Source organism: Giraffa tippelskirchi, chromosome 13 (genome assembly GCF_054371585.1).
Source record: "Giraffa tippelskirchi isolate mGirTip1 chromosome 13, T2T-mGirTip1v1.2.pri, whole genome shotgun sequence".
Lineage (NCBI taxonomy): Eukaryota > Metazoa > Chordata > Mammalia > Artiodactyla > Giraffidae > Giraffa > Giraffa tippelskirchi.
This window is the reverse complement of record NC_137287.1, coordinates 77,559,908-77,620,903: the sequence shown is the minus strand read 5'-3', so window position 1 is coordinate 77,620,903 and position 60,996 is coordinate 77,559,908. Positions and strand designations below refer to the sequence as shown.

At 45.3% G+C, this 60,996-nt stretch overlaps 3 long non-coding RNA genes across 4 annotated transcripts; 1 reads left to right on the top strand and 2 right to left on the bottom strand.

The window, feature by feature from the left end:
• Positions 1-8,798: 8,798 nt before the first annotated feature.
• LOC145531421 (uncharacterized) lies at positions 8,799-28,427 on the bottom strand. 2 transcript variants are annotated; one of them, XR_014072432.1, is made up of 4 exons: positions 28,275-28,379; positions 15,327-15,406; positions 9,768-9,887; positions 8,799-9,338 (listed from the first exon to the last, which is right to left on the bottom strand). It is a non-coding gene; the product is annotated as an uncharacterized LOC145531421 (long non-coding RNA). The 2 variants fall into 2 exon arrangements; XR_014072433.1 differs by lacking the exons at positions 8,799-9,338; positions 9,768-9,887 and adding an exon at positions 27,401-27,518 and having other exon boundaries at positions 13,576-15,406; positions 28,138-28,427.
• Positions 28,428-29,198: 771 nt separating this feature from the next.
• Positions 29,199-32,328, top strand: LOC145531424 (uncharacterized). The gene is made up of 2 exons (XR_014072436.1): positions 29,199-29,303; positions 30,034-32,328. It is a non-coding gene; the product is annotated as an uncharacterized LOC145531424 (long non-coding RNA).
• On the bottom strand, positions 30,938-59,889 carry LOC145531423 (uncharacterized). The gene is made up of 4 exons (XR_014072435.1): positions 59,792-59,889; positions 50,919-51,013; positions 31,652-31,822; positions 30,938-31,171 (listed from the first exon to the last, which is right to left on the bottom strand). It is a non-coding gene; the product is annotated as an uncharacterized LOC145531423 (long non-coding RNA).
• Between the last annotated feature and the right edge of the window lie 1,107 nt (positions 59,890-60,996).

The following is a 60,996-nucleotide window of genomic DNA, read 5'->3' as shown; positions in this document are numbered from 1 at the left end:
AGTACGCTTCCTAATTTTTTTTTCCCCAGTGTTATGAGGATATCTTCTGAAAGCTTTTGAAAACACTCTGGGAAAATGCTGCCAACAGGCTTAGAAACCCAGGAGGAAAAAATAATCATCCAAAGAAATACTTTGTGTCCAGGAGGCTATGTAAGTGAGTGGTCCCTTGTGAGTTGGAGAAGTTTAGAAATATGTGATGGTAATTGGGACGTTAACCTAAATGGCCTCCTTAGTAGATTCTTAGACTGAAGAGGAAAGCAAAGTTGTCAGCAACAGACGCACCCCTGCCCCCACCCCAAGATCAGTCCTGGGATGAACTAAAAGCAATTACATGAATGCTAGAGAGGTTTTCTCTCCTTTATCCTGATGGATTTCTCCCTCGACTGAAAACATTTCCATTTTCTGTAGTTTTCCAAAGTAGGGATAAATCAACGTAAAATAACACTCCCCCTCACCTTGCAGTTTTTCACAGAGCCCTGCAGGGAACCTGCCTTCCTCCCCACACCACCTGAATGGCTAGATGGATGCTGGCCCCCTTTGTACAGGTGACAAAAAGGGGGATACAGGAGGCTTCGCAGGCTGCCCTTCTCCTCAGTGGGAGCTCCTGGCCGGCAGCTGGCCCGGCCCTCTTGGCTCCTCAGCCAGTCTGTTTAGTCTATTTAGCTGAGGATTTGAAAATATTGACTCCAGCTTAACTTGCTTTGCCCCCTATTATGGGCCATTTGTGTATGTCAGTCTTTATCTCTAGACCTGAGTCAACCTTCACCCCTTTCTCCCACTTCCTCCTGTTTCAGAAAGAAAAAAAAAAAAATCAAAGCCTAAATATGGAACACATGTGCCTCTCAGCTGGGCTGTTGAGCGGGGTTGGGAAAATGGGAATTGTCACTGGCCCTCTGTCCCCTTGTGCCGGCCTGCCCTCACACCTGGGTCCCCCTGACACTGCTATTGGCCCCAACTTGAGCCCACTACCATTCAACATCCACCTTCCCGGACCTGCCTTTCCTCCAACTTTCATCTTTTGGAGCTTCTCTGTGTGTTTGCAGGTTGGCTTTACCAGCCTATAAAAAATCCAACTTGCCTTAATTTAGGGTAGATTTGGAGGCTGGTAGGCACCTTTGACATAAAGACCTGGAATCTTCTGCCACCTCTCCGACTGAATGGCTGTGGGCAGCCATGACTCACGGTGAGGTCATACATTCCCAGGCAAGGTTTACAGTAACCGGGAGGCTGAGGTGTTTGCAGGTGCCTTCCAAACTGCGCGTCCTCATTCTAACTCACTCCACGCTGCCCTGGCATCTTTTGAAGTAGAACTTCATGGGGTGAACAGGAAGACTACAACATTTTTATTATCGTTGGCTTCCTTTGCTGAATTAGCGTTTATATTTTCCCAGTAGAAATCCCCAAATTGAAAATAGAGAGGTGTCAGCTAGCACCACTTTAGTGAAGGTTGTGTCAACATTTCCTATAAACCTTGTTTTTCTAGGGTTTATAACTAGACCATAAAAATGTGCTCAGCGACGAAACTTGGCTTAGAAAGGAAACCTGGGAGCAAATTTTGCAGAATTTGAAGAGGGGGGAAATAAGTTCAGCTGTTTTTTTAAACATGTGCCAGTTCTAAACTGGAACTGATGGGAAGGTGCATTTTCTCTTTGTGTGATTCAGATGGAACTGCAGATTAAAAGGAAAAAAAAACCTCCTCAAGAGATTATTTCATTAATATGGGCTAATCGCACTTGTTAATTTTTAGAGAAGATGTTAATGACTGAGGTGTTGAACTCTAACTCTCTGAGCCCACATCTGCGGGTACCAGTTTTGGCAAAGCCGTTAGCTGCACATAATAACGTGATTTGGCAACTCACCCTCACACCTTTTAGTGCAGGAAACCACCAACGCTTCGAAGGAAAGGAACCTTCCTGACAAGAGGTTAATGGGCCGTTTCAAAATGCATACTCACTCAGAGTAGCATCATTTTACTCATCTTTACTTAATCTGCAGGTCCCATTTATCGGATGACCCCAAAAAGCAGCTCCCATAATGTTCGTAGAAGGGTAAGCATCTGATCCCTCCGAACGTCTGCCTTTTCCTCCCGGCAGGGCTCGTCCTCTGCGTGGTCAGCAGTTCCCGGATCCCTTTGGCTATGCTTGCAGGTCACTGGTACGTTGGAGGCAGTCTGTCGTCGTGCTGCCCTGTGCCCGTGATGCCCTGGCCTGCATCTTTCTGTCTCCGGCCATGGACTCTGGGAAGATGGCAGCCACCAGGGGCAGGCGTATTACGGAGAAATGGAAGAAAGTGCTGGACTCAACGCCAGAGAACCAAGTTCCAGCATCCGCGCTTGCCTTCCGCAACACTCAAGCGAGACGCTTATGAAGAGAGTCCATTGAAATCATATAAAGCACTTGTAAAACTGTAAAGCGTTCTCCAAATGGAAGCAGGAAGTGCCTGCCTCAGCATCACTATCCAAGATGTCCGCTGGCGTCGTGAGGAGTGTAAGGACCCGCCCTCCCCCAGTTGGCGCATGCGTGGACTGGGCTTCCTAGCACTGCACGCCACCCCAAGACACCGCAAACTGGCGTCATTTCTTCAAACCGCATTCTCTTCTTCTGTTTCTCCTGCTCGTTACGAATCACTGAACACCTTTGTGAAAAGAGAATGTTCCAGGGCTTTGGCTGTTCCTTTCCGTGGACATCACCCCTCCTCCTGGTCCAGATGCCACTTTGATGTTACCTTGTTCTGCCACCCCCCACGCCCGCAACATGACCTCGGGGCCTTCTGCTTGCTGCAGGCATACCGTGTTTGGTACTTGCACGTTTTCTCTGGGACTGTCCCCCAGTGTCCTCCACTGCACCCTCAGGCTCCTTTCCTCAAGGAGAAGCTGGCTACACACCTTGGGCATAAGTGACCTACATTTGGGGCGGGGAACGTACCCCCCAGGGAGCTCTGTGAAATGCCCTGAGGGTGGTCAGTCCTCAGAAGGCCCCTGGGCCCGATGTAAAGCTCAGCGGTCGGCATCTTGAAATTGCTTACACATTCTTAATAAGGAGCCGGCTCCATATTTTCATTTTGGACTGAACCCTACAAATTATGTAACAGGTTCCCATCCAGCTCTCTTCCTAGCTGGCCCTGACAACCGGGAACAATCCTGCTGAGTGCTCCAGACAACCATGACCAGGGCTGCAAGGTCTGGGGTCACCACTCCCCAGCAGCAGAGGGGTTTTAGAGCCAAGCTGGCTGCGCCCACCCTGGGCTGGTGTTTGCCTCGCGTCCTGGAGCACCCCCCTCCCCCCACACCTGCAGCCTGGGGTCCTTGTGAAACAACAGCCAGACCCTCTGTGTAGCATTTCCAGCCCCTCTTCCAGAAGCCTGGAGGCTGACGTGGCCACTTGTAGTGGTCAGCAGAGTCCTGTTCCAACATGACGGGGATGCTGCACGCTGCGGGGCAGCCTTGTGGGGAGTTGAGAACCATCCCTCAGCTGGATGCCCTTTATTTACCCAACAAGGCTAACTAAATGGTAACTGTGTGCCAGGTCCAGTTCTAGGCCCTGGGATGCATCCATAGGCCAGCAGAGTTGTTCCTGCCCCATGGGGAGTTCATGTTGCACGGGCGGGAAATGGACAACAATGGACATCATAAATGGCTGAACCTGTTGGTTGGAAAATGAATGAAGCTGTGCCGAAACAGACCACAGGTAAGGGATGAGGAGGGACGGGTGCATAAGAAAGGGGAAATCAGATGCAAGGTTTGAAGGAGTTGGGGATGTCAGACCTGTGAATTTTCGGGGGGGAGGAACCTTTCCAGCAAAGCTTGCAGCTAGAGCAAAAGCCCTAAAAAGGGGTGAGCAGGGTTGAGGGGGAGACCACATGGCTGGAGCAGATGAGAGGAGGGGTAGGAGATGAGACCAGAGAGGGGCAGAGGCATTCGGGGAGAGGGGTTGTCACCCTAGCCTGGAGCAGTGGGATGCCAGGACTTGATTCAAAGCTGCTTGCTTCTGTGTAAGGACAGAAGAGCAAGCACCAGGAGGGGAAAGACCAGCCAGAAACCTTCCGATAATACAGAAGGAAAATGTACATTCCTCTGAGAATTCCTTTTTTAGTTTGAACAAGACAGAGTGCATTTCTTAGTGTCAGTCTGCTGAAGTCTAATCTTATTCTGATGTGTGCTCTGAAACACCAAGTCATGCTTGTTTGTGTCCCTAAAATGGATAGAAAGACAAGAGTTGTCAGTGATCGTGGGTGTGGTCTGAACCAGCCCGGAGGGGAGGATGAAAAGTGCTCCCAGAGGAGAGAGCCTCCACTTTATCTGGGTGACACAGCAAGAGCCCCGCCCAGATAAATGGTGGGGCCACCACCTGCAAGCTGACTTTGGCTGAGAGATGCCATCACTTCCCCCTCCTCAGACCCTCAGATCCCTTCCCCCCAGTCTCGGGGCCCAGTTGCTGCCTCATCTCTTCCTATTTCTTTCTCAGAGCCTCCTGGTATGATGGCTTCAGCAGTGTTGGCAGTTAAATCCATCCAACCAAGGCCTGGGAGGGCAGTCCCCTTAGCTAAAGAGTCTTTAAAAAAAAAAAAAAGGCTAGCTTTCCACCTAGGCATCTTATAAATACACAGTTGGGGGAGGGTTCAGACTTCATGCCTCCTAAAGACCCCCCTAGGCCTGGAATGCGTCCCCCAGCCACCCCCACCCCTTTCCTAGCAGCTGCATCTGTACTATTTGACTCACCCATAAGCTGGTTTCAAACGAGTCCCCGTGGACAATAACTCAAGTCAGTAAAACACCTTCGCAGGCAGTAAAACACAGTTCTCTCTAAGGTCAGAGAGCTCCCTCAGCAAGAAAGTCAAGTGAGCGGTGCCTGTAAGCAGAAAGAACTGGGCTCTGGGCTCTCTGCCCCGCCCATTGGCACACCTGGCCTGTAGGTACAGGTAAGCAGGGAGGGAGGTGATGTAGAAAGGCCTGCCTCTCTCCCTTTTGTTCACCTCCAGCATCTTTTTTTTTTTCTTTCCAGTACATTTCTGGATCTGTTAATGAAAATGAAACCTTTCACACCAATCCCAGATTGTGTCCAGAATCAAATAAGAAAATTGCAAAAGTACTATGTAAACACAAAAGCACTCTCCAAAATGAAGGCAGGATCATTATCTGTGAAAGCAGTCTCCAGCATTCTCCTTTCATGTTTGGAAATACCATGTTGAACACCTTCCAAACAATTAAATCCCATCAAGCTGTTCAAATGGTCGTGTTCAAATAATCTGCCCAGACTCTCCCTGCATCTCTCCCCGGGGGGCCGCTGGGAGGCAGGGCTGGCTACATCTTCTGCTGTGCCAGGATGCTGGGTAATGGACCTGAAGGCAGAGCACCCGCTCGGTGGTGACCTGGGAAGTCACCTAACCTCTCAGGGGTTCCACTTCCTTATCTGTAGAATGTCCCACCTACTTCACAGGGTTTTGGTAGAATCACAAGCGACAGTGCTCAGGAAAATCTTCTCTAAATTGGACAGTGCCATGCCACTTGCCACGTCAAAGGCGAAGTCATCAACAAATGGAACCATAATGTTATGCTCATCAGCATATTTTAATAATTCTAATAATTCTGAGATCCAAGTGCAGGTTAAATATAGGCTTCAGGGACCTCCCTGCCTTCTGTTCCTTTTGATTTATTTGTTTATTTAGAAAAATAAGAAAGCCAGTGGCTGGATCCTGTTGCCCATGGAGGCCTTTGAGTTTCTTAAGTGAGAAACAGGGCATCACTTCAGTGATTTGCAATAATGAACAGGAGTTAACAAATTCCATCAATGAGCAGCAGGTGAGAGAAAGAAGAAAACTCCATTGTTAAAACCTAAATAAACAGTGTTACAAAATGACTACTCTGTGAGATAGAATGGGAGTTCTGCTGTGTAATAATGGCTGGACCACTAATTCTCCTGTTGAGAAACATTGTGGAGAGTAGTTGATTGTTACATAATCACCAGTTATGAGATGCTTTCAGGACTAGGGGTGTGGAGGACCCCCACCCTGGAGGATCTTGGGACACTGATCACTTGTCAGTGATCCATTTATGGACAAGGCCTCCAGTGTGGCATCATTGTGTCACTGGAAGAAGGATTTACTCAGGTAGGTATCGGCCACCTTGCTGGCTGAGGGGACCACACAGTAAACTCCTGCTCTATAAGGTGATCAAATCTTGTGAACAGGTCAGAAGGCCCTCATGCTCTCATAATACCCAGGAGAGAAAAAGAGAGACATACCGTAGGACCCACTGGCCATGAAGCCCATCGCTCTGGGTCAGTGCTGATTCTTAATTAATTACAGGGGGCCCCTGATTCCTCACCTGTGAAAATGCACTCTGCGGTGGGCCAGGGTGAGTTTGGGTTAGGACACCATATGTGAAAGACTCAGCCCACGCACAGCCAACATGTATAGAGAGCTTTCCTTGTGCCAAGCCCTGCATTAATCACCTTTACATGGGTTATTTTGTTTGATTTTCCAATAACTCTATGAGCAAGCTGCTAATTTAGAACCTGCATTGAGAGCCATGATGGAAAACAATGTATATATGTGTGAAACCTGAGTTACTCTGCTATATAGCAGAAATTAACACAACATTGTAAATCAACTATACTATACTTCAATAAAAGAAATAATATTTTGTTTAAAATGAACCTGTATTTAGGACAGTATAAATGGCTTCTGGGGCTTCCCAGGTGGCTCAGTGGTAAAGAATCCACCTGCCAATGCAGGAGAAGCAGGAGAAGGGGATTCAATCCCTGGGTAGGGAAGATCCCTTGGAGAAGGGAATGGCAACCCACTCCAGTATTCTTGCCTGGGAAATCCAATGGACAGAGGAGCCTGGAAGGCTACTGTCCAAAGGGTTGCAAAAGAGTCAGACACGACTTAGTGACTAAAACAACAACAGCGAACGGTCCCTACTTACCGTCTACAGCCCTAATCCACCAGAATCCTGTTCCCTGATTAATAATATATGTCCTCTAGGCCCATCTGCATCTCTACAGATCTCTTTGTAGGGCAAGAGTAGAGATGGAGATGTAGAGAATGGATGTGTAGACACAGAGCAGGGAAGGGGAGGGTGGGACGAATTGGGTGAGTAGCATTGGCATGTATACACTGCCATGTGTGAAATAGAGAGCTAGTGGGAACCTGCTGTATAGCACAGGAGCTCAGCTCAGTGCTCTGAGATGACCTGGAGGGGTGGGAGGAGGGAAGGAAGGTCAACGAGGGAGGGGATATATGTATACATATAGCTGATTCATGCTGTTGTACAGCAGAAACTAACACAACATTGTAAAGCAATTATACTCCAATAAAAAAAAATAGTATATGTCCTTTTGGTTTAAAATGCCCAAATATTCTTGGAAATGTCTGTATCTTCTTCTGCATGTGCAGTTTAAGGCAGGGATCCCTCTCTTAGATGGGTATTACGTACTTGCTCTGGCAACGCAGGGGAGGTTTCATTTTGTAGCTTGTTACAAGGTCAGTGCTTTACAAGTATTATACATTGACCCTTGAAACAACTCTGTGAGATAGACCATTATCTTCATTTTCCAGATGAAGAGTCCAGGGCACAGAAAGGTTAAGTGATGGCTCAATGTCACACAGCTGATTTCAGGGCAGAACCAGGTCTCTGACCCAGGCAGCTGGTCCTCACTGCTTCCCTCAAAGGCACTTGCCAGAGAGGGCAGTGGAACGCCCTGCATCCCTCCCGTCCTCCGAATGGCCCAGGCGTCTGGCTCCACTGCTACCAAAAGGTCTCAAAAAACGTGTCATGTTCACACGTGAAAACTGCAGGCCAGGCCCCAAATGCTTGATGGGGGCTTTGCTTGATGGGTAAGAGTGAAGAGGAAGCTGAAATGGGTCATCTTCCTGCTTGTGACTTTGTTTGTTTGTATTGTGCTAAGAATATTTAATACAAGATCTACCCTCTTTGGGGCTTACCTGGTGGCTCAGACGGTAAAGAATCTGACTGCAGTGCGGGAGACCTGGGTTCAATCCCTGGGTCGGGAAGATTCCCCTGGAGAAGGGCATGGAAACCCACTCCAGTATTCTTGCCTGGAGAATTCCATGGACTAGAGGAATCTGATGGACTACAGTCCATGGGGTCGCAAAAGGTCAGACACGACTGAAGCGACTAAGCTCAAACACTACGCTCTTACCTGGCATACGGAAATGGCAACCCACTCTACTATTCTTGCCTGGGAAATCCCACGGACAAAGGAGCCTGGCAGGTTACAGTCCACGGGGTCACAAAGAGTTGGACATGACTTAGCTTCTACGCCACCACCACCACCCCTACCCTCTTGACAAGTTTGGAAGTGTGCAAAACATTCTCGTTGACTACAGAAACAGTTTGCCTGTGACTTTTAACACTGAATTGAAAACAATTTAAAAACTGAATTGAAAATATTTCTCATCCTCCTTGGCTGGAAGCAGCCTATTTAGGGAAGATTTCTTGGGGATTTTATTTTGGATTATCATAAGGATGATCTGGATAACAAACTCGGCCTTGAGATATCATTTCATAGGAATGTCTGTTCAGATATCCAAAGTCAAGATTTTAGTTTCTGGATCCTCAGTTCCCCTGTACTAAATTGACATCCTCTGTGCCACCCTTTTGACAGTCTCTGAGGGTAACTTCCAGGGGCCGAATAAAATCTTGGCTGTGATGATGTGCTACATATTTATGGACAGAGGTTTCCAAACGTTTTGGCACCAGGGACTGGTTTCATGGAAGACAATTTTTCCACAGACAGGGACTGGGGAGATGGTTTGGGGATGATACAAGTGCATTACATTTACTTGTACACTTTATTTCCATTATTATTATTACATCAGCTCCACTTCAGATCATCAGGCATTTGATCCCAGAGGTTGGGGATCCCTTGCTTATGGAAATCAGAGTGATTTGATTAAGACACATTTTCTTTGTCTAGGCAGTTAGATGGCACATGTAGTTTCAGATAACAAAGTTCCTCATGAGTTAAAATTGCTGATTCACTTTGGAACCAGTACATGTTGAACAAGGAAAGGAACAGAGGGCATCTTAACATCACCTGGTGGCCAGGTCCCTCTCCAGTCAGTGCGCGTTCTGGGGACAGAGATGCTGCTGCCCCATTACGGCACTAATGGTGTTATTTTCTTGCGCCATTAGTGTGTGTGACCCAAATCACTGCCACATGCTCATCGGCCCAGCTCTCTGGGGGTTTCCCATGTGATGGGCCTGTGAAAATTCACCCCCAGCTTCCGAACGAAGTTGTTCCACGACCCCTGGGATGAGTGTGTTTCCCTTAATGCTGTTCTTGATGGCAGGTTCTCAGAAAAAGAATGGCTCCCTGCAAACAGAAGCAAAGGGAGATGTCGATTTCTGGAAGGACCCTGCTTGGCTGTGAAAGGTTGTCCTCAGCGTGTGACCAGGCCTGGGCTGGGAGCTGGGACAAAGCACTGGTGATCCCAGGCCTGGGAGAGGTGGGCAGGACAGTGCGGTTATCTGAGGGCCGAAGCAGGAGGGGTTGGAGCTCTGGGTGGAGGGGCCAGGCCGGCAGTAGGTCAGGGGCTGACTGTTGGCCCAGGGATCCCACAGAGGGAGGCTCTCAGGGAGCTTGAGTTTATCCTCTTGTGGGGTGGCCCACTCAGGGAAGACAGCTGCCAGTCGCCAGGGCTCTGAGATCCACCCAGGCCTGGTGAATATTCCCCGCTACACCCGCCCCAGAGTCAGGCCCTTGCACTGAGCAGTATGCCTTTTTAGAAAACCACCCACAAACCTTGAAAGGCCCCAGGGAGGTTCTCCTCAGCTGGAGAAGGCTCACAAGTCCGGTAAGGAACCAGCAGAAAGTCCAACTTTCGTCCTTTTCAGGGAGGCGCTAATCTCAGGACAGGAAGACCTTGAGGGGACAGGTGATGGCAGGTACATCAGGCCTGTCAGGAAGATGCCCCCACCCACCTTTCCTCAAGCTTTGCTCACTGAGAGTTCCCCAGACACTCAGGCTCAGGCTGCCTTCCCTCCTGAACCAATTTTGAGCAGGTTCTGCAGGACCCCCAGCCCTGGTGGCCGGGGCGGGGGAGGGGGGTGCTTTACAGGGGTAGGGAGCTACTGGCTGGTTTTAGAGTTGTTCCTGCTGTCATAGCCCGGCTGCCCAGGGCTTCCATGGACTTGCCCAAAACAGCCTTTGACGCCTCTTTCTGTGCAGTATTCAGAGCTATACCCTCAGATCTGCCTTCTGCCTCAGCTAAATAAAAACAGTTGTGTCACAGGTTTTTCACTTTATGATTCTCATTTCTGTCATCTGTAATTGGTTTTCTTTCAGACCTTTGTTGCTGTTGCTCACTTCTTCTCTAATGGTTTCAAATCCTTATATCTTTAAAATGTTTATTTTATAATCTTTTTCAGGGATTTCCCTGTTGGTCCAGTGGTTAAGACTCCATGCCGCCAATACAGGGGGCATGGGTTTGATCCTGGTCAGGGTATTAAGATCCCACATGCCGTGCAGTGCAGCCAATAGATTAAAAAATAAGATGAAATAAACACCTGTGAGGTTTAAAAAAATATAATCTCTTCCAGATTGTCCAATCACCTTTGAGTTTTGTTTCTCCCATGGTGGTTCAGTTTGTGTGTATCTTCTCATACAGCCTCATCCTCAGTGAACAGTATCATCTTCTGGGAGGCTATGGCTCATGGGCCATGAGGTTTATGCCCTGGCTCTGTGCAGGCAGCCACTGGGTAGCCAGCATTCTCCAGTTTGTACCATTTTCTCCTCTGCCAGAGATTTGCAATCTGTGCGTGTCATGTAAGTTCATATTCCATCCTTGAACATGAAGTTCAGGATTGACTTTTAATTTTATTCACAGTAGACTTTTTTTTTTCCTACCTGGAGCTCAGGGCTGGGCAGAAAGCTTTCTTAATACCTATCTGGGCCTTTGTAAGTTTCCTGGACCCTTTCTCATAAACCAGCAGCCCTTCAAGAGTCCTGGCTTTCAACTGAAACCTCACTTCTACCTCCTCCTCTGGCGTTGACTCAAGGCTACATTTCTTATCCATGCATGGGAATTATAAGTCTAGCTTTAAAGGGCTTCCCTGGTGGCCTAGTGGTTAAGCATCTGCCTGCCAGTGCAGGGTACATGGGTTTGATCCCTGGTCAGGGAAGATCCTACATGCCAGGGCAACTAAGCCCGTTTATTGAAGCCTGCATGCCTAGAGCCTGTGCTCTACAACAAGAGAAGTCACCGCAATGAGAAGCCTGCCCACCGCAAAGAAGAGCAGCCCCTGCTCACGGCAACTAGAGAAAGCTGGCATAGCTGTGAAGACCCAGGGCAGCCAAAAACAAAATAAATCAATTCAAACTTTTTTTCTTTAAGTCTATCCTTTAGCCTCTTGGGCCATTGTGGCTTCAGCTCAGACAGACCATTCTCATTTGAATTCACTCTGCTCCTGGCATGTGAGGGTTTCCAGTTCTGTTGTTGTTGTTTAAATTCAACTTGCATTAAACAGCATTTTTTTTAAAAATTCTGTTCCATCCAGGATTTCATTGTGTTTGCACCAGGAGAAGTGGCTGAGTCCACTCACTCTACCATGTTACCAGAAGTGGAGTCCACACACCAGCTGGTGAGGGCTCAATTTTGCCTTCTGAGTGTCAGTCACAGGTGGGGGTCTTATTCTGAGACTTATACTGATTCTGCTAACTTTGAGCATCACTGCTCCTGGATCCTGTGCTTAATTCATCCCTCTGATTATACTGTGTATCAACCTGTGTTGACTGACTACTTTTCTCTCCCCGTCTGGAACTCTTGGTGGCCAGATAACTGCCCGCCAGAGAGCCAGCCACTGAGGCCACATGTGAAGAAAGGGACTTGGTTGATTGGAACTTCTTTATTTTTTCTTTAGGCAGGATGGTTGGACAACGATCTTTCGCCATCTAGAATCCTGTAACTTGGAGTGGGGGTCACAAATCCCTGTGGGCATTGGTCCCCAACCTTTTTGGCACCAGGGAGCAGTTTCCTGGAAGACAGTATTTCCACAGACCAGAGGAGGCAGGGTGGTTCTGGGATGATTCAAATGCTTTACATTTATTGTGCACTTTATTTCGATTATTATTACATCAGCTCCACCTCAGATCATCAGGCATTAGATCCCTGAGGTTGGAGACCCCTGCCTTTGGGGATCTGAAGAAAACAGTGCACCCTGTCCTAAGAAGAAACGTACGTGCACAGAAACTTGTGCATGAATTTCAGAGATTCATCAACCCCCTGAATTCCACACTAAGAGCTTCTGCTTTGGAGGCTGATTGCTCATTGGTGAATGGGAACTTCGAGTTCTCTAGCCTTATTCAAATCAACCCTAGTGAAAAAAACCTTGTTAAAACGAGACCCTATGACATAATACCAATCTTTCCGTTTTTCACTCCTTTAATGCCACCTTGAAACAACAATGGCATCAAGTCGTGTCAATAATTAGTGACACTCTCCTATAAAATCTCTCCTTCAAAGTACTTTTTATTAATTAATTGGTGTTACCAGAGCATAATTTCCTCAAATATCACTTTCTGATTCAAAAATACTCACTTTCTGCCCTATGTCATCTACAGGGCAGGAGCAGCTTCATGAAATAAGACAGACTGACAAAGCATGGTGGAAATAAAGCTGGATTCTAGATTCAATTTCGAGATTTGGGATCTGGCCTCGCTTTGAACCATCTAGTGACTCGGGGAAATTCCCAGTCTTCCCGGGTTTCTTTTTCCTTATCTGTAAAGTGAGGAAGCTGGACTAGATTGGAGGTTAACAAACGAATATCCACCAGCCAAATTCTGCTCGTTGCCTGTTTTTGTAAATAAAGTTTTGTTGGAACACAGCCATTCTCCCCTGTTTCTGTATTATCTGTGGCTGCTTTCAAGCCACATGGCTCTTGCTGAGTAGCTGTGACACAGACCATATGGCCTGCGAAGCTGGAAATAGTTATCCTCTGGCCCTTTACAGAAGAGTTTGCCAATCCTTGACCTAGATGGTCCTTCCTCCCTTTCCAACTCCTTTTTCTTTTTTTCCCTACACTTGGGCTCTTAGTTCCCCAATCAGGGTTCAAACCTGTGGCCCCTGCATTGGAAGGTAGAGTCTTAACCACTGGACCACCGGGGAAGTTCCCTGCCTCATTTCCACCTCTGGATGATCTGTGATTCTTAGAGGCAGAGAATGCAACTCAGGCACATTCAAGAGCACAAGTGGAGTAGAGCAAAGGATGGATGAGTCAAGACCAACCACACTGTTTTGTTGACGCAACTTCCTCAATCACTGTTGCTTATGGAAGTCTAATAAATAGTCAAGTGAAACTACTTAAAATAATCAGAATTCATGTGTGTCCAATTGGTTTCATCATCCAGACACTGGTGATTCAGGAAGACCTTCTTCCAGCCTATCTGTGAAGATCAGTGAGGATTTTAAAAATTTACTTCATAACATACATAAACACAAAGTTTAGGAAGTACAGACAGGATAACATATACAATCCCTTTTGCCCACCTCAGATTTTTTTAAGTTTTTATTTGAGTATGGTTGTTTTACAATGTTGTGTTAGTTTCTGCTATACAGCAAAGTGAGTCAGCCACATGTATACATATATCCACTCGTTTTTGGATTTCCTTCCCATTTAGGTCACCACAGAGGATTGAGTAGAGTTCCCTGTGCTATATAGTAGGTTCTCATTAGTTATGCATTTTATACATAGTATCAATATGTACTGTATCATAGTATCAATATGAACTGTGGTGTTGGAGAAGACGCTTGAGAGTCCCTTGGACTGCTACGAGATCCAACCAGTCCATCCTAAAGGAAATCAGTCCTGAATATTCATTGGAAGGATTGATGTTGAAGCTGAAACTCCAATACTTTTGCCACCTGATGCAAAGAACTGAGTCATTTAAAAAGACCCTGATGCTGGGAAAGATTGAAGGCGGGAGGAGAAGGGGATGACAGAGGATGAGATGGTTGGGTGGCATCACTGACTCAATGGACATGAGTTTGAGTAAACTCCGGGAGTTGCTGATGGACAGGGAGGCCTGGCGTGCAGCAATCCATGGGGTCTCAAAGAGTCAGACATGACCAAGTGACTGAACTGAACTGATCAATATGTATATACTATGATACTATGGATAGTATCATACTATGTGTATATATGTGTATGTATGTCAATCCTGATTCAAATTTCATTTTGAAATGACCGAGAGCATAAAACTACCAACTGAGAAAGGAAACCCTGCTGACGCAGATGACAACAGTGGTCGGTTTTCCCCTATCCATGAATTTTCTAGGTGGAAGATTGACAAGACTGATATATTTTGTCCAAACCACGCTCTCCAAACATCATGAAGCTGGGAAGTCACTGTGACACAGGGCACTGCTGCAGTGGCAGACGGCCCAGAGGCTAGGGTTTCCCACCAAGTCAGACTTGCAATAATCTCTTTAGTTTGGAATGTATCTATTTTTTAAATTGACTCTCCTGTTCCTCTGCCCTTGGTTCATCCAAGAAGGTATTATCTGAACTAAGTAGCAAGAAGCATTTGTCTGAAATTAACATATTTGAAAGCACTAAGCTGAAAAATGAGACAGGAACCAGCTCCATAGATGCTTAAAATTTCAGGTCCAAAGGAGTGGAAAAATCTCCTATCATTGATGTAAATTTACCTTATGCTTTCAATCTACCCAAACCATTAGATTGCTATTTCCCTTTCTCTTCCAACAGCAGCTGTGTATACAGCCACTTTTGTATGTTGGGCTTCCCAGCTGGCTCAGTGGTAAAGAATCCGCCTGCCAATGCAAGAGATGCAATAGATATGCATTCGATCCCTGGATTGGGAAGCTTCCCTGGAGTAGGAAATGGCAACCCGTTCCAGTATTCTTGCCTGGAAAATTCCATGGACAGAGGAGCCTAGCAGGCTACAGTCCATGGGGTTGCAAAAGAGTCAGACACGACTGAGCACACACACACTTTTGTATGTTGGTGCAGTGGAAACAGCATGTTATGTGGGCCTTTTGTTAACTAACCCTGAGAAGTGATTTCCAAACAGCTCTGAGTTCAACATTGCTAGTATGTGTGTTAGTCACTCAGTCATGTCTCTTTGTGACCCCATGGAGTGTAGCCCATGAGGTTCCTCTGTCGTTGGGATTCTCTAGGCATTGCTAATTACTAGAGAAATGCAGATGGCAGGAAGGAAGAAATTAACTCTTCACCCAGCCTGAGGCTTGCCATTCTAGGAGATACTTGAAACATTAATGGCCTTTTTATTTTGTTTCCTCACCTCCCCCTATCTGTGATCTATATAAAAACTTGGCTTCCATACCCTGATAAGTTGGTTATTTTGAGACATTAGTAGACATTTTCTTGGTCAGCCAACTCTCCAAATAAAGTCATTTTCCTTGCCTGAAAAAGAATAAAAAAAAAGCTATAATGAGATATCACCTCATATCAGTCAGAATGACTATCATTAAAAAGTCTACAAATAACAAATGCTGGAGAGGGTGTAGAGGAAAGGGAACTCTCCTACACTATTGGTGGGAATATAAATTGCTGCAGCCACTATGGAAAACAGTATGGAGGTTCCTCAGAAAACTAAACCTAGAGTTACCATGTGATCCAGCAATCCCCTTCCTGGGCATATATTCAGACAAAACTATAATTCAAAAAGATCCATGCACCCCTATGTTCATAACAGCACCATTCACAATAGCCAAGTCATGGAAACAACCTAATGTCCACAGACAGATGAATGGATAAAGAAAATGTGGTACATATATACAGTGGAATACTACCCAATCATAAAAAAGAATGAAATAATGCCATTTCAGCAACATGGATGCAACTAGAGATTCTCTTACTAAGTGAAGTAAGTCAGAAAGACAAATATATCGCTTTTATGTGGACTCTGAACTATGACACAAATCAACATACCTACGAAACAGAAACAGAATTACATAGAGAACAGACTAGTAGTGGGCAAGGAGTAGGGGGTTGGGGGATGGATGGGGCAGGAGGTTGGGGTTAGCAGATATAAGCTTTTATATATATAGGATGGATAAACAATAAAGTCTTCTGTATAGCACAGGGAACTATATTCAATATCCTGTGATAAACCATGGGGCTTCCCAGGTGGCACTAATGGTAAAGAACCTGCCTGCCAATGCAAGAGACATAAGAGACATGGGTTTGATCCTTGAGCCAGGAAGATGCCCTGGAGAAGAGCCTGGCAACCCACTCCAGTATTCTGGCCTGGAGAATCCCATGGACAGAGGAGCCTGGCAGGCTATGGTCCATAGGGTTGCAAAGAGTCAGACACAAATGAAGTGACTAGGCACACAGCACGCATGCATGATAAACCATAATGGAAAAGAATATTTAAAAAAGAATGGAGATATAGATAGATATATATATTTACACATGTCTGGCTGAAAAAAAATTCTCTATCACTCTTGCCATTTGGAAGCAAAACCAACTGGGGAATGTCTAGAAGGAGAGCTTTTGCTGTGCACAGCTTTTGGGGGTAGGGCAAGTTGCTGAGGTGTGGATCACAGATGTGGAGTGGGATGGTCACATGATTTCAAGGCAGCTTAGACTACCCAGAACTTTTTAACTTTGAGAGTCAGCATAGACAGGGAGCAAAGAAAAGCAGAGAGTTTGTGTGATCTGTATCACAATCCGTGGTTTGGGGCCTCTTGAATTTCTCTTTTTCTACTAAAGAAATGAGTGCATTGCCTTGTTTGGCCCTGGAACACTGGTCTTGCTCACAGCCTTGCTACCAAGCTCTTCCTTCCAGGGTCTATCTCTGTTCAAATCTTGGTTCTATATTTTGCTTTATTGTTTATGTTTTTTAATTCAACTTCCTGGTCTAAACTCTGTGAAGTTCAACTTCAGCCAATTACAGTTGTAATGCTTTCTAAATTAAGTGCTGGCAGTTCCCAAAGTACAAACACCAAATTTATGAATGTCCCTTACACCGAAAGGGTGCTTGTGGGTGGTGTTATCAGAATCGCCAGAGAGAATTCCTGTTCCCCGTGAAGTTTTGGCATCAGGAGGAGAGTTCCTCCCAGCTAGATTTTTGAGTCCAACTAATTTCCCATACAAACCATTGCACATGGTGGTCCAGCTCCCAGACCAGCCTAGAAAAACAGCCCACTTAATCCATAATGTAGCTGAAAAAGCGTGAAAGAAACACAGCTGATAAAAGACTTTCTTGCTCCTGTGTACTTGTTCATTTCCATGAGGGTGACATTTACACAGCCGCGTGTATGGGAAAATGTTTGCCCCAGGTTCCAAAAACTGATTTACAAACAAACTCTTGGAAGAAAAGAATCTGATCTAAATTTGGGACTTCCTAGATTAGCTCTAGTTTTCAGCACATATTTTTCCTTTTGTTTGCATAAGGCATCTGGGGATGGGTTTACAGAGACTGCCTCTGCAGGCAAACCCAAGCCATAAGAGGGGCACCTGTCTGGAGTTAGTCACTCAGGTGTTCAGGGGCCAAGCAAAAAAGAAGCTTCTGTAATTCAGAAAAGAGTTTTGGTTTCAACTTGGACTGGATTTTCTGGATTACTTGAAAATACTGTCACCACTCAGCCTGTATAGAACTCACATCAGATAGATTCTGTTATGTAAATTCTGCCTTTATACCTTCTCAATCATCTGGTTTGTTGTAAATATGAGTTTTCCTTAAAAAAAAAAAAACTAGATAGTACAAAATCCTCACTACCTAATTGGCCCATCACAAAGTAGTTCTCCATAGTCAGATGGAATTAATGTGCATTGGTTGGATATACCCAGAATGCTTTGCTCCTGTTGTCAGTGACCAGATGAGAACGTGAACTCAGGACCTTTCTTCTGGTGAATGCACCTGGAGGATGGAGATGTTTCTTGAGTCTGCGGCTACGGCGGCTAAGTCGCTTCAGTCGTGTCCAACTCTGTGCGACCCCATAGACGGCAGCCCACCAGGCTCCGCCGTCCCTGGGATTCTCCAGGCAAGAATACTGGAGTGGATTGCCATTTCCTTCTCCAGTGCATGAAAGGGAAAAGTGGAAGTGAAGTCACTCAGTCGTGTCCGACTCTTAGCGACCCGATGGACTGCAGCCTACCAGGCTCCTCCATCCATGGGATTTTCCAGGCAAGAGTACTGGAGTGGGGTGCCACTGCCTTCTCCGTTGTTGAGTCTAATTAACCACAACTGAAAAGACTTCCCAGTGAATGTTGCTCTCAGGACACGGCTGGGCTCCTGGTCCAGGTACTCTGAGGGTTCTTGCTTTCTATGCCAACTTGCTAGACAGTCAAGGTGTGCCTGCCACTGCCACTGTAGATCTTTTGTTCGCCAGGTCTTTTAAGTGGTATTTTATTTTAGCAATAATGACTGGTAGAGAGGGTATTCCCTGATACTTAATGACCAACTGGAGGAACTGTGGGCCTGAGGCAATGCATATAATATGCTATTAAACTCTGAAATTTAAAAATGTAAAGAAAAAAATAATTACCTTCTTAGGCATGTTACCATGGATACTAAAAACTGTTTATAGTTTTAGTCTTTTCCTTGAGGTTGAAGTCTAGTTGGGAGACCAATAAGGAAGAAGAACTTCAGACTCAATTTCCACGCACTTTATAATGTTTGACATTACCTAGTTAGTGTAAATTTCTTCAAGAAGGCTCATATCACCCCCAAAATAGGATGTGTAATGTGTGATATGGATTGCCATAATAGGTATTCATATTTTATTGAACAGTTTGGAAGTCAGGATTTAAAATCAGCTAACTTTGTGGAGAATCACATTCTGTTTCCCCAGAATGGCAGTAACTTTCTTATGAATCCTTTTCCCCCCAAGGATGAACCATTTTTCAGTCGTCAAATTGCATGCACATATTTTATGCATTAGTCCCAGAAACACTTTTTTGGTTGGATCTATTATTATAGTGCATAACTCAGAGAGTAACATTTAAGCATGAAGAAGAAAATACACAGAGAAGAAGCTGATACACTACAAATTACACTACAGCTATTTGTTCTATATTTTTTCAAATCCTGGAATACATTCTAAGTCTTAGGGAAAGATGGGACGGAATTAAATCAATTTCACAACACTGCAGAAGGGCTGGCCCAGATTAATACCTCTGACACCTCATTATCTATCCTAGGGATAAAGGTACTCAGGAAAATTTAGAGATTTAGTTTTACCTACAACTCCAAACTTTCTCCCACAAATATTTTTTCCAAGGCTATTAGCAAGATTTATCTGCTTTTATTCTTCTTTATTCTATCATAATCAAGTATTTATCAAATACTTAATATAGGAATATCATTCATTCCTCCATTCATTTATTTCATTTATTTATCGTGAGTCAAATCACAAAAGCCTACAAATGAAAAAACCAAGCTCCCCCTTGGAGAAGTCTGTCTGCTAAGGAGTCAGGCATGTAAGTTACAGTTGACGTTAAAGCAACACAAGTTTGAACTGTGCACGTTCACTTATCCGCAGGTTTTTTTCAATAAATACTAGAGTACTGAAGATTTGGGACAGTTTTTCAGAGTACTGACATTTACTTTAAATGTGAACTGTAAAGCACTACACCTAATTACAAAGTTGCTATTATTAGTTTCGTTAACTATAGGCATATAAAGATGGGTAAATTCTTCTCTTTTTTTTTTTTTCCTTTTTGGCTGTGCTACATGCCATATGGGATCTTTGTTTCCCAACCAGGGATCAAACCCATGCCCCATGCATTAGAAGTGTAGAGTCTTAACCATTGGACTTCCAAGGAAGTCCCTGATAGATAAATTCTCAAACAGACTAAAACTCAGTCAGAAATCAAATATAAAAGTCTGATAGTGGTTATAAAGCCTATTTTAATACACTTCCTCTTCAGATATCCCTCCAAATATTCGTATCGATTGTCATTGTTGGGAGCAGGAAATGGCAGCCCACTCCAGTATTCTTGTTGGGAAATCCCATGGACAGAGGGATTACCATGTGTTAGTACGTCCAAACATATAAGTTCGTTCACGTGTCTGGCATACATTGTCACGTGTGTGCGTCTCCTACAAGTGGTTGTGCTTTTGTGTACTTTACTGTACTATACAGAGTACAGTAGTGCAGGGTCTTTATTTCAAGCCCAGGATGTCTGGAAGCAAGCCTAAAAGCAGCAGTGATGGAGCTGGTACTGCTAAGAAGTGCCAAGCGACAATGATGGAAACAAAAGTGAACATAATTGAGAGAGTGCCGAGAGGCGAAACGCTGGTAGAGGTAGCTCGTTCTTATAACATGAATCATTCAACCATCGGCAGAATTCTAAAGAATAAGGACAAGACTATGGAACACGCGATGTCTGCTGTGCCAGTGATGTCGACAATAATATCACAGAAGCAGGGAAAAGTGGATGGAGGAAATGCAGAAACGTCTCAGTGTGTGGATGCAGGATCAGCATCAATGTTGAGTCCTGTTCAGCTTAGTGCTGATTCAAGAGAGAGCTGGAAGCTTTTATGAAAGCTTGAAGAAGAAACATGGCAAACATTGTTAGACTTACGAACAAACTGGACTTACGATCGCACTCTCAGAATGGAACTCATTCATATGTAGGGGACTTACTGTATGGCAAAAGTTTACTATTATTTTCAACAGCAGCCTTTTCAATGGAATAGTCAAAGGGAAAGGGCAAATGTGCTTGAAAGAAAGAGGAAAAGTACCAATGCAAGGATGTTGGCATCCAAACACACACACATGAGGCAAACAGGAGGGCTGGGTTCAATGTTCCCAGAGATCATCTCCCCCGGCACAGACTAAATCAATTGTGAGGGAGACGGGCTAACCCAATTGAGGAAGCACGGGACCCAGCAGCAGTGAGCTCTGACTCAGGCTCTGACAGGACCTGGGCTAAATCACTCCCTTGGGCTGCTCTGTTCTCCTGGTCTCTTCTGCCTGATCCACCCACCTCTGCAGCCCCCACGATGGCAGAATGGCACACATGTCAGAGCCTTCAAAGCTGGGGAGCGTGATGGGGTTCGCTCTTACAGTCCTCCTAACCAGAGATGTTTAGAACTGATAGATAGAATCATGCAAGCCAGGAAGAGCAGAGCTGGGAATGGCAGGAAGGTGGGGGCCACTGGGCCCATGGGCAATGTCAGTATCCACCGATGACTCAGCCCTCGTGCTCCTTCCAGTAAAAGGTCTGAGAAGTTTGACATCAAGTGGAAAAGCTGGTTCACTTACCACAGAGGGAGCATCTGAAAAGAGGGAAAGTTCTCAGTTCTTTACTCAAGTCCAAAGAAAAGATGTGCCCAACATCCATGGCATCCTCCTCCGAACTGGCCCAGGGATGAGGCCATTCAGGCTCATGACACCTGTCAGCAGTCCTCTTGCTGATGAGACTAAGGTTTGATTCCTGGAGAAGGAAATGGCAACCCACTCCAGTATTCTTACCTGGGGAATCCCATGGACAGAGGACCCTGGTGGGCTACAGTCCATGGGGTTGCAAAGAGTTGTACACAACTGAGCACACACACATAATCACTGTTGAGTTTACAAACTTGTTGGAGAAGTTTTCTGAACCACATAGATCAATAAGTTGGTCATGAAAGAATTTGGAGGGGCTTGCTTCCCTGGTGTTCAACGGTAAAAAGAATCCACCTGCCAATGCAGGAGACATGGGTTGGATCCCTGGTCTGGGAAGATCCCACATGCCACAGAGTAACTAAGCCTGTGTGCCACAACTACTGGGCCAGCGCGCTAGAGCCCGCGTGCCACAATTACAGAAGCCCGATCACCCTAGAGTCTGTGCTCCAGAACAAGAGAAACCACTGCGATGAGAAGCCGGAGCATGGCAACTAGAAAGGAGCCCCCGCTTGCTGCAACTATAGAAAAGCCCATACAGCAAGGAGGACCCAGCACAGCCATAAATAAATAAATTAAAAAAAAAATTTTAATGAATTTGGAGGAGCCACTTTGTTCTTTTCCCAAAGGATCCCAAGATGGGATGAGACGTTTCTTTCTGATGAGATGAGAGCTGAACTTGAAGGGATGAAGAAGAGAAACATGCCTTGCTGATTTGTCCAGGCATTCAGACCTAAGTGGACACGTGCAAACAGACAGCAGGTGGGGACACCAATTCTACATTTTCTGATCAGCCCTGAGTCCCCTCAAACCTCGACAGAGTTCACGGTGCTGCTGTTGGGTGAATATGGAGTCAGAAATCAAGAAAATATTTATAGAGTTTGATAAAACTGAATGTTTTTAAGTTTCTGCAATTGTCCACTGTATACAAGTCTTGGCACATATCTGAGTTATTGTACATCTGCCTTATTGGCATGGTTCAGTCTCAAGAACTGATCGAGCTGACATACAAGCAATGCATGCAAAACAGGCACAAAACCTTGGGATTTCAGATGTGAATATATGAATCCACAAATGTCCTAAAGTTTCTGACCATGTATCAGAACTCTAGGGAATGTTTTCATTAACATAGCTCTGCGAAAATGCATTCTCTTTTATGAAATGGCTAAAATCCAAACTGAGAATTGAAAGCAGGGTTGGAAATCTGGCATTTGACTTCAGATGTGCCCAGACTGAAAGTATTTAGGAATTCTCAAAAAGAGTTCCCTTTGCTCCTTATATGTATATTTTAATCAAAATCAATTGCCGGCTAAAAAAAAAAAGTCAATTGACAACTAACAAGAGGCTTATAATACTTTGGTATTAATAAGATGAAGTACTTTTTATAGCCCAAGTTTTTTCATTCATTGACCTCACCAGTCTATAAATACAAATGATCTCATCTGGTCATGACCCAAGTTTTACGGGCTGTTGTAGGTCGTGTTCCCAGGGAAGTAGTTGATTAAGGACTACTCTTGGGATCAATACTTTAGTTGGGAGAGGGGAAAGCAAGATGAGAGAGAAGTGGAGATGCAGTCCAGTCAGCAGCCAACCCACGTGGAGCTCTGGATGTGGGGCAACCTTTTAGAGTTGTCCCAAGTTAGGGCAAGAGGCCCATTCAAGGCAGGTTATCCCTAGAAAGAGGTGTGATCTTCAGATCCCCAGGCAGATTTCTTTAGCTGAGGCAAACCCCAGAGGCTAACAGCTGAGGGCCATCATCCAACAGCCCTCTCAGCAGCTGGGGAAGAAAGGAATGCATTTATCCATAAGTGCTTATGCTCTAATGTTCAAAGGTTTGCCCCCCCACCCCTCCACTGCAGACTTACTCCCCTGAATTTCTGGCTTAATCAATGCATGGGCCCCCATGTGGCTCAGAGAAGCTCCAGGACAGACTCTAGAATAGAAGCTTCAGCAGAGAAGTGAGGTGTGGGTAAGAGGCAAGGGCCTATTAGGTTGCCCCCATAGGAAGCTGCTCACAGCTTGCATCAGTAGCTGTAATAAAGGACAAGAGATGCCCAAAGGCACTGAGATGGTACCCAAGAGGTACTCCACGACTAAAACTGAATGCTACTTTAAGAACATTTTCTTAGTAAAAAGACAAATATCATATGATATCACTTATATGCGAATCTAAAATACAGTACAAATGAACCTATCTACAAAACAGAAACAGAATCATAGACATAGAGAACAGACTGTAGTTGCCAGAGAGGAGTGGGTGTGGGGGAGGGAAAGATTGGGAGTTGGGATTAGCAGATGCCAAGTATTGTATCAATATATAGAGAGAGAATGGATAAACAACAAGGCCCTGTATAGCACAGGGAACTATATTCAATCCTCTGTGATAAACGATAACAGAAAAGAATATGAAAAGCATATATATATATATATTCACCTTTATACATATATAAGGGAGGAGAAGGGGACGACAGAAAATGGGATGGTTGGATGGCATCACCTACTCGATGGACATGAGTTTGAGCAAGTTCCAGGAGTTGGTGATGGACAGGGAAGCCTGGCGTGCTCCAGTCCATGGGGTCACAAAAAGTTGGACACGACCGAGTGCCTGAACTGAACTGATACATATATACATATAAGGTCCTTCTGTCTTGCACAAGGAACTATATTCAATCTCCTGTGATAAACCATAATGGAAAAGAATATAAAAAAGTGTACATATGTATATGTCACTGCTGTACAGGAAATGGCAACCCACTCCAGTGTTCTTGCCTGGAGAATCCCAGGGATGGGGGAGCCTGGTGAGCTGGCATCTATGGGGTCACACAGAGTCGGACAAGACTGAAGTGACTTAGCAGCAGCAGCAGCAGCTGTACAGCAAAAGTTAAATCAACTATACTTCAATGAATTTTTTTTAAAAAGAGCATCTTCTTAAAATCTTTTAATCTTTATCAGTGTGATGATAATGAGATGATATGTGAGCCACACATGGTTCTAGGCACTGAGATTCTATCTATGCACAGAGATAACATTTGAAAAAGTATGTCGTTTGTTTCCTGTTTCAAAGTATGACGCTTTCATGAATGCATTGGAGATTATATCTGAAAACAGACTTACTCCAAATATCCAGTCTAGCAAGCTCCACCCAAGTCAATGTCCTTTGCAGAAAATAAATAAAGGAGTGAAACTGTTCATATTACACATATGGATAAGAAACCATTTCTACACTCATTTTCAGAGTACCTCTGAATTTCCAGAAGCAGCCTTCTTTGAGGCTGGCTGGTGTAAGTGCAATTTCTAAACAATGTGAATTTTTTTCACTGTCTTCTTACCTATAGCCCCTGAAAATGTTTCTTCTCTGGGAATCCAGTACTGATTTTTTTTTTCATGGTCAAATTAAGCTGCAACAAACAATGCAAGATCCTATTTACTTTTTGTTGTAAGTGGGTCACTATTGTTTAAGATAGTGTGGTCTTCTGCATCACAACCCTGATGCAGAGGAACTTAGCACTTGGCTACTAAACCAGAAAATGGACTGTGGGGAAAATGTCTGAATCTCAATAGACAGCTACTCTGCTTCTCTCTTTGAGAATAAAGGGAGATGGAATCTCAACTAAATTTACTAAGTGGGAAAGCTCTGTAAATGCTGGTAGAGAACTGGAATCCTGCTGTAGAGCACAGGGAACTATACTCAATAGTTTGTAATAACTTCTAAAGGAAAAGAATCCGAAAAACAATATATGTGTGTGTATATATATGTAACTGAATCACTTTGCTGTAGACCTGAAACTTCCCTTGTGGCTCAACTGGTAAAGAATCTGCCTGCAATGTGGGAGAACTGTGTTCGATCCCTGGGTTGGGAAGATCCCCTGGAGAAGGGAAAGGCTACCCACTCCAGTATTCTGGTCTGGAGAATTCCATGGACTATATAGTCCATGGGGTCGCAAAGAGTTGGACATGACTGAGTGACTTTCACTTGAAACTAACATAACATTGTAAATCAACTATACTTCAGTACAAAAATTTTAAATCTCAAAAAAATGAAAAGTAAAAGAATTGGAATCCTTCTGGAGGGAAGAGCAATCAATGATGAGGGTGCAGAAGGCGTCCCTTGAGTTCCAAAGGCAGCGGCAAAGAAAATCTCCTCTCTCAGGACTTAGTCCCCTGTGACCCGCTCTACTGACACACGACTTATAGAGTTACGTTAACCTATTAGAGGCTGGATATTCAACATTTAATTAATCAACTATTAGCATTTAAATCAAACTGATGCCTATCATGAGAATTCTTAATATAGCTGACCCTTGGACAACCAGGGGTTTAGGGGCCCCTCTCTTCCATGTTGAAGGTCCATAGTTGACCTTCCATCAAAATCCACATATGATTTATAGTCTGCCTTCCCTATCTTCAGTTCCTCTGTACCCACGGCTCAGCATCTCAGGATCAACCAATGCACTGACCATGCAATACTGTACTTATTTAAAAAAATCCACATGTAAGTGGACCCTCGCAGTTCAAACTCATGTTCAAAGGCCGCTGTACACACAAGAATTTTAAAAAGTATAATAATACATACTATTATCTCTCATTACAAAGTGCCTGAGACACAGAGAGGCTAAGGAAGGCCTCCAAAGTCACACAGCTAAGAAGTAGCAGACTTCTTAATGGTCAAGTCTAAGCCAGGCAGCACCAGTCACCAGAGCCTGACTCTTCAATCTATATCCTTGATTCTCTCCTTATCATCAAAAAACAAGGAAAGGATTTGTCACAGGATGTAACAAAGAGGCCAAGATAAGGGAGCTGACCTTGATGAGGGCAAGTTAATCCTGTTCATCTGTCCCCACAGCCCGTCCTCCCAGGACACAGGAGGAGATGGGGGAAACAGAGCAGCAAAGTTACCGTTTCACTCCATCCACACTCCCAGCTCTGAAGTGTTACTAGATATTTCTGGTTTGAACACAGTGTACAAGACCAGTCGAGGCTCTAAAATCCTTGCAGTTCAGAAACCTGTTGGCCAGGGCTCAACACCTCTCTTCAGATTTATTTCATGACGGCATCCCTGCCTCACGATGATGTTGCAGAAACAGTTTTGAAATCAGCAAGCTGAAGAAGAGCACAAAATAATAAATTCTATACCCCAGCCACTCTCTTCTTGGTGGTTTCCCTGGGGGTACCCGGAGTGGAGCGGCTGCAGCCTGTCCCCATAACCAAAACAGAAACTCTGGGACTTCCCTAGTAGTCTAGTGGTTAAGAGTCCACCTGCCAATCCAGGGGACACGGGTTCGATCCCTGGTCCAGGAAGATCCCACATGCCTCCAGGCAACTAAGCCTGTGCGTCACAACTAATGAGTTCTCGCTCTGGAGCCCGCCATATGCAACTCCTGAGCCCTTGTACCCTAGTGTCTGTACTCTGCAACAAGAGAAGCCACCACAATGAGAAGAAATGCACACTGAAACTAGAGAGTAGCCCTCGCTTGCAGCAACTAGTGAAAGTCGAAGACCAACAACAAAGACTCAGCACAGCCAAAAATAAATAAATAAAAATAATAAAGTTTTTTTTTTAAAAAAAACAGAAACTCCAGGAACAAGTTTCTCATTAACTTAAGGAAAGTCTGATTATTCATTAGCCCACCAAATATTTAGGGAACACTGGGCTGGGTATGGAGACTCTGCCTATGAATAAAAGGCCAGTTTCTGCCTCAAGGAGCTTACAGTTGAATAAGGATGGTGAATTTTGCCCAACTGGACCTGCCATGAATATGAAAACAATCAAAAAAAAAAAAAAAGTACCAGGTGCGGCAGATCACTTAACAAGAAAACCTTATCTTAGAGAGATGCCACGGAAGTGGCATTTCACCCGAGGCCTAAATACCGACCAGGAGGTAAACACACTTGGGAGGAATCGGCACAGAGGGACCTGTGTCCGCCACAGAGCTTTTCCCAGTAAACTACCTGCCCTCCCACATCTGCTTAGACCCCTTCCCTCCCTAGAAGCTAGCTTTAGGGATCCCCTATTCCTGTCAATAGCACTCATCACCCAGAATCCTGGTTGGCTGTTTACCTGTGCACAGTCCCCTGGCAGAATGGCTGCACCTTGAAGCCTGGGAGTCCCATTTCTTTACTTCCCAAATCTAGTCCACTGCCTGGTCCCTGGTTCACAGGGACAGTCCATCAAATGTCTGTGGAAGGAAGTAAAGCAGGGAAGACATGAAGAGGGAGGGAGCAACAAAGAACTAACACCTCCCTGGGTCCACACTTTATTCTCCACAACGTTCTACGCCTGAAGCGTGCTAAGTCGCTTAAGTCGTGTTGTACTCTTTGCAACCCTTTGGACAGTAGCCCACCAGGCTCCTCTGTCCATGGGATTCTCCAGGCAAGAATACTGGAGTGTGTTGCCATGCCTTCCTCCAGGAGATCTTCCTGTCGTCGGGATTGAACCCGTGTCTCTTCTGTCTTCTGCATTGGCAGGCAGGTTCTCTACCACTGGCACCACTTGGGAAGCCCCACAATGCCCTGGTTTTTGTCAAATAACAAAGGACAGCAGTTACACTCAGAGGTCTTAAGGAACACACCCCGCACCCCTCTGCACGTTAATTTATGGTCGAAATATTTGCAGGAGGCGGAGGAGACGAAAATGAATAAGATGCAGCATTTCTGTGTTCAGGGGGTTTATGATCAAGCGGTGGAAACGCAACAGAAATGCAACTCTTTCATCCTTCCATCTTTTCGCCCAAACATAAAGCAGAAAAGGCAGGACGAATTTGGGTGTCAACCATCCAGGCTAGAGTCTGGCCTTACCCGCAGACCGCTGGCTTTACAATTGTGGGTCCGGAGCCCCGCACGAGGAATGCCTGCCTCTGCTCGCTACAAACTTTCCCGCGCATTCACTGGTTCTTCCCAGCCGGGGATAAGGGGGGCGGTTAAACCCATCTGACCTGAGGGGGGTGGGCGGTGGAGCTGCCCGATCTCTCCTAGCAGGGTGGGATCCCGGTCCAACCCCTCCGCAAACCCAGGACGCACCTGCTCGACGCAGGCTCTGCGACCCACCTCTCCTCCCCGCCACCCCTCGGCCTGGCCGCCCCTCCCCCGCACGACGTCACCCCGGTCACGTGGGTGACCCCCTCCCCCGCCACGCCGGACTCAGCTGCTTGGCTCTGAAGGGGGGAGCAGGGGGCGGGCGGCGTGTCTGCTCGGCCCCTCCCGTCCCCGTTGCACTCCCCGGAGCCTGGGTCTGCGGGGAGCAGGGGGTGGGGGTGGGGGGAGTTGGTGAAATCGGAACCCGGGCTCTGAATGAAGGGGAGCAGATGTCCCTGTGTTGCTGGGAGGCCCGGGTGGCCTGCTGTTCAGACGGCGATCGTCGGGGCGCTGACCTTCCGGGGCCGCAGTCCGTCTCGGTGCAGATGGCCTGCCCGCCCTTCCCACTTCTCGGCGGGGCCCGCGGCAGCCGGCGGGTCGGGGGCCGGAGGGAGCCGTCTGCGTGGTTGTCGGGGGGTAGGGGGGAGAGGTCGGGGAGGGGGCCCGCGGGGCCCGGGGCGGGAGGGCAGGGCCGGCCGCGCGCACAAAGGAGCCCTGGCAGTGGCCCCTCGGAGGACAATGCAGCCCTGGGGCGCGGGGGGCTGCGCCGCGCTCCAGCTGCCTCTTCACAACGAGGTTTGCAAACGTGCCCACTTGATTCTAAATCCTCTTAGGCGCTCGCGGTGTGAACCGGGAAGGGGGTGGCCCTCCAAGCCTTTGCAATCCCAGGCCTGGAGCCTGGCGCTCGGCGAGCGGTTTGCACCACGCATGCAAATCGAGTTGGCGTCTTGGAGACGTGGGCAGAGTCTGTTGGCTTACCAGCAAACGCCCCGATCCGGCCCTTCAGTGCCACGCGGGGTCTCGAAAAATGTGCAGGGTGTTTCCCCTGGAAAGACTTCCTGTTAAGTGTTCAGAAAAGCCAGCTGAGCTGCGCGTCATTAGTCACCCAGGTATTTACACTGTTTTTCCTATTTCCTTTCTCTCTTGGCCTCTGTGGTCAGTGGTATAAAATTCCTAGGAACTCCCACCTAAACACCAGCTTCCTGTTTATGCTCTCAGTGGCTTTAATGTCTAGCTGTTGAAAGCAGTTGACCAAGGCTCTATGAAACGACTAGCGGAGGTTTGCAGGTGAACAGAGAGAGGAGGAAAAAAACCAAATGGGTAGGTCAAAGGTTCGGGTTCATTTTTAATCACGTATGTCAGAATCACAGGGCGAAAAGGTAAAAGTGAAGTGTAATTTGATGCCCAAGATCATGGTTCAGTTTCATTTGGTCCCTGTGTCTACAGGAACCTGTAAAATATGATGGAACCTGTAAAATATGATACCTAAACTAGGAACGTTTTCCTTTCTAGCGGGTTAAAAGCTTTCCGCCCCCCCCCCCCAATGTGGCATGACACTTTTGTTATGAAAGGTTAAAATTCTCACATGAGCGCAGTCTGTGAGCTCCTGTATGTGCCTTGCAGCTCCTAGGGCTGCTTCCTTAAGTACCTGCAGCAAAATGTTGTATTTCTGTAGCTACCTGAACTGCAGCCTCCCTGACCTGAAAAGAACCTGAAAGGGTGCTTACTCAGCTCTGACTCCCAGGGAGTGAAGAACTACTCCTTGATAGGATCCCTCTGGAATTCCTTACATCAGAAGACAGTGTCTTTCCTTGACAATCTGATTTTTTTTTTTTAAAGGTTTTCTATCCATAAAACTGGAATCTGTAGCATCTTTCTTTGACAATCTGATTTTCTAAAAAGTTTTCTATCCATGAAACTGGAATCTGCCTCCACTTATGGAACCATGGAGAATTAATCAAATTTCCCTTTCACATGATATTTACACTTCAGATGCTTGGAGACACTCCCTACACCCTCACCCGCAGTCTTCTCCCAGCTAAACACCTGCAGATCTTTCACCAGTCTGTCCCGTGGGTCTGATTCCTGCACCATCCGAGTTATGTAGAGATGCTTCAGTTCGCCTGAGTTCCTCTGAAACTGAAGATAGTGTTTCAATCATGCAGAAATTCAGCCTAGGAGGCAGCACTGGAGAAATATGGCTTAAAACCAACAGGGAAAACAGTCCAACCATGGCCAAGTTATTCAGACAAAAATAAATTCTAGTTTTCCATTTTAGTCTTTTTCTACGCTGAGGCTAGTCATGCCCAGCTCAGTTATGAAGCCCAGGAAAGAAGGAAAAAAAGCCTTATGGCAGGCTTGCACTGAGCCTTTCATATTCTTGCATTTTATCCTCACAAAACCCTCTGAGTGGATACTCTTGTTATTCCTCTTTTACTGGCTCCAAGGTCAATGAATCCACGCAAGGTCACACTGCTAGCAGGGAGCAGAGAGAGGTCTCTAACCTGTGAATTGCACTGCCATTGCTTGAAGCTGCTGCCCTGGAGTCCATCCTGAAAACCGAGGTCCTGGATTGGATATGTTTTTCTGCGTGTTCTATGACATACAGCTTCAATTCAAGGCCAGTTCGCATACATCCTATTTATACAGCTACAAAAACTTTTGAAATGCAAGTTAAAAACTTTATGGGGGAAGAGTTCTTTCTGGAAGCAAATGAAACAGAAATTCCAAGTGAGAGCCAAAAGTCATCCCAAACATGGTTTTATTCCAATGGCATTACTTAACGGTAAAGTGTTATATTACCCTTGAATTTCCTGCCTCGGCTCAGGGTAGGCCAGGCCCTGGATGCTTTTTTGCGTTTATCACAGCAAAGCCATCGCCCCTTACGCAGGCTCTCCAACGTGTCCGTTACTCAAGAAAAAAGGGAAGAATGTTTCCCATGCACGCGCTGTAATTTTTTTTTTTCGTGTTGCTCGGTCTGCCAGAACAAAAGTAAAACCACAGAAAGGAGATTTAGATCAGCCTCTTCATCTGCCGGCTGTTATGTTACAGTTTTAGGAGGGGTTGGACATCAAACACTTGAAACTGTCATCCATGCATTCCTTCTTGGAATAAAGCAGCATTGGCGTGGACCCCTGCTACATTATTTTCTACCCCCAAATGTTGGAAACTCTTGCCCTCCAGGAAAACACAGCAGAAAACCCTGAATTAAGGGAGTTAGTTCTGAGAAAGTCTCTTGCGGTCTGTAATAAACTGGCACGTAATGACATCTGGCCAGATGGATTCTCCACCTTCACAGAGATGTTGCTTGGATGTTTAGTTTTTCTAATTTGTTGATTCTTATAAATAGCGCTTGTGAGAACTTCTTTCTTACTGCCCCCCCAAAGCATCCCTGCAAATCACTACCACGTATGATTAAATCTGTTTATTTTCTTTTTTTATGCATTTATTTATTTACCTGGCTGCATCAGGTCTTAGTTGTGGCATTCTGGATCTTTCATTGTGGCACACAGACTCTCTTGTTGTAGCATATAGGCTCCAGAGGGCTCAATAGTTGTCTCGAGTGGGCTTAGTTGTTCTGCGGCATGTGGGGTCTTAATTCCTGGACCAGGAATCAAACCGGTGTCCCCTGTATTACAAGGCAGATCCTTAACTGCTGCAATACCAGGGAAGTCCCTATTTATTTTCTTCAAACTTAATGACAACTTAATGCTCTATTCTTTATACACTTGTTCATGGTCTACCTTCTCTTGATCATGACTTGTGCATAAGTCAGGTAACCTGGTCTATCTCATTTATTACCTAGCATACCTTGAGTAGGTCCTCAAGAAATGTTTTTTGAATGACTACATCTTTTGTACATATGTATGTAGCTCTTAATGCAATTTTCTTGTTAAGATTAATTCTTTGAGTGGTCAAATTGCTAGAGACAGAAAGAACACAGTTGTTTAATAGGTGAAGGGTGTCAATACGGGAAGAGAAAAAAGTTCTGCAGGTGGATGATGGTGATGGTGGCCCAACAATGTGAATATACTTAATACTTCTGAACTGTACATTTTAAAGTGGTTACAATGGTAAATTTTATAATATATGTCTTTTACCACAGTAAAAATAAATGAATACTTTGACTTGCAATTCTTGGGCTAAGAGTAAGTATGTATATTTCAAATTTGGGTGTATATTACTAAACTTTCCTCCAGAAGTTATGCCATTTTTTATGCCAACTACCAGTGCATGCGAAAACCCATTCTCTAGCATGCTAGCAACATTCTCTCAGTCTCTTTATTCTTTGTATTTGATAGGTAAACACATACACACAAATAACCCTATAGTTACTTGTGTAACTATGCTTATTATTAAGGGTTGAGTATATTTTCATGTTTGATATTTCTTCTTTGTTTAAAAGCTTATGTGTTCTCTACGTCTGCCCTGCAAATAGGTTCATGGACACAGAGGGGGAAGGAGAGGGTGGGATGAATTGAGACTAGCATTGACATATATACACTACCATGTGTAAAATAGCTAGTGGGAAGCTGCTGTATAGCACAGGGAGCTCAGCTTGGTGCTCTGTGATTGCCTAGAGGCGTGGGACTGGGATGGGTGGGAGGGGATATATGTATAAGTATAGCTGACTCACTTTGTTGTATAGCAGAAACTAACACAACGTTGTAAAGCAATTATACTCCAATTTAAAGTAAATAAGTAAATAAAATATACCCTTTTGTACCTTAAAAAAAGCTATGTATTTCCTTTCCCATTTTTATTGGGCTATTTGTTTCCTTTTATTGATTTGTAGGAGCTCTGTGTACAGTAAATATATTAACTCTCAGTCTGTTATACAGTTTGCAAATATTTTTCCCAGTTCATTATTTCTCTCTGTTACTGGTAATTTTCTGCTAAATGAGATTTAAAATTATGTGCTGTATCAATATAATCTTGGGATGGAAAAGTCCCTTCCTCATTCCAAGATTATAAAAATAGTCATAGCTTTTATCCAGTACATTCATGGCTTTGTACTTTTATACTTAAATTTTTGATGCATCTGTATGTTGATGGTAAAGACTAAGGTAAAGATTCAGTTCAGTTTTCCCTTATCTAATCATTTATTCTATCATCATTTATATAATCCATGTTTCCACTGAGTAATTTGAAATGACATCTTTTTGTTGCAATAAGTACCATATTCCAAGGTCCATTTCATTGCTCTATGTATCCCGGCACCTAGATGTACTGTTTTATTTACAACATTACCGATATATTTAGATGGTTCCTATTGCCATAAATCCTGTACTAATGATGAGCATTTAAGAATTAACCAATTATTGGAAAGATTTTATTTTTAAAAAATACTTATTTACTTATTTGGTGGTGTCAGGTCTTAGTTGTGGCATGCAGAATCTTTATTTCATCATGCAGGACCTCTTGTTACAGACTCCCTAGTTGTGGTGTGTCGGCTTCAGTAGTTGCAGAACTCAGGCTCTCTAGCTGTCACTCCTGGGCTCTGGAATGCCTGGGCTCAATAGTTGCAGTGGATTCTTAACCACTGGACCACCAGGGAATTCCCAGAAAGAGTTTACATTATGTATAATTGGAAAGGTATAGCCAGAGAGAAAATTTCGTCTCCTGGGAGTCAGCAGAAAATGCCTAGAAGGACCAGTGATGGAAGGAGAGGGCTTGGCTGGGATGACTGGTGCAGTGTCAGGCCTGCCTTATATCTAAATCACCTTCCCCAGAGGGATTAATTCAGCTTTCAGTGGTGGACAGAAAGCTGGTGGGCTTTGCCCTCTTGGTATTGAGTTCTGTCTCTGCTACTTCCTAGGTTTACGGTCTTGGATAAGTCACTGAAGCAATCAATCTGCTTATCTCAAGGCAAAGAACAGCTACCAACATGATCGCTGTAAAGGTTAAACAGTACATTTCATTGCACTCTGCAAATAAGATCTAAATATTTATCATCATCATTATTATTATTACTACAACTGCTATAGGGGCAGATGGTTTCCCTCCCATGTCTTCATGCTTCTGCCTGTTCACCTGCGTCCTGGCTGGGCCACTTCCTTGTGGGACATCCTTCTTCTCCAAGGAAGAGATGCTTGAAGGATGGCGACATTCAGAGGCTGCCATCATCTGAGGGCATGGCCCCAGGCAGCAGCCCCTCTGATCACCTCATCCAGGACTCAGCTGCCTTCACATGCCCACATTCTTCGTACAGACATTCTTAATTTGCTAATTCTATCGTTTACATATTTTTGTGAGGGAGGAGGTCTTTGTGTTGTGTGGCCTTTGATCTAAACCAGGGGATCCCAACCTCTGAGATCTAATGCCTGATGATCTGAGATGGAGCTGATGTAATAATGACAGAAATAAAATGCACATAATAATATAAATGTGGGCTTTCCAGTGGCTCAGTGGTAAAGAATTCACCTGCTAATGCAAGGAGACGCAGGTTTGATCCCTGGGTTGGGAAGATCCCCAGGAAGAGGAAATGGCAACCCATTCCAGTGTTCTTGTCTGAAAAACTCCATGGACAGAGGAGCCCGGTGGGCTACAGTTCATGGGGTCGCAAAGTACTGGACACAATTAAGCTACTGAGCACACGCACACACAATAAATGTAATGAGCTTGAGTCATCTCGAAACCACCACCCCTTCCCTCCATCCGTGGAAGAACTGTCTTCCACGAAACTGGTCCCTGGTGCCAAGAAGGTTGGGGATCACTGGTTGAGACCACTGGTTCTGACCCAGCTCAACTAGTGAGCGAGCGCTGTGTTGGGGGCACCAGGAGATAACAGTGTGCTTTGGTTGTCCTTGTTCCTTGGTGATAACACATACACGATCAAACCTCATGGGAGGGGGACTGACTGACAGAGACCTGGGACATTGCTGGTTCTCTCTAGATAATACCATCCCAGCCATCAAATCCTCCCTGCTCTGACCTCTAAGCTCTGACGATTACCTGTCCCTGACCTGGGTCAGTTACTCCCACCAGGAGGAGACTCTGCACATGGTCTGAGAGTTCATTAGATACCAGTTACTTCTCTTACTATGGGCTCTGCCCCTGCAGCAGGCATTCAAGTGGAATCCTGTGAAGTGGGTACCACTGTGCCCGGGTCTCCATCACCACATGCTTGGTCTAGGCTGATTCCTGCCTTCCATCTCCAGCCCCTCTGGGACCCTGGCCTGGGACCTGGCTCTCTATTGACCATCTACTCCCTGGATCCAGACCCCTCTTCACCCCAGTCCCTGCCTTTTCTTCTCCAGTTTGCCTGTGCTGTTTGCATTCTGTCTTGTTTTCTCTGGGTGGTGTTTCACCTAGCATCTTGCCAGCATGGCTAAAAGAAAACTTAGTGAGTGTTCAAGACACCCAGGACCCAAGCAGAACACAAGAGCTGCTGGCCAGCAGGGGGTTCAGTGAAGGTCAGGTACGAGGTGAACTGTGGACGTGGCCGACCCCGGAGCCTGCTGTCATTAGAGGAAGGCTGGGGCATCGCAGCCTTCCACTGTGTTCCTGCCCTGCCTGTGCCACTTGCTGGGAATCAGAGGAAGGCAAGACAGATGTGATCCTCAGCCTCTGGGACCTCAATCCAATGGCGGGGGGGCGGGGGGGGGCAGGGGGGACAGACAGACATCACAAACCAAGTGAATGAAACAGCCCAGTGTGGAGAGCGCTGTCCAGGCATGGCCGGGTGCTGAGATGGAGGCGAGGCAGCCGGCCTGGAGGCCCACTTAGACCTGATGCTGGGGAAGCCCTCTCTGAATGCCTTAACTGTACTTTCAACATGAACTCACACCACATCCCATACAGATTTAGAAAGACTTCCACCGGCTTCTCTTACGTTTTTGCCAGTTTGCTAGTCACAAAATTTAAAAAAACTAAAAAACACAATCACCAGGTAGTGAGCAGAGAAACCTGTAAAAGTGAGCATCCCTGGCCCCAGGCACACCCCCATCTTTGTTGCCCTTTGACACCTTTTACTTGATTGCACTGAAGCCTGGATTAATTTTTCCTGGCCCAAGGCCCATGCTAATTTGCATGGCTATTCTATATACGGGTCAGGTCCAGGAAGACAGCAGGCCAGCCTGAATTCAAAAACAGAGTCACATCCATCAAGTAGCCACGAGCTCAATATACTCGCTGAGAAGAATGGAGGGTAATGAGAAATCCTACTGCGGCCTGAAAGCGTGACTCACCAGGGCTGCTCTGTGGTCAAGCTGATGGGTAAAGCACTCCATCATCCTTATGTTCCCCTTGTCAAACACTTGTGGGCTTCCATTTTGGGCTTTAGACATGTAATTATGGTTCCCATTGTTTCCAAAGCCAGAATGAAGCCTCAGATGATATAATTAATTGTGAGTTAGGTGGAGAACTTTCTTTCGTTGTATGCTCTCTTCTGCGATGTTCATACAAATCCTTGTTTTGCCCAATAATACCATATACTGCCAAACCGCACTAGTCGATAAAGTACATTTTAATGCTATCACATTTAGCTGTTGTTCTGAGTGGGTAACTGGAAGACTTAATGTACAACTGGGGCTAAAATCTATTGTGGGAAACTCCAGTCTTTCCCTGTGTTTGTTGGCATCATCAATAATTCTTATGGTCACTGGGAGTGTTTGTTCATTTTTTTTCACACATTCATTCATTCAGTCAGTCAACAAATATCATTTTAGGTCTTGATGTGAGAGGAATTGTACTAAGTATGAAGACATGTGGTCTCTAACCAAAACTAGAGCTACCATGCATGCTCAGTCACTTAATCGTGTCTGACTCTTTGTGACCCCATGGCCTGTAGCCCGCCAGGCTCCTCTGTCCATGGAATTCTCCAGGCAAGAATATTGGAGTGGGGTCAGGCCTCCTCCTCCAGGGGATCTTCCTCACCCAGGGACCGAACCCGAGTCCTCCTGCAGCTCCTGTATTGTCAGGCAGATTTATTGTCAGGCAGATTCTTTACCACTGAGCTACCTGGGAAATCCAGAGCAGCCATATGATCCAGAAATCCCACTCCAGGGCACATATATCCAGACAAAGCTATAATTCAAAGATACATGTACCACTAGGTTCACAGCAGCACTGTTCACAATAGGTAAGACGTGGAAACAAGCTTCACTGACAGATGAATGGATAACTAAGATGTGGTACATATATACAATGGAATATTACTCAGCTGTAAAAAGAACGAAATAACACCATTTGCAGAACATACATGGGCCTAGAGATTATCATACTGGGTGAAGAAAGTCAGACAGAGAAAGACAAATATCATGACATCACTTATATGTGGGCTCTAAAATATGACACAATGAACTTACCTATGAAATAGAAACAGACTCACAAACAGAAAGACTCACAAGGGAACAGACTTGTGGTAGCTAAGGGGGAACAGGAGCAGGGGAGGGACAGACTGGGAGTTTGGAATTAGCAGGTGCAAACTATTATACATAGAACAGATAAACAACAAAGTCCTACTGTGTAGGACAGGGAGCTATAGTCAACATCCTACAATAAACCATCATGAAAAAGAACATGAAAAAGAATATATATATATATATATATATATATATATATATAAAACTGAATCACTTTGCTATACAGCAGAAATTAACACAACATTGTAAATCAACTCTACTTCAATAAAACCTCACAAAGCCAGGGTCTCTGACCTCAAAACTGCTGGGCTGAGAAGGTGCCCACCTTGGGGCTGGTGCTGTATCTAAGTCACCTGGGCAGGCTTCTAAAGTCACACATGCCTGCCCGCCTCACCCCAGTCTCATCCAAGATTCTAGCTTTCCAGGTTCAGTGGGAGGCCCTGACATGTGGATTTTGAAACAAACAAACAAACAAACAAAACTCCTATGATAGTTCTGATTACACCCTTGGGTGGTGGACCATGGGTCTAGTGATCTTAACAGAAGTCTGTAGAACTCAGTGCCTCCTTGTGGGGGAGTGGAGCCGTGAGTCCCTCTTGACCCACGCCAGCAGGAGCTGCCCTGGGCCAGCAGTGACACGGGCTCCTGAGCTCCCGTCCCCAGGCATTGGGTCAGGCCTGTGCTGGACACCTGTTCTCATGCTGTCTCTGGCCAGGGCATCTCTGCTGCAGTTTGTCCCAGGCTCAGGGGCCCTCGTACTGAAATTACCTGGTCCCTGGACCTCTTCCCTTGCTCAGAAATCAGGGGTCCTGGTGCTGGCTCTGCAGTTACACCTGGTGACTGTCAGCTCCCCCCTCCCCACCCCACTCCCGCCCCATCCAAGAGTTAGTATGACAAGCTCCGATGTAAATACCGCAGGGTCACTGCTGGAATGTCATTTTTGGGTTGAATGGCGATGATTTATCTCATGTCAGCTTGTGAATTCTAGCTCGTTTTTCATTTCTAAGTGTCACGTCTGATTATTTTGGATATGACATTCTGCCTGAATATGGGTGATAATGATGGTGGCGCTAGTGGTAAAGTGCCTGTTAATGCAGGAGATCTAAGAGATGTGGGTTCGATCCCGGGGTGGGGAAGATCTCCTGGAGGAGGGCATGGCAACCCACTCCAGTATTTCTTGCCTGGAGAATCCCATGGATAGAGGAGCCTGGCAGGCTATTGTCCATTGGGTTGCAACGGGTTGGACATGATTGAAGTGACTTAGCACACACGGTGACAAGTCAGAGATGGTATATTCAATGTTTCACAATTCTTATTTATTTATTTGGCTGTTTTGGGTCTTAGTTGCATTATATGGGATCTTTTTTTGTGGTGTGCAGGCTCAGTTGCTCCAAGGCCTGTGGTATCTTAATTCCTGGACCAGGGATTGAACGGGCATCCCCTGCATTGGCAGGCAGATTCTTAACCACTGGACCACCAGGAAAGTCCCTACAATGATGTTTTGAGTTTACCCATATAACAGTTGGCCCAACCAACCTGGATCTAGGTGCCATCAGTTCAGTTCAGTCGCTCAGTCATGTCCAACTCTTTGCGATACCATGAACTGCAGCACCCCAGGCCTCCCTGTCCATCACCAACACCCTGAGTCCACCCAAACCCATGTCCATCGAGTCGATGACGCCATCCAGCCCTCTCATCCTCTGTCATCCCCTTCTCCTGCCCTCAATCTTTCCCAGCATCAGGGTCTTTCCCAATGAGTCAGCTCTTCGCATCAGGTGGCCAAAGTATTGGAGTTTCAGCTTCAACATCAGTCCTTCCAATGAACACCCAGGACTGATCTCCTTTAGGATGGACTGGTTGGATCTCCTTGCAGTCCAAGGGACTCTCAAGAGTCTTCTCCAACACCACAGTTCAAAAGCATCAATTCTTCGGCGCTCAGCTTTCTTTATAGTCCAACTCTCACATCCATACATGACCACTGGAAAAACCATAGCCTTGACTAGATGGACCTTTGTTGGCAAAGTAATGTCTCTGCTTTTTAATATGCTATCTAGATTGGTCATAACTTTCCTTCCAAGGAGTAAGCGTCTTTTAATTTCATGGCTACAGTCACCATCTGCAGTGATTTTGGAGCCCAGAAAAATAAAGTCAGCCACTGTTTCCACTGTTTCCCCATCTATTTGCCATGAAGTGATGGGACCAGATGCCATGATCTTAGTTTTCTGAATGTTGAGCTTTAAGCCAACTTTTTCACTCTCCACTTTCACTTTCATCAAGAGGCTCTTTAGTTCTTCTTTACTTTCTGCCATAAGGATGGTGTCATTTGCATATCTGAGGTTATCGATATTTCTCCTGGCAATCTTGATTCCAGCTTGTGCTTCCTCCAGCCCAACGTTTCTCATTATGTACTCTGCATATAAGTTAAATAAGCAGAGTGACAATATACAGCCTTGACGTGGTTTCCTAAATGAATGAAAGTGAAAGTGAAGTCTCTCAGTCATGTCCGACTCTTTGTGACCCCATGGACTGTAGCCCACCAGCCTCCTCCATCCATGGGATTCTCCAGGCAAGAATACTGGAGTGGGTTGCCATTTCCTTCTCCAGGGGATTTTCCTGACACAGGGATCAAACTGGGGTGTCCTGCACTGCAGGTGGACTCTTTACCGTCTGAGCCACCAGGGGTTCCTGGTTTTCCTAAATGGATGAATGGAGTCAATTCAGAAAGTCTTATTTAAACTAATCACCTGGATAAGTACAAATAAAACCAGAGTTAGCTGGTGTATGTTTTCGAACTGTGGCAATTTGCTGGTTCTTGACCTTCAGTCACCAGGTCCTTTTGTAGCACGTCATCTGTCGGTTCATTTGCTCGGCTTTCACTGAACCTGTTATGTGGGGTCATATGCTGGCCCCAAATCACGCCTCCTTCTTCACGGCCACACACCATCCCTTCAGGCATGGACCACTGGGCACACATGCAGATAAAGTGAGCAGACATGGGCACCCTCAAGGCACCCTGTCGGGTAGGGGTGACAGCCACACATCAACCATTCCTAGGTGAGGGAGGCTGTGGTGGGGTCTGCCCTGGGTCTTGAGGACACAGAGCAGACAAGTGAGCTCAGCTCTGCAGAAGCAGTGGGTGCCAAGGCTGGAGACCAGGGCATGTGGTGGGGAGCGTGGCTTGCCTGACACCGGGGACGAGGATGGAGGACAGGCTGGGGAGGGAGGTCCCCGCCCAAGCCTGACCTGATTGTTCTGTGAGTGGCTGTCCTGCATGGGACATTCCTGCCCCTCTGCCTCTGCAGTGTGACCAGAGTCAAGCATCCGCAACTACCCTCCAGGGCCTGCCTGCTGCTGGGCTGGAAGAGGCAACTCAGACCTTTGTTCTTGGGAGACAGGGAGGGAGCTGGTGAAGGGTGTGTATTCCTCTTCCTTTTGACGTTGAAACAAACCACATTTAACTGCTGCGTGGATCCCTGTTCAGGTGTCCAACAGCCCCGGCAGCACACGGGGACCCCTCCCTGGCGTGGCCCAGCCCAAATGGAGACATGTCCTGAGTCCTCAAAAAGGTCTACAGCACAAGGCTAAAAATAGGCAAGCAAAGCAGCCCAGATCCAGGGATCAATGTGCTTCGCAGGCCCCAGGAAAGGCAGCTGTATCAAGTTCAGGCTTCCTCCCGCCAAGCCTCAGGGTCGTGAGAGACTTCCCAGCTTGGCTTGGAGCTGGGAAAGAGGGGGAGGAAGTGGAGAGGCAGGATGTGGTGGAGGGCCCTGGGCTGCCTGGAGGGCCAGAGCTCCGGGCAAAAATCCTCCTACGGACTCTTTGAACAGTTTAAAAAAACAAAAGCGTGCACAAACACACACACAGTCCCTAAAAACAGCTCTTTGCTTTAATCTCCTTTGGTGGAAACTGGGATTTGGGGTGGTTCTCATGGGGGTGGCCAGCTCTTGGTTTTCAGGGTCTTCTGAGTATGTACGGCCATCAGCAAGACTGTGATAAGCACCAGATGAACCCTGACAAAGCCACAGTCGTCCCAGGTTTACAGACATGAGTGATGGCAGAGCAGCACTTCCCAGAGCAGCGACTTCTCAGTGGTGATTTGCGAAGAACCTGATCGGGCTCAGTGTGTGATGAAGCAGGAGGCCCTTTTCTGATCCCTCTCTTCCAGCTTCTCTTCCCTCTTCCCTTGCAGCAGTGGAGCAGGTCCGCGATGGCTGGCATGGTTTCATTCGGGGGTGGGGGTATGAATCCAAGGGACTGGAATTATGATAGGTTTCAGTCCTGATTCCTTGTGTTCTAGGACAGAAAAGACACTTCCTCTTTGCTTCTGAACTCCTTCCGGAAGAGAAAAGCAAAAAGCCACTCGAGGAAGATAGAGCAACATGGTCACCCTTCCGACCTCCCCAAGGACCCTCTTCTGGGGGCTTCTGTTAGCAGGTGGGTGAACTCTCTTCCAAGTGTATTAAACACGAGAAGCTTTGAGCATCACACGGACGGGGATGGCTCATTTTTTAGACTTTGACAAGGATCGTCGCCAAAATACCTAAGGCAGCTATCATCAACATTTTGGGACACATACATTTTAAAAACATTGAAAGGCTATCCCCTTTTACTTCCCATTTTTAATTTTTTTTATTTGTAATACCTTAAGTAATGCACTTATTTCTTAAAGTTGTTTTTTTTTTTTGATGTGGACCATTTTTAAAAATCTTTATTGAATTTGTTATAATATTGCTTCTGTTTTATGTTTTGTTTTGTTTTTTTTTCCTGGCCACAAGGCATGTGGGATCTTAGCTCCCTGACTAGGGATCAAATCCCCATCCCCTGCAATGGAAGGTAAAATTTTAAACACTGGACTGCCAGGGAAGGACCAATGCACTTAATTCCCCCCACCCTCCCCACCCAGGTTTATGGAGATATAGGGGGAGCTAGTGGTCAAGAACCCATCTGCCTATGCAGGAGACATAAGAGACGCGGGTTCGATTCCCAGGTCACGAACATCCCCTGGAGAAGGGCATGGGAACCCACTCCAGTATTCTTGCCTGGAGATGTTAATTAAACACTGATTCATTTGGAAGGATCGCTCAGGCACGAGCCACACTTGCTGCACAAGAACGACGACTTGTGCTGATGCCTATTTCGGGGGGGAAAGGCACAAAGTGGCAGCAGATAGTTTGCCTTTTGGTGGTCTGGGAAGGTCTTTGCTCTCCTCGTGCTTCTGCACCTGCAGAGTTAAAGCTTCTCAAGTAGGAAAAAACCTGCAGTCCCAGGGTGTCGTTAACTCACTGTGTGGACCAGACTTTTACTTCATCCTTCTCCCTTTTATTTCAAAGAGGGTTTTTTTTTTTTTTTTTTTTTGCACTTACTCCAGTTAGTTCTAATGACCTCAAGTGTTAGGGAATAAATTTGCTTATAATGATGGATGGGCATTTTGATAACCCAGGGCTTTGCTTCCAGAGCACTTTTACTGGTGCTAAATACCACCCGATGGGGAAGGAGCCCAGGACACCCAACAGAGAAGTGTGTGTGTGTGTGTGTCTCTCAAGTTGCAGAGAGATTGGTGACCTGTTTAAAACTGCCCAACAAATTAGTGACAGGCAAAGTGGATTGCCCTCAGCCACACGCTCACATGGAGGGAAAAAATGAAGCAGCGAGTCATCCTCTCCCCATCTGTCTTTAATTAGAGACAAAGGAAGTCAGGACTTTTTTATCCACTGGAGAAAAACAGTGCAACTTTACTAGCTAAACACTGAAAATCCCTGTCATCAAAAGTCCATGGGATTGGGCTTCTGGAAGGCCAGCCCAGCAGTAAATGACAGCGACGTGGCTGTCCAGGGAGTAGCTGCAGAGTGAGCATCCCAGGATGGAGCGTCAAGAGCGGCTGGTACTGGATGGGGAGCAGAGTTCTGCCTGCCCTGGAGCCCTTGGGACAGTCATGGTCCCTTTGCTCTGTTCAGCAGAGGGGAAAATGGCACCAGATATTTTTTCTGATCCAGAAAACCAAAAACCTGAGTCCAAACATTCTCAGTCCAGTAAAAATACTCTGAAACCTCAGAAAAGCGCATGCCCCAGAGACCCTCATCCTGACTTGTAATTTGGTCAGAGATCACCCGTTTTTAGAAAGGTTCGGGTGGTCCAGTTTCCTCTGGGAACTCTGGAGGTTTCTTGGTTTCAGTTTCCGGAGTTTTCTGCTGGCTTCAGAGTTCCAGGGAAACTGAACTGGCTGAGGAAGCGAGTGCCAGCCGATGGACTGCAGAAGGTGGTTTTGTGATGAAAAAAGGAAAACTTAATTCACATTCCTTCCACTTTCTTGATACCAGGGAGTTGGCCCGAACACAGCCTGTGTGGAGAGGAAGGCTTTGAAAGTTTCATCCCTAATACACCTGCCTAAGAAAGATGCTCCACTGACAATTTCAAAACACTGCATAATGAGCTATACATTCTTTAGACATGTCATTAGATCTCCTGCCACCTCTTTGGGATGTCAGAACCGCTAAGCATCAGGCAGCATCCTCCCTGAGGGCCCGAGTCGGCTGGGACCAGGGTGGTGTGGATCTCTGATTTCCACACACTTTAATGCAGTCCTCCAATTTGAAGCATGCAAACTAGGTTTTCTCCCTTCAGAAAGATGATCCCATACAATTTGGTTGAGGAGCGATGCACATTTCACAGCAAGAGAGGATGGGGCCATCCAAAAGGGATAGAAATTGCTCAAGTGAACAATTTGCATTTCCTCTCCTCCCGGGGGTGGGGGTGGGGGGTGGGGAATTAATGCAAAAACATCTGCTGTGAAAGCTAAAGACTAAGCTTCAACTCTTCCCTGTTTGGTACAGCAGAGTTTTAAGAGAGGCAAGCTGTATTTTTGTTGTCGTTGTTTTGTTTAATGAACACACAGAGTGTGTCCGATATACAAGTGGTCCAGGGCACTAGTAGGGAGACTGAGAATATAAAGTCAGGACGATCAGCTTGTAGCACAAGTTGGTGGAGGGTCCATGTGACAATGGAAATGGTCGAGGAGTATTGGCAAGCATCTCCGGGCAGCCAGGGTGGTCCCCCAGCCAGAGGAGCCATTACCCTGCCCTCGGTAATAATAGCAAAAAGCACAGCCCATCACCCTAAGTGAGCAGACATCTGCCCACTTCTCCAGCCCCATCAAATAGTTCTTCTTCCAAAGGTAGGACAAGCATATGTCTCTTTTGTTGTTGTTGTACCAATTCCTTTTTATTCTATAACCAGCAGCAATCATTTATTCAGCTCAGAAGTCTGTGGGCAAGCAACTGGGTGGACTGAGCTTGGAGGTTCTACCGTGAGTCTTGCAGGGCTCACAAAAAAAATCCGAGTGCTCTGCCGCATCTCATAGTCTCTGATCCAACAACAGGCTGCTGGGACATGCCTGTGGTCCCAGGAACCCAAAGAGAGGACAGCCCCAATGCTCAAGTTTCTGCTTGTGTCACAAAGAAAATGACATGGCAAAATCAGATGCAAGGAGTAAAGAAACAGACTCTTTTACCTCTCGACTGGAGGAGCTGCAAAGTCACATTGTAAAGGGGAGTAGAAGGACTTTAGCTGCTTTGAAATCCATCAGTCAACAAGTGACAGAGTCAGCCTCATCCAGATTTCAAAACCCATGTTCCTAATACTGATCCTGCAATGCCTCTCAAAAATGGATCCGTTCATAGTTTTCAAGATGACTGTCCCACTTTTCGAGGGAACTTGCCTTTATAAGCCCCTGGTATCTTCAACCCTTGACAAACATTAGTTCTCTCTGCTGTGTGCCCCTGGGTACCCCTGTTCTGTGCATCCATCCACAAGAACATTTATCACACTATAATGAAGCATTTACCATAATACAGTATGTACTCTCTAGACTGGGGGTCCCCAACTCCCAGGTCACAGACTGGTACTGACCCATGGCCTGTTAGGAACCAGGCTACACAGCAGGAAGCAAGTGGTGGGCAAGTGACTGAAGCGTCATCTGTATTTACAGCTGCTTCCCAACACTCGCATTACCTCCTGAGCTCCGACTCTTGTCAGATCGGTGGTGACATTAGATTCTCATAGGAGTGCGAACTCTACTGTCACTGTCTCCCATCACCCCGCGATGGGACCATCTAGTTCCAGGAAAACAAGCTCAGGGCTCCTCCCGACTCTGCATTATGGTGGGTTGTATAATTATTTCATTATATATCACAATATAATAATCATAGAGATATAGTGCACAATAAATGTAATGTGCCTGAAGCATCCTGAAACCACCACTCCTCTTCTGGTCTGTGGAAAAATTGACTTCCACGAAACTGGTCCCTGGTGCCAAAAAAGTAGGGGACCTCTGCTCTGGACAGTGTACGGATTCTGTCTAGCTATAGCTCTGATGCCTGGCCTAATCTTTGGTAAGCATGTGTTTCTTGAAGCTAATCAAGTAGAGAACAGTTTGAGATGGAGGTGGAGAGTCACTTCTCCAAGGTCACTATATTCAGACCTTCTCTCTCTGTTTTGGAGGAACCCAGGGAGCCCCCATGGGTATCAGATGGGAATTTCTCCCTCCCAGCTACAGAACCATCTATTGTGGGAAAAATCCAGCAATACCAGGTCTGGAGCTCCATATCCAGTTGCTGTTGTTCAGTTGCCAAGTTGTGTCCAGCTTTTTGTGACCCCATAGACTGCAGCACGCCAGGCTTCCCTGTTTTTCATTATCTGCCAGAGATTGCTCATATTCATGTCCATTGAGTCTGTGATGCCATCCAACCATCCCATCCTCTGTCTTCCCTATCTCCTCCTGCCTTCAATCTTTCCCAGCATCAGGGTCTTTTCCAATGAATCGGCTCTTTGCATCATGTGGCCGAAGTAGTGGGGCTTCAGCTTCAGTATCTGTCCTTCCAATGAATATTCAGGGTTAATTTCCTTTAGGATTGACTGGTTTGATCTCCTTGCAGTCCAAGGGGCTCTCAAGAATTTTCTCTAGGACAGGTATTTCATCAAATGCCAAACACAAGTTGGTTTTCTTCTTACCATTCAGAGTTGCTTTAACATAAGTTGATTTTCTTCTTTCCATTCAAAGTTGCATTTGCTGATTTCATTAGGCCCCTGAGCTTGGCATCAAGAACAATTAGAAGACAATGACGATAAAGTTTGGAAGCGTGTAGGGCTAAATAGATAAAAGCCATCACTCTGTAGATCTGAGTGGAGCTTTCTGGCAGGAGCCACTTTCCAGCACCAAAGCCACTGGGACTTTATCTATAAGATACTTTGACCTTTTAGCTGATATAGCTGCTTCGGTCTGATTTGCAAAAGTATCTGAAGTTTTTCAGCCATGACCTTGGTTTGTCTGTTCTTTTTCTCTCTCCTTCTGTCTCTTCAGTCAGACTATTCTCTGAATATAGTTCAGTTCCATTGGCTGAAGATGTTAGAAGCGAGGGCTGGGTTCAGATCTGTCCCGGTCCAGCCTGCTTGCCCCTCATGATGAAGGAATTCTGTGCAAAGACCTTATCATTGCTGATCTTGGCACATTCCAATGGCCTGTGTGGGCCCCAGACAAGCCCTCACTGTGGCCAGCTGGATGGATGTCACCAGGGAAACCCTCTCATCTCAGAGGGTCACTTCCTTTCTCAGGCTACAGCCGCAAGAGTGGTGTCGACTGGGGCTGGGAAAGTAGGTTGAAGCAGAACTGGAGGGGAATGAGGCGGAGTGCATTTGGAGGTGTCTGTGATCCACAGTGCGACAGCTACCTCGTCTCTGCTGAGAGTGACTTCGGAATTATCTCCATGTCTTCAGTTACTGAACATCATGCATTGTGGTTCAAGCCATGTAATTCACCCAAATCTGCACAGATGAACTGGCTTGTCACATCCAAATGTCTTTTCTAAGTGTATTCCTATCTTGTGGTCTCACGTCTCCAAATATTGCTAAGTGTGTGTGCCCAGGGTGTGGATACAGTGGGGCCAAAGCTGAGCTGCCATCTGCATGCAGACATGTTCCTTATATGTCCTGCTCTGCCAGTTTGCTGCCTGAAACCCTCAAATGGAAAACAAAATCTTTAATTATACCATCTGAACCAAGGACTCTGCCAAGAGGAGAAGATGGAAAACATCCCACGAAGATTTCAATGATGTGCAGATTCTTGCCTGAGGTTAAGCTTTGTAGGCAATTGGTGGTGGGGAGGGGCAAGGAGTGGTTGAGAGCAGGAGGGTCCTTGGGTCCCAGGAAAAAGAAGAGGAAATCCCATGGACAGAGGAACCTGGCAGGCTACTGTCCATGGGGTTGCAAGAGTCAGACATGACTTAGCGACTAAACCACTACCACCGCCATCTAGGAGGGCACCAAAGGGACAGGGAGGGAAATGAGGACAGCATCAGCTAGGCTACCCCTTGCCTGGCCTATCAATGGATGAGTCTATCATCAGCAGAGCAGGCTTGCAGGCAAGGACACTCCATGGATGGGAAGGTGCCTGTCTCCACACCAAGGTCAATAGCACACAAAACTGGGTTTGTGTCCAGTTCACCCTGAACTTTGCTAGCCATCCCACCCCCAGCAGAGCCCAAAGGAGCTGACTCGATCAGGAGATCCAGTCCCACACACCTGGTTATAGACACAAGGACATGGCCATTGGTTTCCAAACCTTTGCTCCTGATGGATACCTTCAAGGGCAGCTATCCACAGGCCCATGGCCAACTTGGGTCTCTAGGTAGCATCTGCTCTTGATCCACCCACCCAACCCATTCCACCAAGTTCCCCCCTGCCTCAGCCAAAATAACCTTTAACACAGTCCAGGAAAAGGATCTTATCAGAAAGAGGGTTTCTCTGCCCTGTGATTTCTCACTCTCTGTGCCTGATTTAATCAGGCGAGCACCTCCACAAATCTGTTCTCCTTGATGGCCCTAGTGTGAAGGAAATATAAAGGACCCATGTGTAACCCCTTCTCATAATCACTTCTGAACCCTTTTGCCAACAAATACAGGCAGAGCCCATGGTGTGTAAATACAATGGAAACTCAAGTATTGAAATGACTGGGGATGGACTTGATCTAGGCCTGTGACCAGGCTGAAGAGACGGATCCCAGTTGGTTGACCCTTCAGCTTGGAAAAAAACTGCAAGAGTTTCCCAAAGTCCTGGAGCCACCAGCTGTATTCAAAATATTGTGTCAGTTCTATTTACAATAGCCTATTTTAGTAAGTATTTTATTTATAATTTATTTACACAGATGCAACCTAAATGTCCATCAGTAGATGAATGGATAAAGAAGATGTGGTATATATACGATGGAATTGTGTTAAGTGTATAAATGGAATAGAATGAATAAAATAATGCCATTTGCAGCAACATGGATGGACCTAGAGATGATCATACTAAGGGACATCAACCAGAAAGACAAATACTATGTGATGTCACTTATATCTGGGATCTAAATATGACACAGATGAACTTATCTATAAAACAGAAAACATAATCACAGACATAGAGAACAGACTTGTGGTTGCCAAGGGGGGTGGGGGTGGAGGAGGAATAGAGTGGGAGATGGGGGTTAGCAGATGTAAGCTAATATATATAGGATGGATAAACAACAAGGTCCTTCCGTATATCACAGGAAATTATATTCAATATCCTGTGATAAACCATAATGGAAAAGAATATAAAAAGAATGCATATATATGTATAAAATCATTTTGCTGTAACAGTATTTAGCTTCACTATAAACATTTGTTTCAGCATAATTAAAGCCATTTCATTCCTTAAAAAAATGGACAGTCTTATATTTATGGTCTTAGTTCCAGAGTGCTTTTTAATTCTTTACCATTTCATCCTTTTTTTTTTTAAATCATGTAACATATGGAAAGAAAATGGAAAGATTACTCACTTGACTGGAATCAGGTTTGAAATCACTCTGAATATATTTCCTAACACTTCCTCATTGATTGCCTTGGAAATAAATAACCCCAAGTGGTAGCATCATATTTATATTTCTAAGTCAGGAACATTTCTCTTATTACTCTGCTTCTAAAATAAATTCCCAAGAAAGTGCGTTAAGTATCAAAATAGCATTTTCAATATCTGCCAACCTAATGTTCACGTCTCAGCAAGAAAGCATGTAACCAGTGAGTAAACTGCCTCTTTGTCAAACAGAAATGTGGCAAATTCTAAGGTGGCTCCTTTTCAACTAAATTGTCTCAGCACGCAGAGCAGCAGGGAGAGGGTTTGCTATAGGACACAGGCAAAAACCCAATCTTTAGATGATTTTTCCAGGAGGGTATTATATTAAGTTCCAGGGAGAAATGATGAGATATTCGCGGTGAAACGGCACATTTTCTTTCAGAATCACCTGCTCCATTTAAATGCATTCGCTCCTCCAGAATGCATCCCCGACGGGCCACTGGGTCGCACATGGAGTCCCCGGGATGCAAATGAATTCTATAACCCGACTGGCTGCTCCGATTTCCAGGAGGCCTGATCTTCTCTGGACACACCCCGACTCCACATACATGCTTTTCAAGAGATATGATTTTGTCTTGTCTGAAGCACAATGTAATTAGAAAGCAATCTGGCCCACCCACGCAGCTGCCAGGGTCACTTGGCACGGCCTCCACCTGCCTCTGATGGGGTTGCCCTGGCTGTCCTTGGCTGTCCTTGGCTGTCCTCCGAGACGTCTTAGGGCTCAGGGATCCCAGGCGGCGCTTGCCCAGAACCCAGGCTTGGCCAGACTCACAGAGAGTCAGGTGTTGTCTGCTGGGAGCCCTGGGGGTTAAGCTGGATGGAGCCCACAGCAACCGTGCTCCATGCGGCCTTGGGTGGCACAAAGGAGCCTCAGCCACCTGACACAAGCTGCCCACCACTCCACCCAGAGAGCAGAGACCATCCCGGGGCATGTGCAGGCGGGCGTGCTCAGTCGCTCTGATTCTTTGTGACCCCATGGACCGTAGGCCCCCAGGCTCCTCTGTCCATGGGGTTTTCCAGGCAAGAGTACTGGAGTGGGTTGCCATTTCCTCCTCCAGGGGATCTTCCTCACCCAGGGATTGAACTTGTGTCTCTTGCATTGCAGGCGGATTCTTTACCACTGAGCCATCATGGCAGCCAACCAAGAACACATCCAAATCCCAATCCCTTCATCCCAACACTCACAAACTTTCCCTGCAGCCTCTAAATCCCAGGCACCCAGGCCCCTTTTAACCCAGCTCTCTCTCTATTTCTCTCTCCCCCCAAAAGGCCCCATGCCCCATCAAGTCAGCCTTCTCTTTCTGCTCCCAATGACCTAAAATTTCCAGTCTCTGCCCCCAAACACTCTAACAGCCTCAACAGTTATTGCCATGCTCAATTCCACATCCTCCAATTCAAGTATTATTCTATAGCCAGATTTCTTTCCCAAATACATACCTTTGGTCATGTTACAATGTCATTCTCCTGCTCACAGACTTCCAGTGGCTTCTCATGGTCTCGAGTTTCCTCAGTTGGGTGCTCTGGCCTGCTGCCTATTTGTGTAAATAAAGTTTTATTGGCACATAGTCACTCCCATTCATTTACATACTGTTTATAGCTGTGTTGATGCTATGATGGCAGAGCTGAGTCATTGTGACAGACACTACATGGCTTAGAAAACCTAAAATATCATTTGTCTCTTTATAGAAAATATTGGCTGACCCCTGCTCTAAAATGTGGTCTCAAATTTCCTTTCCAGTTTCATGTCTTTAGAGCCTGGGCTCTCCTGCGTTTCCCACCTTGATTCCCACTAGTCCACTCTCTGCTGGGGGAAAAGTTTCCCTCCAGACCCATTCCAAGTGGACCCTACTCACAAATGCTTTCCTGACTCCTGTTTCCATGTTATCCTTCCCTCCTTTGGGCCCGTCATGCCCTGTGATGGCATTTTGCATGTTCTGACTTTTATTGTAAATATTAATGTGTGTTTGGTGTTGCTTCCCCTCCCTCCCCAGGCAAGGTTTGAAGCTTCTAGAGGGCAGGAGCCAGGTATCAACCACATTCAGCTCTCAGCCTGGCTTCCTGCAGTGTCATTCAGTAGTTACTTGGAGACTTACTTTACTGAAAAACTGGGACTCTTTTCTTTCAGTGGCTTCCAGAGTAAATCACCAACGTCCTCCAAATGCCCACGGGCATCCCACCACCACCCAATACAAGGGGAAGCTGGAGTGAAAGGAGTCACTGGTCTTAACTGACTCGAGTTCAAATATCTTACTGTTAGCAAAATTTTTAAAAATGACCACATTGTAGGGGCCCTTCCCAGCGCTGTGGAAGGTGCCACTGCAAGTGAGGGGCTCTCAGCTTTATCAGCTTCTTGGCAATTTACCTCTGTATCTAGGCGTCACTCAGGTATGAAGGCTTTAATGTGACTGTGCACAGAGAGCTGACCCGAGAGATACGTGCTCCGTGCTAATGAGGGCTCCAGGGCCAGCTGGCACTCTCATCACTCAGTCATTCCCATGGATAATGACAGCCTTAGTCTACATTTTTTCTTTAATCTGGGTTTTTTAATTTTGCAGATTCACCATGGGAAACAGTTTGGTAGATTCTCAAAAAGCAAAGTGTAGAATTACTGTATGACCTAGCAATTCCACTCTTCAGTATATACCCCAAAATAATTGAAAAGTAGAAACTGGAAAAGATACTTATACAGCCATGTTCATAGAAGCGTTACTCACAAATGTAGCCAAAAGGCAGAAGCAACCTAATGACCATCAGCAAATGAATGAATAAACAATATGTATGCCTATGATGGCATATTATGCAGCCATAAAAAAGAATGCTTTGGTGCATGATACAACATGGATAGACCTTGAAAATATTATGCTATGTAAAATAAGACACAAGAGGACACATATTTTGTAATTCCACTTACATGAAATATTTAGAACAGGAAAATTCTTAGAGACAGCAAATAGATTAGAGCTTATGAAGGGTTGAAAGAAGAGGGAAGAGGAAATTATTATTTAATTGTTTTGAGAGGTTCTGTTTGGGATGATGAAAAAGTTTTGGAAATATATAGTGATAATGGCTTACAATGCTGTGAATATAATAAATGCCATGGAATTGTACTCTTAAAAATTATTAAAATGGTAAATTTGTGCTATGTATATTTTGTCACAATAAAAATATCCCCCAAAAGTGAGGTAATATCTGATCATCAGAAATGAGTTTGTTCGGATCAGGTTATTTATGCATTAAAAAATATCTGGCAGAAGCTTTTGCATGAAAGTATTTATCTAAAATGATTACAATCTCTGGAATAAGAACTCTGTAGAGCTCATATACAAAAAAATCTTGCAGGTTAACTACTAAGCTAAATAAAATCGATATTAACCTGATGTACATTCTCCAACCCTCCCTCCACTTGTCAACAATCAACTGTGAATGAATTCAATGGAAGTGAAGACACAGGTTTTGAGCAACAGTGTGGCTTGTATTTGTTTGCCAATGTTGTCTTCAAAAAAGGACAAACTTACTTGGTGGAGATTTGCCTAGGCTAATTTCTTTCAGACCCTGAACTCCCTGAAGTCTGTTTAATGTAACTCCTTGGCTATCTGTATAGACCCTGACAGCCGGCTGGAGGCGAGGGGCAACTGGGCAGCCTCGCAGAGGTTCATCCAGAGCATAAAAGCCTTGATAAGGGAGGATCATTAGGTGAGCGGGAGACCACATGCCACCTAGACATCACAAGCATCCCTCTAAATGTATTTGCCACCTCTGCCTCCCCTCCCCCATCCCGGGTTCCGTCACCCTCTCAGTTGCTTTCTCTAGGACTCGTTCAGAACCTGCATTACATCAGATAAATAATGCTTGGTGCAGCAACAAATCTGAGCTGGTTGAGCACAATCAGAGTTTTGCTTTTCATTCCATCACAATCTGAGACAGTTAGGAAGGCAGGCTTCTATGAAGTTGAACAGGGATCTGAGCTCCACCCACTGGGGTTCCCCCATTCTCTCTGGCTTTGGGGTCATCTATTGGATCCTCTGCATGTGACCAGGAGACAGGGCAGCAGGATGGTGGAGATGGCTGAGGTGGGTGTTCTGGGCTTAGCATGGAAGTGATGCATGTCTCTTCTGCCTCCAACCCATTGGCCAGGACTGAGTCACATGACCCCCACCTAACTGCAAAGGAGTCTGGGAAATGGGTTTGTCTGAGTCCTTAACAGGGTTTCCCCCAGGGGGATTTATATATATATAAACCAGCCAATCATTGCTCTTCCCATCCTTTGTTCTGCTTTATCCTCACTCCACCAGGAGACCAGAATAGCCTTGCCTTCCAAGGAGAGGAAATAGAGGCACAGAAACCTTGAACTCAAGGCTCCAGCCTGGATAAAGACTGCAACCAGGAGTGCTCTTCCACTTTTCACACTGGGGCAAGGCCACCTTCTTCAGCGACCTGCTCTGAGCTCCAGGGTAGACTGGGACAGCCTCTTCTCAGAGGGAGACTCGCTTGGAACATCTGGGCTCCAGATGCGCTGGCTTCTTTCATGCCTCTGAGTGCAAGGGAAGGTATTGGTCTTAAGCCCTAAAATCCTGCGGAGTCTGCTTTTTGTCTCCGAGAGGTCTTCCCTCCTCTCTGCACTCTTTGAGGGCTGAATTCAGCAGAGCCAGCCTTCTTCAACAGCTGACAGGGAATTCTCAGCGGAGAACAGTTGATTTTGGACCAATTCCTGCTGTCAGTCCTGCAAAGCCCAAGCTTCCTGACCTATAGGGCATGCTGACAACCCCATCTGTGTTTGCAGTTAGTTATTGGAGGGGCTTCATTGTAAAAAGTTTGTCGAAAGTTAAGCTGGATGGTGCACAGAAAAAGCTGCATTCATCAGGCTGATTCTTCCACTCTCTGCCCTCTTTCTTGTGGCTTTGTTGACAGGCCCACGCAATGTGTGTTGCCAGGATATGAAGACACAATCCACAAAAAATACCTTTTGCCGCCTCTCTGTGTAGGTTTCCATCCATGCATCTGTCTTGGCATTTTATTTCTCGTGAAAGGGATTCTAAGGTTGAGGTTTATCTCTACTGCATGATCTCTTAATTCATAATATGAATAACAATGTGGATAGTTGAGTCGATTCATAAATGGTCACTCATAATGGGATTTGGGGAAATGAAAGTGCATTGTGTGTGGCTTTAACTTTTCAAAGTTGAGATCAATATGATCACACCTTCAAACTTTTTTCCCAATGTAGTTTTTGATCATACAGCCCTGAACTGGATGGATGGTGTGCTGTCTGCAGGAGGGGTTTTTTATGTTTGCACATAGCTCATTACTAAAGATACTTTACAAAAATTGTGAAGAAAGTAAGTATTTGTTACATTAATACAATATATAAGAACAGAGAGGCTCAATAATACACTTGCTTTAAGATAAGGGAATACACATGGTGGTTCATTGGTTAAGACTCTGTGCTTCCACTGCAGGGGCACAATTTCACTCTCTGTTTAGGGGACTAAGATCTCTGCATGCCAAGGGGCCAAAAATATTTTTTTATCTTGAGCTGAATAAAAACAAATATATAACATATTAACTAAAGATTAGGGAATATAGCTATCACATGTTCAGGTGAGAGGTCTGAGATCTGTGTTTTGCTTTGTTTCTCACTATTTGTGAGAATTTACTCAGCCAGGTTTTCTTCCTCTGTACCACAGTGAAGAAGAAAGGGATGTGCTTTTGAGGGATGGTTTCAGATGCAAGCAATAGCACTTCTGACCAAAAGTGAGGTTTACTTTCTCACATAGCAAGACATCTTGGATGTAGAGTCGTGGGAAGGTTGGCCAGTTCAATGGCATAAACAATATATTTTGCTCTGTGGTCTTCAACTGTGCCTCCTCATAGCCACAAGATGGATGCTGCAGCTCCAGACATCACATCCTCACAGAACTAAGGCCAAAGGCTGAAAGGTCTTTCCTTTTTTCAGGAAATATATTGCTTAGAATCCCCCAACAGACATTTACTTGTATCTCATTGGCCTAAAGGGAATTCACTCTTATCCTTAATATAATCATTGGCAAAGTGGAACAGGATTATCATAATTGGTTTAGACCAATGGTGCTCAAACTTCAGCATGAACTGGAATCTTCTCCTGGGGGCCTTATTAAAATACAAATTTCTGTGTTCCTGCACCAAAGTTTCTGATTTAGTATATTCAGAATGGAGCCTAATAAATTTGTATTTCTAATAAGTTGCCAGGTCATCCCACTGTTGCTGGTCCAAGGAATCATACTTTGGTTGGTTTAGACAGATCTTGATTCATTTTCTAGGGCTGGGGACAACTGGAGGAAAACATCAGGACCAAATTAGCCGAAGAGAACTTGTTAGGCCAGCACCCTGTCCTGTCCACTGCCTGTTTCTTGTATTTCCTGCATTTTCTGGGTATACTTCTAGACTCTTTTGGCCTTTTCTGGACCATTGCAGATTAGATAGCTTTATGGAAATTGTTTTTATTAATTTGATTCCTACAGCAAGTCTTTTTTCCTTTGAAACTAGCATAAATTCTAAGTCCATCAGTGTGTACAGCTTAAATTATGTGGAGCTTAAATTATTTGTTTCAATATCTATTACCTTTTGACCTTCTCTGTAAAATGTTATCAGTCTTTGCATTTGTTCAGTCATCCAGTTTATTAGAACCATCTTAAGATCCTCCTTGGCTCTTACCAAGCTAAACACTTTTGTGTCATCAGCAAATTCTTTCACACTATCATTCACTTCATCCTCTAGGTCATTGACAAGTATATTGAGCTAAATTACTGGAACTACCTACCAGCTTGAACTTCAGGCACTAGCAGCATCTGAAACAATGTACCAGGTGTGGCAGCAGCTTTCAATCAGTGTATCAGTTTCGTATACTAAAAAAAGTCCAGATAGGCTTCCCTGGTGGTCCACTGGCTAAGAATCCACTTTGCACTGCAAGGGACACCAGTTCAGTCCCTGGTCCAGGAAGATCCCACATGCCTCAGGGCAACTGATTCCATGTGCCACAACTACTGTGCCCGCATGCAGCAACTACTGAAGCCCTCACATCTAGAGCCCGTGCTCCACCATAAGAGAAGCCACCGCAATGCGAAGACTGTACACCCCAACTAGAGTAGCCTCCACTCTCCAAAACTAGAGAATGCCTGAGTGTAGCAAAAAAGACCCAGTGCATAAATAAATTAAATCAATATTTTTTAAAAAGACAACACAAACCATCTGAACCTGATGATTTATTTGTGTGTTTAAAAAAGAAGTCTGGAATTCCCGGGTGGTCCAGAGGTTAAAAAACCACCTGCTAATGCAGGGGATATGGGTTCAATCCCTGGTCTGGGAGGATTCCACATGGCGAGAGGCAACTAAGCCCATGAGCCACAACAACTGAACTTGCATGCCTAGAGCGTGTGCTCTGCAACAAGCCACCACAACGAGAAGCCTGCCCACCACAACAAAGAGTAGCCCTTGCTTGCTGCATCTAGAAAAACCCCACCCATAGCAATGAAAGACCCAGTGCATCCAACATAAAAAAATGTGCATGTTTGACTCCATTATTTCCTGTGCAGAGTTTGTAGCAGTTATATAGAAACAGATATACACATAATTATATAGAAAGAAACTTCTGCCCAAAATTCCAGGTAAATGACAACATTTGGGGGACCATTTTGGAGATTTGGGCACTAACTGTGGAGATTTGTTTCTAGAGACACCCTCTCAATCCCATGCCCAAAGATCTAGCTAGCTGATACCAAATTCCATTAGAAAGCCACTCCTTGGAGTAAACAAGCATCTCATTTAAAATAAGCGTCTCTTGAAAGGTTAAGAGAGCTAACTCTGGACATATATACAAACCTGAGTGAGAGTCCATTCCTCATTAGTAATCCTCATTCCTCCCTGCTGTGATCTCTATGCTAAGGGATGAAGGACGTAGGCAAGGAATGGACTGAGTTGGGAATTCAGAGAAGCAAACTTCTCTGGGAGGGAATTCCCAGTGGGCCCTGGGCAGCCAGGGTATGATGGAACTGCATGTGATGCTTGTAAGGAAAAAGGCCCCAGAAGGGAGCAGTAGGGGTAGAAGTGGGAACACATGTCTCTCCCAGTTTGATCCAAGACAGCCCTGTTTAGTCACATAATGTATGTCTTAATAAAGAGTCCAGGGATGTTCTTATTATTAGAGGAATGTTAATTCCTGAACTCCAGGCCAGCCTTTTTCCCCTCACTTTCTGGCCAGAACATATTGATGGGGACCATGTCTGTTTTTAAAGCCTCATCTTAGTCCTTATCTCAACCAAGCCCCACAGGACTGGAATCCAAGATGAAGAAACTAAGTTATGAGGAATTTTTAGGTGATTCACCAAAGGCCATATGGTTAATGCCAAGATTTGGTGGTCAGTGCTGCTTCTATCACACCGTGTGGTCTATAGGATCAGGGCTGCTGTGGATGGTTGTGCAGCCTGTGCACTGCACAAAGGCACCCAGCTGATGGGTGACAGAGCAGAGGACCCAGGAGTCCTTTTGTAAGTAACAAAAAAGTCTCAAATGTACTAGCTTTATTGTTGCTGTTGTTCAGTCACTAAATCATGTCTGACTCTTTGCGACCCCATGGATTGCAGCATGCCAGGCTTCCCTGTCCTTCACTATCTCCTGAAATTTGTTCAAACTCACGTCCATTGAGTCGGTGATGCTATCTAACCGTCTCATCCTACGCTGTTCCCTTTTCCTCCTGCCTTCTACATTTCCCAACATCATGGTCTTTTCCAATCGGTCGGCTCCACGCATCAGGTGGCCAAAGTACTGGAACTTCAGCATCAGTCCTTCCAATGAATATTCAGGGTTAATTTCCTTTAGGATTGACTGGTTTGATCTCCTTGCAGTCTAAGGGACTCTCAAGAGTCTTCTCCAGAACCACAGTTTAAAAGCATCAAGTTTTCAGCGCTCAGCCTTCTCCATGGTTTAATTCTCACATCGATACATGACTACTAGAAAAACCATAGCTTTGAGTATATAGACCTTTGTTGGCAAAGTGATGTCTATGCTTTTTAATACTCTGTCTAGGTTTGTTATAGCTTTCCTTCCAAGGAGCAAACGTCTTTTAAGTTCATGGTTGTAGTCACTGTCTGCAGAGATTTTGGAGCCCAAGAAAATAAAATCTGTCACAGCTTCCACTTTTTTCCCCTTCTAGTAACCCTTAATAGACCAGAATTCTTATGTTTATAATAGTTATTTAGGTAAAATTGGTGCCTCTAAAGCAGCTTCTAGGCATAAGGAGAATTGGATTTCTCAGCATCTTCCTGAGTGGTTATCCTGTTTCAGTCTTGCCTCTTCCAATCTCAGGGCCACTGCCATGTCACTTCAGCAAGACCTGTGATTTAACAGCTTTACAGCCTTACAACTTAGAGACTGAAGTACAATGACCTAACAATATACGATATGTTTTTAAAGTATACAGTGTGAAATGTTGACATATGTGTGCACCCATGAAACCACCCCACAAAGTGACCAACATGTCCACCCCTCCAGAACTTTCCACCTGGCCCTTTGTAAACACTGCCATTCCTTCCTCCTAATCCAGGAAACCACCCATCAGCTTTCTGTCCCCACAGGTCAGTTTACATCTTCTAGTATGGTATCCATGAAGTCACATAGTCTGTACTAATTGTTGTTTGGCTTCTTCACCAGCATGATTATTTCGGGCTTTATCCAGGTCCCTCCATGTATCAATGGGGGCTTCCCTGGTGGCTCAAACGGTAAAGAATCTGCCTGCAATGCAGGTGACCCAGGTTCAGTCTCTGGGTTGGGAAGATCCCCTGGGGAAAGAAATGGCAACTCACACTTCAGTATTCTTGCCTAGAGAATTCCATGGACAGAGGAGCCGGGTAGGCTACAGTCCATAGGGTCGAAAAGAGTTGGACACGACTGAGCAACTAACACTTACTTACTTCCATGTATCAATAGTTCATTCCTTTCTTATTACTAAGTAATATTCCATTGTATGTATATGCCACAATTTGTTTATCCATTCACCTGATGATGAACATTTGGATTGTTTTGGGTTCTATTTTAGTTCAATAATTTATTTTAATTAATTAATTTTGGCCATTACAGACAAGGCTGCTAAAAACATTTCTACACAATTCTTTGCATGGACATAGGCATTTATTTCACTTGGGTATATATCTAGATGAAATAAATGCCTATGGCCATAGAAAGATGAGAATCTGCCTGCGAATGCAGGAGACACGGGTTTGATCCCTGGGTTGGGAAGATCCCCTGGAGAAGGAAATGGCAACCCACTCCAGTATTCTTACCTGGGATATCCATGGACAGAGGAGCCTGGCAGGCTGCAGTCCATGGGGTTGCAGAAGAGTTGGACCTGACTTGCGACTAAACAACAACAACAATATATCTAGAAGTAGAAAGGCTGGGTCTTATAAAGTGCATGTTTAACAATTTAAGAAGGTGTCAAACTTTTTCAGGATATTTGTGCCATTGTACATCCCCACCAGCAGTGTGTCAGAGGTCTAGATCATGTACATCTTAACCAACAATTCAGAGTCAGTCTATTTAAGCATAGATATACTAATAGGCATACAGGAGTATCTTACTGTGGTTTGAACATGCATTTTCATAGTGCATAATGATGTTGAGTATCTTGTCATGTGTTTGCTTTCTTTGATAAATTGCATGTTTAAATCGTCTGCTCATTTAAAAACTACAGTTGTTTGTTTCCTTATTGCTGAGCTTAAAGTGAAAAGTGAAGTGGCTCAGTCATGTCCAACTCTTTGTGACGCCATGGACTGTAGCCTACCAGGCTTCTCAGTCCATGGGGTTTTCCAGGCAAGAGTACCGGAGTGGGTTGCCATTTCCTTCTCCAGGGGATCTTCCCAACCCATGGATCAAACTCGGGTCTCCCGCATTGCAGGCAGACACTTTAGCCTCTGAACCACCAGGGAAGCCCATTGTTGAGCTTAGGGAGTTATTAATTTATTGTGGATATCAGTTCTTTACCAGATATGTGATTTATAAGCATTTTCTCCTGCTCTGTGACATCTCTTTATTTTTTAACAGCATCCTTTGAACAATGTTTCTTAATTTTGATGTAGTCCAATATCAATTTTATATATGTGATATTCTTTTGCTGTTGAATGTAAAAAAACTCTGCCTAACCTGAGATCACAAAGATTTTCTCCTGTGTTTTCTTCTAGAAATTTTTTTTTTTAAATAAATTTATTTATTTTAGTTGGGGGCTAATTACTTTACAATATTGTAGTAGTTTTTGCCATACATTGACATGAATCAGCCATGGGTTTACATGTGTTCCCCTTCCTGGACCCGCCTCCCACCTCCCTCCCCATCCCATCCCTCTGGGTCATCCCATTGCCCCAGCCCTGAGCATTTGTCTCATGCATCGAACATGGAATGGTGTTCTTTAATTTTAGTTTTTATGGCTAAGTCTCCAATCCGTTTTGACTTACTTTTTGTGGAAGTGGCAGGATTGTACTGGAATTATTTT